The sequence below is a fragment of the Lichenostomus cassidix genome, chromosome 8, assembly GCF_008360975.1.
Source record: "Lichenostomus cassidix isolate B80296 chromosome 8, HeHo_3.0, whole genome shotgun sequence".
Taxonomy (NCBI): Eukaryota; Metazoa; Chordata; class Aves; order Passeriformes; family Meliphagidae; genus Lichenostomus; species Lichenostomus cassidix.
Genome location: NC_139489.1, coordinates 16,699,275 through 16,749,927, shown reverse-complemented (window position 1 = coordinate 16,749,927; position 50,653 = coordinate 16,699,275). Strand labels below are relative to the sequence as shown.

General features: G+C 39.1%; 1 protein-coding gene across 4 annotated transcripts; it reads right to left on the bottom strand.

Moving 5' to 3' along the window:
- Positions 1–1,212: 1,212 nt before the first annotated feature.
- SLC44A3 (solute carrier family 44 member 3) lies at positions 1,213–42,962 on the bottom strand. Of its 4 annotated transcripts, XM_085068121.1 has the most exons (18): positions 42,840–42,962; positions 41,238–41,280; positions 40,294–40,398; positions 37,680–37,822; positions 37,099–37,235; positions 35,763–35,856; positions 34,245–34,414; positions 33,595–33,684; positions 32,839–32,963; positions 30,981–31,167; positions 22,790–22,955; positions 17,155–17,311; positions 14,560–14,637; positions 7,636–7,677; positions 5,194–5,331; positions 4,493–4,729; positions 2,580–2,678; positions 1,213–1,463 (listed from the first exon to the last, which is right to left on the bottom strand). In XM_085068121.1, the coding sequence occupies exons 4-18, from the start codon at positions 37,820–37,822 to the stop codon at positions 1,458–1,460; spliced, it is 1,869 nt and encodes a 622-aa protein (XP_084924247.1). In that variant the 5' UTR covers positions 40,294–40,398; positions 41,238–41,280; positions 42,840–42,962; the 3' UTR covers positions 1,213–1,457. The 4 variants fall into 4 exon arrangements, with proteins under 4 accessions (XP_084924247.1, XP_084924244.1, XP_084924246.1 ...); XM_085068118.1 differs by lacking the exons at positions 41,238–41,280; positions 42,840–42,962 and adding an exon at positions 40,612–40,747; XM_085068120.1 differs by lacking the exons at positions 2,580–2,678; positions 41,238–41,280; positions 42,840–42,962 and adding an exon at positions 40,612–40,750.
- Between the last annotated feature and the right edge of the window lie 7,691 nt (positions 42,963–50,653).

The following is a 50,653-nucleotide window of genomic DNA, read 5'->3' as shown; positions in this document are numbered from 1 at the left end:
CCAGTACATTATCAGCTTCACTTGCCAGACAGAAAGTAATTAATCTATTTCTTTCCCTTTTTCATCATTTATCCTACGTTCTACAACTTCTTGAAGTGGCTCATATTAAAGTAAAGTTAATTAAATGGCAAATAAAAAGTATTTCTTAGCATTCCCTAGCAGATAACTAGTCTTTCAACAGCAGGAGGCCAGGCAGAATTTAAATGAAAGAGATTTCTTATTCAGGCCATCAATGAGCTTTTCTGTACGTCATTTCCAAGCTGTGACTAATCAAGGGTTTATCAATCTATTCATTAAGATAGCTTCTGAGTCACTTATCTGCAGTGATGTCTCATTTCCTGTATTGATACTTTACTGAAATCCCTGGTTGGCATCATTTTCTGACCTCACACATCTCCTCAAACAAAATTTAAAGGAGCTTTTGAACAAAGAGAATAAAATGTGCCACTGAGTAAAACCTAAAACTACTCCATACTCAGAACAAGGTGGAGCCCACAAAGTGTATTTTAATCAGGACCCAGCTACAAAGTTCAAAAAAGCTTTAAAATTTCTCACAAGAAAATGCTTGCAGACTGTTATCAAGTTAGTTTTTTTTAAAGTGTCTACACTTAAGTTCCTCTTCTGACTACAGCCCTGACAGTTGCTACATTTCTCCATGATATATTTCACATCCATGTTACAGCTAACATTTCTATAAAGTATTATTTATAACATTCTTTAATCTCATGTCTGTCCTGTTATTTTATCTCTGTCATCTGCTACTTTGTCAAGCTCTAAATTAAGACACAAATTTTTCTGCTTCATCTTTTCAATTGCAGAAAGAAGGAAGGAAGGACTATTCCTCATCTGCCCTTTGGAGAAGAGCTGGACAGTTTATGATATGAACTTGTAAAAACCATTCCCTTAAGAGTATAATTAAAAGAAAGACACCTACCTCATAATAGCTAATTATCTTGACTACAGAGAATTTCTATCAAGGGTAATTTCCATCAGTGAGCTCAGTCTGTTCCTTAATTGGCTGTTCAGATATGCAGAATAAATCAAGACACAGTCATTTCAGAGCACCTCCTCTACAAATGTTTCTGCATTTACTGATCTAGGGATGACTGGCACAGCATTCCCAGGAAAGCGTAAAAAAATCATGTTAGTGGACACACCAAAAGTATAGCTCCATGACCTTGTTGACTTACTAATTTTAGTCTGACAACATAGGAATTTACAAAGAGTGAGTTTATTAACAACTTTCAGACCATCATAACTAGTGTGGTGATAAAAATCAGATATGATGACACGCAAAATACTTTCTTTGTACAAACAGATTGTGTGTCATTTTACCAGTGCAGAAGATACAACAGATTTAGAGAACTAATGCTTTGTCCTGGGGTATTGGTAAGCTTTACTTCTATGACTGTTAGCTATTGCTGCTCTGCTTCCACACTTCCTGGTGTACTTCACATTCAAGTCTACAAAGAGAGAAAAAAAGGAGTCAAATCACGTATAGCACTAGTTCTGTTTCTGCATTTAAATGTCATAAGAGTAAAGTGGGAAAACAATTAAGGTTCTTTTGTATCTCAAATCCACAATCTCCTTGCAGGGAATAACACCCACCCAGCCTTTGGTTTCTGTGCTTGGCAAAAATTACTGAAGAATGCAATAACAGACCCAAACAATGAAAATATTTAGTACAACTATCCCTCACTGTAGCAATAAACTGGAGGAGTGCTTTGCCTATAGCAGAATGCCCACAGGATTGTGTGAGAACTCTCTAGAGCCTGGTACCTTTTGAAAGCAGATCAAGAAAAATCACCAACATCTGTTACACTTGTGTAAGTGACAGCAGAGGACTTTCATAGTAGTGACCAGCAAGTGTGGGTGCCAGAGGAGCTGTTCCTGCAGAATCTTTCTCTAGCAGCCCTAGCTTGGCCCCCACAATGCCTGGAGAAAATCAGTCCTGACTCTGAACTTGCTGGGGCAGCTTCTCAGGTTGGGCAATTTGCAGAATTTTTTCAGATGTCAGTGAGTGAGTGTTGACTCGGGGGACTTTCCCAAGCCTGGGTGTGGGGAAACACTCCCTTCTGGCACCTCAGCTTTGTTACCCCATCATAAAACAGAGTAAATATATATACACACTGATAAAAAGACAGAAAGACAGTGAGAAAAAGGGTGGTGGGGGAGAGGAAAGGCCTCTAAGCTCTGACCTGAAGGTCTGGAACTTCAGCAGTTCTGGCATGAAATTAAGCAGCCTACCACTCTTCTGACTTTGCTACAGCAGGCATGTGAAAGACTATCTGAATAGCATTTATCCCCCACCTCCTTGCCACTGTCCAAACCTTCCCCTGCTGGGCACAATGGGGAATGTGAAGACGGAAGAGAAGAAATACTTGATCCATCCATTTTGCACTAGCAGAGGTTTTCCTGAGGAGGGAAAGCAATAGAAGAAAAAACAGGATACTGGGTACAGCATGTTGGTCGCTGTGAGACATCAGGAGACACATGATAACCTCCATCCCTTGTTCTTGGGACATAAAGGCAAACACATTAACTGGCAGATAAATACACATCCCACGCTCCTGTCTCACCATAGGTTGTAGTTCTATCCCATCTTCATTATCCTGGAATGGTCTTGGGCTTCTGTGCTTTTGCCCTTCTGTTAACTGGTTACTCTGACTCACAAAGGTCTACAAGCAAAAACCAGGGTGAGATCATTTGTGAAAGGAACTATTATGTAAATAAAAATACCTAGTAAAGGAAGATAGTTAGCCCAGGGCTAAGAAACTGTAGCTGGTTCCTGGCTGGATGACACTGAGTGATACCAGGAGGGACTGCAGAGGCAGCAAAAGTGATGAATGCAACTGAGAAGGATGAATCAAGAATCTCTGTTACGTCTCCTACTGCAGGAATGAGGACTCCAGCTGGATGAAATCCCTGCCCCGACTCTCCGCCCACTGCTGCATATTGTCCTGAGGGTCACAAAGCCTCCCTTCCACCCCCGGGATGTTTGTAACCTGATTGTAACACAGACAAGTCAAATGCCTTCATGTGTTGGGAAACTCCAAATTCTTGTCTGTGTGAGCAAACTTACTCTTGATCATACAATGAGGAAGAGTTTGGATGTGCTGCCCACGGTTTTTCCATACAAGGGTACAGAGCCTGTCCTGCTTGGAAGACTCCTTGTCCCTGTGGGAAATCCTCTCTTCACTCACAGCTCTAGGGCATGGTTAATTACACAGAATTAAGACCAGAATTAAAGAGAAACTACCACAAAGTTTGGAAGTAGAGAAAGGAAAGCCTCTGTTTTATGAAGGAAAATTGGCTTAAGAAGTATTTTAGTGTTTGGCCAAACAAGGAGAGAAGAGCTGAGGTCAAGGCTTCAGAGTTTTCCATTCAGTTTCATATTCCTGTCCAGGAGATGTGCTTAAGTACTGTTCTGAACCAAAGCCAAAGAATATATATCTGCTTTCTTCTGTACAAAGGGGTAAGCCTATCTTTAGGCTGCTTTTTCTGTGGTTTTGTTGTTGTTCTCAACAAAATTCTATGAACATTACAGAAACTCTAACATTTAAATTTTTTTAATTAAAAAAATAAATAAAAAACAAAACCCAAAACCAGTTCTTCTGACACTGTCCTGAAGAAATCCATCCAGAGCATTTGTGTCATATGAGCTACTCTGGCTGCTGGGTATTTGTTTTCACGGATCACTAAGATTTTCTCTCTTGCATGGTTTGTGAAGGAAAAGACAGAACTGTCAAAAATAGCACAAAAGGAAAAAAATCTGCATCTTTAGATATTCTCTTACTTAGAAAGGGATGGCACATATATATTCAAATGCTTCACTTACAGCACTACATCTCTATTAGCTAAGTACTGAATGTAATACAATACAGTAATTACAAGGGCAGAGACACAGAACAACCAGTCCAGAGGCAGAAGAGTTTAATCAAGAGAAAGAAGACAGTGTTTTGGCAAAAGAATCTGTAAAGGTATGAAGCAGAACAACTCAGATTTGCATGAAGTTTGTTCAGAACTACAGCATCTCTAGGATGTGGAATGGATCCCTGACCTGCTACCAGCAACAGGAAGCTCCTTGTTTATTTTTTCTCATCACTGTACAGTGAGTCACAAGAAATATAATCATTCATCTTAGGGCACCCCATGGATCAATTTCTGCAGCTAGCTCATCTATTTATTTATATTTTTAATTACCAACAATATATTGAGGATCTATCTAATTAGGCCTAAATAGTCAGCCATTACTTATAGAATATGATCTAAAAGAAGGCAGCAGGTCGTAGCTAGCACACAGCAGTTAGAGGGAGTAATTTACTTCAGTGTATAAATTAATGTACTTGTATCCCTGAGCCCATCCTGTTCTAAGGTGTTGGTAAGGAAATAGCATGGGTTGTGGGTTCAGATTACTAGATCTTGGGGAAAGAAAAAGTGCTTAAAAGCTTAAAATGTCTCAAATATTTTTGCAGTAATCAGTAGGGCTTACCAGCAGTTCCTGATCCACAAAGTATGGCTTCTCTGCACTTCCATCATTTGTTTCCATATCAATAGCAAAGCAAAGGAACATGGCATCTGCTGTCACTTCAAAGACAGAGAGAAAGCTGTGGGACATCAGGTAGGCAAAAAATCCAACCAGCAATAGAGGAACTACCCAAGCTTGCAACTCCCGGTGGTAGTTAAAAGCCATCAGTCCTCCAAAAACAGTAAAGCATACAACAAACACCTGTAGGGCAGCAAGAGAGAAGTGCAGCCTCATTATTCATGTAGAAATGTTCCTCATTAAAAAAACCAATTCTCCCAAACCCTGAGGGAAACACATTACAGCCAGTGTTTTAGGAGCACATCTCATCTGGGAGACAGCTAAACAGTTTTCAGCATCACATAGTTGTGACAGTTTGTGTTCAATTCCATGTGTAAATTCCACAGGGCAGAGGAAACCTTTTGCCATGTATTTAACAAAGACTTGTTGCAATGGGATCTGCCAAAGTGGCTCCAAGGACACTGCTATAATACAACTAAATAACTTCAAAGTTAAATTCCTCAAACATTCTTCTCTCCCAAACTCATTTTATAGTATTAACAACACTGAATTTAACAAAGATAACTTTATTATTTTAGGTATATGAAAAGAATCAAACCTGATTTTTCACTTCATTTTTACAGAACAGTTATTTTTTTTACTCTTACCTTTCCTAAAAATAGGAGAAAATCTCCCAAACAGCTAATGGATGCAACTTTAGCAGAATTCTTTGCCAAAATGGAGACAGCATCCTTTGCTGATGTACAAAAATTTGTCCCATTTACAGCTGTAGTTGTGTATGCATGCTGAAATTACATAAGATAATAATGCAGTGAGATAGGAAAGACTCATCTAGATTTTACTCCAGCAAAATGCAAAGCCTTAAACTCTATTTGGAAATACTGACTTTATGAATATAAAAAGTCATTTTGCATAATATGGCAATTTTATTTTAAATTACTATAATAACTATGCTTCTAACTTCAAAGAGTTTTTCTACGTGATTTCCACCATTAGCAAATGTTACAATGCTGACTAAATAAATTTCTGAAGCCACATTTATCCAGCTGAAGACATCAGAGTTCTCTACCCCAACTTTTGTGAGTGAATATGACAATTACTGGAAAACGCCTGGAATAACACTATCCAAACTTACTGGCTATCTATCTCCAACACTGCTGGCAAACTATATAAGTGGAACAATGAAGTTATGTATTTACCAGGTCATTAAAGGTTGATGATTAAAAAGCTTTTATACATAGCTCTTTCAAACTCTTTACATACTAGTGAAATGCAAACTCATGGTCATAGCCTTAAAATAAACCTTTTCATGAAAGATGAAACCAGCTGTGAGAATGACTGGAAAAGAACTGAAGGATCCTGGACTAGACCAGTGACTGTAAGGTCACATGCCCCGCCCCAGTCTGAACAACAGACAATTGGGGCACTCCCTGTCTTTCAATGTATTGAGAATTTCACATTATATCCCTTTGTGGAAACTTGTCTGTCAGTAGGATAGAATATTTACCTTCATGGATTCAAGTATTTTTGCACTTATGCATAAATTGACATATATGTCCTATTTATGGAACTCCTCAACAAGGTTTTGAAACTATGTCCAAAATATCAGCTAAGAAAAGCAGTACTGATGATACTTGAAGCATATGCTGGCCTTTACCAGCAATTCTTATGAGGAGTTTCCCTTTACTCAAAATATTGGAAGGCAGAATATGCCACAAAAACTTCAGTCACATCTGGTATGGTCAGTAAGAACCACAGTGTGCAAGGGATTACTGTTCTGGAAGAATTTATAAACCCAGACACATACGTGGTGCTTACATTGCTTTCTGCTTCACCTGGAAGTGAAAAAAATCAGCCCATAAGTGGTTTGCTGAAAGTGAATTATATTGGCCTACTGAAAACACTTCCTGTTCAAAACTCTGTTTTTTCTTACTTACAATTCAAAATATAAAATAACTTCAGATATCTGAAGCAAAGAAAATTTATTTCTGTAGAGCCCAGACCCCCAAGCAATTTCTGTAGCATACTATAGTGTAGCAAAGCTATAATGACAGCCTTAAAATACTACAGAGAAAGAAAGAAATTAAAGACAATCAGAGATTTTTTTTGCCTCTTTATTTTGGATATTATTTATATGAAAAATAGTTATTTTTTCCTCTGATAGTAAAGAAAAAACCAGTGACATTCTGTAAATATTGTACTTACATATAAGCAAATACATCCATAGATGGAAAAAGCATAAATAAAGATGAAGGATTTATTGCCTACTCTACGAAAAAATCAGAGACTCCAATGAACTCTACAGAAACTTGACGAGTATCTGCATAAAAATACATTTAAACAAGCAAGTTCACTTAATTCCTAAATAGGAAAAAACGCTTTCTGTGCTAACTTTCATTTATCCTGCTGCTGTTCCCTTCCCAACAGGATGGTGTCACACTGGAATACCCCAGGATGTGGCAGCAGGAGAGCAGCCAGCAGCAGCCCTGCTGGCCCAGGACACAGGCAGAGGGAAGATGGCCTCACATCACACTCCCTCTGTCTCCCATCTGTAGCTGTCACTGTGTATTTCAGACAGACAGATTCTCTTTATAACGTGCTGTGAGTTAAGTCTGTTTCATCATTCCCATTAAATAGACAGGGAACTGAGACACAAAGTGGAAAAGTGTTTTCTAAGCTTGTTTCTGTCCCTTAAGAACTAAATTAACAGAGCAGATCCTGATCTGGTGAGGTCAGTATAAATTTTGCCAATAAATTAAACAGAGATTCTGTATTCATTATAAATTGCAAAAAAAGTGTTTTAAAAATTATAAGGAATGTTGAAAATGCACGTGTGCTTGTACAAACATTGTTTCCAAACTTAAAATAAATATCCATTTGTTTGCCCTCCTGAAGTAGCCACTTTGGTATTCAAAGAATGTGCAATGAAGAGAATTTCTGATATTTATTAACTAGAAGGGTTATCTTGGAAAGACTGAAACTAATGCTGAAGACAGTAGGCTACCTGCACAGGGATTTGTGTTACAAACTAGCTGATAAAAAATGGCATTTATAGCAGTTACAACTTAAACAAATCGTGTAAGCATTACCTGATGAAAACACTCAAGAAACAAAGGCAGCCAGGTAATAATCTAACATTATAGAAGGAAGGAGAGACAGAAATTAACGAACTGCTGAATGCTACAAAACTAGCCAGACATTTGTGAAGCAAGAATATTAATAGCACAACTGGAAGACTTAGCCAAGTGATCTCTACCTTTTTGCAAAAAAAAAAAAATCTGAGAAAAAATTACCATTTAGGTTTCTTGTTCAGCCTAGAATCTTTTATTCATACACTTGCCTCACAATTCTCAAGTTTCTCATACAGACCCCATGCCCTGATCCTGTCCAGCCACATAGAAATCTACATGTTCTCACTACAAAAACACATCAAACATTTAAGCTAATGTACATTTCTATGAAACTCAGCATTGCACAGAAATGAGCTCAAGCGATTTCTCATCCTTACTCTTAAGGAACACCTAATACATAAAAGCTATTACCTATGTTTGTAAGTACTTTTGGACTTTGGACTAAAAAGCTTAGATATCCCATTAAGTTTGAAATTGCAGGATATGTGCAATAATCCAAATCCTTTCAAATTTAAGATAGTTGTGAAGGCTAACATGGTATGCCATGGTCAGTTAACCTGCTAACATTTAGAAGCAGGTTATTTAAATATGATTTTCTACAGAATATATTCTTTTTCCAAGCACAAAAGCGTTAGTGGACTTCAAAATGCTTGAGAGAAGGGCAGCAGGAATGATCCAAAAGGTATGGAATGTCTTCTGTCTGGGGAACACCAAGCTCTTCTGTCTGGAAAAGAGATGACTGGAGGAGGATGCAGCAAGAGGGCTACAGACTCGTGAGAAATGCAGATAGGCTATGTAGGGTTAGATGGCTCACTGCTCCTTTCAGAACAAAGCCCAGGCAGGGGCCAGACAGTATGAAGTAGTAGGAGCCAAATATGAAAACAGATGGTATTTCTTCTCGCTATAAATCTGTAAACTGTGAACTGCTGGACAATGGATGCTTTAGCATGAGCTCAAGGAGACCGGGAATTTCAGGGAAAAGGAATCTGCTGAGAGTTATTAAACACACAGAAAACACACTCAGCTCAAGAAGTCCCTAGGTGGAAAACAGATTCAGAAACAGCACAGAGGCAGGGGAATATGCTCTGGTTCTACCTTAGCATTTACTCACATTCACTGCTGAAGATTGGACACTGAGCTAGAAAGAGACTCAGTCTGATCATTACATACATATTAGATCTTATGTTTTTATCTTTGCTTAATGACTTGCTCTTTTACAATGGTAGTCTCTGCTATGGTGACAATCAAGTAATGATGGCATTGATAGGATACAGTTGGTCAGAAAGCACAGGAGACAGTGGGTTGGGAACAGCCTTTATCCCTGCAGCAGCAAGTAGATCTCGGATCGCCACCTCTCTGAAGAACACAAGCCTCTTCTGGCTTGGGGCCTGGGAACTAGACACTGATTTCTCAGTGTCAGGATGAATAAATAGGGAATGTGAATGTTTACATATTTCCAAGTACCACAGTATGCAAAAAAAAACTATTTAAAGAATATATCCTTCTGTGCCTCACAACACAGAATGTCAAAGGTCTTGGAAAAACTGACCTGGTAGTTTCATGAGAAAGGCGCTGTGGCTCAGATCCAGGCTGTAAGTTCCCCAGTTGTTGAGAATAATTGCTACTTTGTGTAACAGCTGAATTCAGTCCTCCATTCTAGGGCTTGCTTTCATAAAACGAGCTTGGGGAAGAGAGAATTGCCATAGCAACAGAATCTTCTTTAAAAAGAAGAAGGAGACGTACTGCTCTCTCATCCCAGTTCAGCTTTTTCTGCTCTGCTGGTATTTTCAGCCTGATCTGACCTTGTTGCTGCCAATTCTCTTAGGGGTTGCCCTGGTTAGCTACACCCAGTGCAGTGCAGTGCAGCATAGGCTGAACCTTAAAGTGCCTTAGCCTGCAAGTGTCACTGCTGCCACTGGAAGCCCCTCACAAACCAAAATCCAGTGGCAGCAAAAGGCAATGACATTTGTGGCTGCTGTGCAGCAGTTAGTGGTGTGGGGAGAAAGTTGTATGACTCTCAGCTAGTGATGGGAAATGAGAGCAAGGTGACACGTGAGGCCCCACTGAAGAGATGAGGACATACAAGACTGGAAGGGACTTTACGCCACTCCAGTCCCTGGCTATTCCAGATTAGCACATTACACAAATCTTCTCTTAAGTGGAAAACTCCCTCTTTAAATCACTTAGGGCTTCCCCTCTCCCAGGCCTTACATTTGGAGCTACTCCAGACAGTTGTCCCTCTGGTCCTTAGGAACCTTCTGTCAACTTCAGACAATATTTACTCATGAACAATTTACATCTACTCCGTTTTCTGCTTGTCTGGCTTGTATCCATCCCTGCTGTCTCACAAATGGACTAATGGGCTTGCTCTTACCCTTCGTTTGTCACAAGGTATTCCAGTTCCCCCAGTGAGATAAGACTGAGCACATAAGCAGCAACTTGTACAATGGCATTGATCCCCCTCTTTCCAGTGCAAGTGTTTCATCTTGTACCTTCCAGGGCTGACTCTGTGCTTCCTGCAGCCTTGCTAAATAAAGGCTATTGTCCTGTGGCTGACAAACACATGCAGAATATTCTCCTCCTCCACTTCTGTATTAGCTCCATACAGCTAATACAGAAATGGTTATTTTTGATTCCTAGGCTAATTACCATCTGTAAGAAACCTTCAATAATCTCCTGAATTTCCCCAAGCAGGCAAAAAGCACAACTTTTATTTATTTCCATTCCACCTTATATTTGCAATCTGGACTTACTGATGAAAATTTTCAACTTTCCTTGCTTCCTACTCTTGTGTGTCATCTACTCCCTCAGTGGGTGTCATCCACTGGGTAGGACCAACACAACTTTCGCCTTAGAGGGTAGCTTGGGTGTCCTTTCCTGCTGCATCACGGTGTTACATATGGGCTTCATTCCAACAACAGTGTTGGATCACATGTTTCCTGCTTTATGTGCCCATTGCATCATGATTACATCACTACTGGAGTTGCTTTCTGTGGCTTCTGCACTTAGTGAGAAAATGTTCTTATTTGAGATTTCTGAAATGAAATCAAACTGAACATTTCCAGAGAGTTGTTCATAAATTGCTCTGCTTAAAAGCAGTGAATTACAGGTCACTTGCTTCATTGCCTTTTATTTTCTCTCTCTCTCTCTCTCTCTTTTTACACCTTTTGTTTCTTCTTAATGGGATAGGGAAGAAGAGAAAGGTATCAAAGTAAGTATTAGTCAGCTCTGTTGAACCCTATCCCATACATGGCTCATCCTACAGAACAAGTAAAGACCTAAGGAATTTTATTTCCTGTTATCACATACATAAAGTCTGTAGAGGGAACACAAACATATCTAAAATATGATTTCACTGGAGATTAACATTTTATCCTTGTATTTTCAACAGGATTGAAAAAATAGCTCAATATCTAGAAGCAATTTATTCAGCAACATTAAAATGTAGTATTGTTTTTGGAAGGAAAAAGAAGTACTTGATGGGGTGAGGCACAATGTGTTTGGCATGCAGAGGAGAACTGTGTTTTAAAATAACATGCATGAATTTTGGTTTTATCTAGGTGAGTTCTCTACAAGGCATTCAACTGCAACCTCCTGATAAGCTTCCATCCAAGGTTTAAGAGACAACCAACTGCCATAGATATACAACCATTGGACAGACTTGCTTCTGGTTTATTACACTAGACAGTTGCTGGCTTTCAGTCCCAGGGAAGGGTCTCTGTCCTAGGAAATGGGCTCACACTCCGCTGAATTCACTGACAGCCCAGAAGGCTATGCTGCAGATGTACACAGAGAAACCACACCCTGCTCAGCAACCCCTTCTGAAATCCATGCACTGCACTTTGGAGGGGTAGCTTTGCCAACTGGCTGCAGAGGGACCCAAAGCAGACACAGAAAAGCAAAACTATCCAGTTGCATTGTTAAAAAAAAAAAAAAAAGTCACTGCAACAAGGCTGTAAAGGGAGAACATGTGAGCACTTTGATGTATCTAAAGTTAACACTGCCACTATAACTTAAGAAAGCAGGAGAGACACAGGCCTTGTAATTCCCAAACCACATTTAAAACAGTATATTCTTTTTACAGAAGAAAAATTTCAATCTCCTAGATTTTACTTGAGATGATTGGATATGTTTATCTGGAACATACTGAAACCATCAGAGCCAGATGAAAAATCTGTGGTAATTCCGACAAGTGTTGGCAAACAGAACTGTCAAGTAAGGATAATGACTTTATATTCAGAAAGCACTTTTCAGCCACAGAACCCAGAGTGCTTTACAATTGTTACTAATGGATTATACACACACATGAATCACTTCACCCATGACTGAAGTGGAACAACTTAAGGAGTGAATTGTTTAACAGCACATAGCAACACTACACCACAGTTTAGCACAAGATCCAGTTGCAAATCCAAGAGAAATTTAGGAAGGCTGAATGTAATTGTCCGTATTGCAATCTGCACAGGACACTGGGCTTACATTACCCCTCCTCCAACAACCACCCCTGCAAATATGACAATTGCCAGCATCCAGCACAGCACTCTGTCATGATGGGAAGATGACAGGGTAACCCTTTGGCCTGTTTCAGTTGACTTCCAGGAAAGCTCAACGAAAGTTAAGTGAGCCTGCAGAGAGTGAGTAACTTCAGGGATGCATGCAACTATCAAAGTCAGTACTAAATCCCACATGCAGGATGATACTCCAGCCCAAAGAGTTCTCTTTGATAACCTAACAGAGCACTTGGTTGATTCCGCATGGGGAGAAAGAAGCTTGCATTCTATCACCAGGGTTACTTCCTCCAGCACCTGTTTCTCATCTGCAAGTTCTCAGAGGGAAAACAAAGTACTCTGGTTTTAATCCTGATTAAACTTGTGAATGAAGGAACAGAAAGAATTTAAATTACCTAAGCAGTGTAACAACAGGTTGAAGAAAATAGTGCAGGAGTGATGGGATCTTTTCTACTTCTTTTAGAGTTTCAGGTAATTATATGCTTTTTACTATAGTGAAAATAATACTAGAATAAAAAGCAAAAACATAGTAAGGAATGCTAATGTACACAATGATCTTTGGACCAACTTTTACAACAGCCATTCCACATTGTAGGTCACAAAAATCAAAATCTGAACTTAAAGAATACTTTGAAAATGTTACAAACACAGGTACAAGCAATTTTCTAACCACTCCTTCCAAAGTCCTACTCTCAAGTCCATGTTCAACATCTGTGGGAAATTTCTAGGTTGTTCTCAGCAGCTTCTACCAATCTCAGTAAGAGCTCTTAAGAGTTCACTAGTTCTCTTAATCAAGCAATATGTCAAAGCTGCTTAAAACTGCATACTTATTTTCCTTCTTTTATTTTTCACACTTTTACACTTGGCGACAAATTTTACAAAATTAAAGATTAAGATTTTAAATCATGGCCAAAACATATTTCTTTAGGAAATAGGCTTGAACAGATTAGTTATAGGGGGGGAAAGGGAAATAACTAATTAGATTCATGCATCACTCTATGAAATGCAATAACCCAAGACCAGTGTTAAACCTCCATACAGATAAAAGTTCTATTAAAATCTTGCAGCCTGTTCTTGCTTTTTTCTTCTCTGTTACCCAAATTGCCCTGGATTTGGAACATGTGGACTATCATCACCTTTGCCAAAAAGATATTCAAAAAACAAAACAAAAGCAAACACTGTATTATGATCATTAGATTAAAAACCACAACTCATATAAAACCAGAAATTTGCCTACAATAGATCAGGAAACAGGAAATCTTTTAAGGGAACAAGAGCTACAATACAGCCTTCTGAAACAAAGGGAAGAACATCACAGTAATTAATTCTTTTAACAAACATATAGCATACAGCAGCTGGAGAAAGTAAACACTAGGATGGTGGATATCTCTTTGAAAGGCAGGAAGCCAAGGCAAGGGGAAAGGGAGACTACAAATGGAAAGTTTGGAGCCAAAATGAACTCTGATATTCCTTAACATGTCACTGACAATAAGACCTACCTAGAAAATAGAAGCCTGGAAAATTTAGAGATTGCACTGCACAAGTACTTAATCTAGGGTGAACTAAATTAAAAACTTGCTCTTCATAACTGTACGAGATTAAACTTAATCTATGTACCTACTTAGGAGAAGTCAGACCCTTTATCAAAATTGTATAGTTTACTTCACTACTATCCTCAGCAATGGGAACAACTCAGCAGTCAGAGAGAATCAGCATGAACATATGATTCCCTTTCACATTAAGAATATCACAGTCCCCAGAGATAAAAACAAGGCAATGACAAAGACAAAAATTAACTATTTATATATATTATATAAATAAAAGCTGGAACACATTTGGAGAAAAGAACTGGGAAATAAAAAAGAGGTGACAAGTATCTGTAAAACTGCCGTATGTCAGGAACCACCCAATTCCAATAAAAACACCTTTTAAACAAGACTTCGAACAGCATGGATCATATTTCCAGATCCACTGATAATGGCAATCAGCCAGGAATTCAAGTTTCTTTATTCAGGACTTTCAGGTGGAAAACACTGTAACTAGTTTAATGACACATCTCCAGGTATGTTTCCTAATTCGTCATTGCTTCTTCCCACCCGGGCTCCCTGTGTTTCAGCAGTCTGTCTGCCATAACTGAACAAAATGTTAAGTCTTCTTACCTACAGAAATAGCAAGTGGCCCTCTAAAAGGACATTGCATATTTGTCAATTCCCTGTTTCTTTGCAACAAGTTCCATCTACACTTGGAGGCTTTTTTGTTTAGTTTAGGTGGCCAGCTGGAAATTTTGGACTGCATGCACTGGCTGGGGCTTTTTAGCCATGCACCCACACATGGTAACCAGACTAGGCTGAGGGACAGAGATGACAGAGCATACCTGGTTAAAGCATCTTAAGCGACTTTCCTGGCAGCAAACACAGCAGAAACAGCACTTGAATAGGCACTTTGCATTCTTCTGCAACAAAATGAAATTATTGGTTACTGGACGCATAATTAGGCTCAAACAAAGCGACCATTTTACAAAAAACTTGCTTTACAGGTGACTGATTCTTCTAACAAAGTTTTCACTTAGACAGCAGATATTTCCATTTTCCATTTCCAAACAATTTAGGAATTGTTTTTAATTCAGACTCTTCAATATTAATGACTCATGAGCTGCACGTATTTTTTTTCTTCCTGTGGATGGAAGATTCTTCTCTGGGAAAAGAAAATAAGTGCTGCAAGCAGCTTTGTGAGCTAATGGCTGCCTGCGGAGCAAAACAGGCAGGCAAGTCAGTAACCCTTACAGCACTCTGCAGTGATCAGGGAGTACAGTGACAGATTTTTTAACTTATTTGATTATCAAAAACCCTTCACAGTTCTGAAATTACCAGTACCCTAATGAACAAAAACAAAAGAAAGGGTAGAAGGGCTAATATGAACACACATGTGTTTTGACTCAGAACCTACATTCATTTTTCAGGACAGGAAGAAAAATCTTACATTAGAACAGGCTATTCATAGACCATTGAGCTACATTAATTTCATAGTAAAAACAGAGCCGTAAAACTTAGTGTTTGTTCCATGCCCCCACACCCTCACCACATCTGAGCTCATAACAGTTCATCACAGAAATGATGCAAGACAAGAAAAAGACATCTTGGTATCCATGGTAGCCTTGCAAATTTAAGTGGCTGTTTTTCTCAACAAAAGGAAATTCAGATCAGGGATACTTGAGTCTTTTTAATCTTCTTTTTCCAGAGGTCAGAATGGTTTTATCTTGTTTTGGTAAGCAGAGATCTCCCAGTCACTATAGAAAACTCAGGTCCCAACAACTACCATTGTTGAAGCAGAAACCACAAACCTCCCAACTTTTTCCAAAAAGGTTAATGACAATATTCCAGGAATAACTCCTTCCAAACAGCAACTGTACATGCAAACTCCTGACAGAGAAAACTTTACTCTTGCTCTGTATTGCAGGAGAGACGATTTTACTAAAACTGTGTTATCTCAGTAAGTACTGTTTGTTAAAAGCCCAGAGCAAGGGATTTCAACTACAATCTCCTCTCTGATTCTACTTGAAAACTGTGCGGTAGAAAACATCTGTAAATTGACCTGCAAGCTTGCAGACCCCTGGCTTTTTCTCTTTGCAAAGAGAACAGCAGCATTTTTGCAAGGTTGGGGAAGTCTGGGTGAGCTCTACAAGAATGCAGCATCACTTCTTCGTCCTTTAGTACCACTGCTCTGGCCCTCAATGAAAGGGGCTGTAGCCTGTCCTTTCTCCCATGCAAAAGAGCAAGGTTACTCTTGGGGGGATACTTCCAAGGACTGAGGACATGAGCTGGCCTGAGCACTTTCTAGCCTCTTTAGCAGCAGTTACACCCATGGGTCATGTCATTGAATGCTTGGGAACTGGACCAAAAGGAGCCTGTAGCACAGCACTGCAGACACAAATACTCTTTCTTTGCTAAATCAATCTAGTTATTCAGATTACAAAAGCATGTAACTAACTAGCAAGTCCACTTACCCTACTTTCTCTAAAGGCAGAAAATATTCTAAGTCGTCCTACCTGCTGTCTCTACACAAAGCTCTCAGTTGACACAACTCACCGAGTTTTATAACCAAAACCTTCATACAAAAGCAATATAAACCCAGACCACACCTTTCAAGTGTTTTATTACAAGGGGTTTTTATTTAAGCATTCATAACCTATGCCCAACACATGCCTCATAGGTATGGTCAATGTAAATACCCTGTCATAACTATACCTAACATGCTTCAGAAAAAGGTAAACCCTAGAGGAAAAGACCTACATTTAAAAACCTTTTCTTTAATCTTCTCCTAAAATCAGAGCTGTGCATTCTTAACAGACCTCCCTCCTTGCAAAAGTGCCAAAATTAACTACAGTGGCATGTTTCCAGTAGAACATGATAGATGTGGAGATGCATGAAAGATAAAAAGAAGGCAAAACCATTAAAAACAGCCCAGCTCTATGTTTTCTATATCTTAAAAGATGTATTTTGGATACTACACAAGTCTCAAGAATAGTTCTTATTTCATATATCCTTTCTACAAAATCTTATTACAAGGCAGATGAAATATTTTCTGTAACAGATCTAAAATCTTCCTAATCTTCTCTAAATCTTCTTAAATGCTTCTTGAATGTTTATGATGCAGAAATTTTTAGTAGACCATTCTGCCAAATTTTTTCGTTATCCTTCATAGGTACCTTTATACATAAATAGTAAATAAAGGTGGGTTTAATATTGATATTTTCTGCTTTTAAAAATATCTGAGTTGAGAATAAAAAGGAAGCATTGATGCCTGAGTTGAGAGGAAAAAAAAAGCTTTCTGAATGAAGAAAACATGATAAAATATAAAATCTGTGCAATATCATCTATTTTTAAGCAAGAAATAAGTTCTTCACTTTTTTTGCACCATGACCTCATCTTTAAATTACTATTTTTATAGTGTTACAGAAGTATATACCTACCTTTTGGTATAGAACATTGTAAAGGCCCAAGAGAACAATCCTTGGTATTCTCAGTATTGTGATTAGAAATGAGCCTTTTACAGCAGTTCCTAGATGGTAGCAAAAAAGAACTGATATGGAAGACAGGACTGGGTGAGGTGGTGGGCTATTTTTATTTCTGGAAAGAAAAACAAACAACTTATAAATGGTTTAGAAACTTATTTAAGAAGACAAGCATTGTGTCTTTTCGGTATTTGGAAATCTTAAAGATTAAGCTGTTATCTCCTCTCCTAGTTGAACTACTCCAGTTTTTCTTCTGACTTCGTCTGAATGTTCACCTTAGCCCAAAGAAAAGCAGCCAGATTTATAACTTCTGGATTAGTTTAATTCTTAAGCAGTGACTGTTTTCTGTAATGGAAAAATACATAGGAAAAAAGCTACAATGGAAAACAGGGGAAGCAAGTAAAAAATATCCGAGAATACTCCTTGAATACCTCTCTCCAGTTTCTGTCAATTCTCTTATTCTGTGCAATCTTTTATTTGGCTGTTGGTTCTGCAAGATTTTAGTCTGAGAGAGTGAATCCACTTATTTAGTGGTAAAATTAAAATTAAAAAGAAAAATCACAAGTTCTCACATGTAAAATTGAGAGCTATTAACTTCCTTTATAGTTTCAATTTGGCCAAATTTGGGGTTAAATTTTGTTAAAATGATTAATGCTTTTTTTTCACAGAACATGATTACTTTTAAAATGGAATATACTAAGAAAGGAATATCATACTGTATGTTTAGAACTGTAATCTGAAGTAAAAACCTTGTAGTTCTAGTGCACAGCAACTGTATTGTTTTGGAGAAATAACCTCTCTGCCAAAATCAAAAAGCAAAGGAAAAAAAATGGCCTAAATACAAGTTTTATTTTCTTGCTTCCTTTATAAAGGTCAGTTTACTGTCAGTCATTTACAGACAGTAGTATGACACAGCTGTCAAGAATTTATGTAAAGCCCAGGAAATCAACCTAAAAAAACTCCCTCACACCCTGTCAAATGCTGTAAAAACAAAAAAATCAATTAGATTAACACTCTAAGTACCTTTAAAAATGTATCATAGGATTAAAAAGACCCATACTGATCAATGTTCATAATTAGCCTTTCTATAAAGTAACTCTTAAGCACCTGACCCAACCCTGAAAAATTTAGTTAGGCAACAGAACCAGCAGCAGTTTGACTAAGTAACTAAGTAAAGATCAGACTTAACATCACAAACAAAAAGCCCTGTTTTCAGAAGTGATTTGAAAATCTCTGTTATCTTGAAAAACCAGTAGTTTGCACAAGAAATTAAAAAATAAAAAGCCACCAATAAGAGAGGAACTAGTTTGGGTTGAGAAGTTCTAAAAAATAGATATTTTTATTTAATCATCACTGCAGCAAGAATTTAAATCATACACACTGTATTTAAGATAGGAATTACAGTTCTGCAAGGTATCCTGAAGCTATCACTGCAGTTCATTCAAACACAAAACACTTTGCAGTGGAGAAGTTGTATTTAAATATGTGAATATACCACATTATTTGAAATAGGAAATTCCAGCAAAGCAGTTGCTACATTTATTATTTTTGTCTTAAAACCAGGGGAACAGGTTGGGGGATAGTGGAATTTTATTCTGAATAAGGCAGTTTGGGGTTTTTTTTGAGTCATCAGGTTTCTGTGTTAGAAACACATGCATTGCAATGTGGATGAATTATTTTATTCATATTGAGCCATTGTTCTTTGTCTTCCATACACCACATTACATATGACAGTGCCAGATTGATCTCAGAATATAAATTATAAAGTTTCTGCAAGTTAAAGGTTAACTAGTGATAAGAAACACAGAAAGGAGAAAGTCTTGTGTTAATAATGTACTTGTTACTGAACAGAAAAATGAAGAAGGGTTTTGATATTTTAAACAGGACTGAATAACGAGCAGGAATGTCAAAATTTGAAGCTTAGTTTAGATAAATTTTTACACATTTGGATATTTTTCTGCACCTTATTTTCCTAGCAAAGAAATTATTACAAGAACAAGGTCTGACATGGTTTCTTGCTTTGCTTCCAAACAGATTGAAAAAAGAACAGATTTTCTTTGTAATTTTGCTTCAGAGTACGAAATAGGAAAGCAGCTAAACACAGCAACTTGTGGCTGTAAACAAGCTCAGGATTGGCTCAATCATCCACCTACTCACACTGCTCTCAAGGCTGAAGTTTCACCCACCTTTGTACATTATATGGCTGCAACCCTGAAGTGACTTTAGCACAAGCATGCTAAATTATTAAGCAGTGGATTCTGTGCACGTGAACTCCACAGCATGTGCACAAGGTATCAGGGGAAACTGGGAATCTGTCTGATTGGTTATAAGTCTGAGTAGGGCCACAGCTTGCTTTTCCTCTTTGGTATTTCTATTTTATGTTAATGTGAGATTGTTTGATTTACAATACAACAATGCTATTACAAAATCTTGTAGACCTGTATTCAATACCACACTACCTTTTAGTATTTTATTTCTTCAGTATTGTCAATTGCCATCATTTACTTGTAAGTTCTGTGACACTCAGTATCTTTTTTTAAAAATTAAGTTCCTTGAATCAAATGATCACACATGCATCTTGGCTTTAATTTTAAAAATATTTTTTTGTGAGAAGAAAAAATGTAATCTTGACACACCCAACAGACATAGATACTTGAATTGGGGAAAAGGGCATTTTTTTGTTTCTTTAAAATCCTGTCCTCTTAAGAGCTATGTTTACAGCTTTTTTCACTCATGTAACACCAATTTCAAAGACTGTCTAAAAATAACTATAGTATAAAATACTTTGGAACTCGTAAGGAATGAATCTTCTATTCCTCACGTAAATATGAATCTCAATTTTTAAACAAATACAATATATTAAAATAAATATTGTAATAAAAGATATATTATCAGACCAACAGAGACCACACAGACTATATTTCCAACTGCCCTTTTACCTGATCTCAAAGACACATGGGATAGGTGTGACTACATACATGCTGGTGGCTCTTTTAGGTCAAGTACATAAGTAGGGCAAAGGAAGTTCATAAATATTGCAGATATATTTGAAGAGGAAGCCTTTAGAAGTTGGTTCTAGTTCATCTCTCAATGACTTTGGAGCACATCCATAAACCTTCATTTTTGACTTACTGGGAGAGGTATATATTTCACTGCTGTTGGAAGTTGTGGTATGGAACACCTTAGGCAGATAACCCAAATTCTTAATTTCAAATCTGTGCAGTGACATATGTGCACTGGAGTGACTAAAGAAGCTCAGACACGGACAGGATTTGATGCCTGTGACATGGATCAAACTACCATATCACTGTCCTTTACTCCCAGAGAGGGGAAAAGGCTCATCTCCCTGAGAAGGTAAATCCATACATAACACATAAGCACATCAAGGTGAGAACAAACCTTCATGTAAAACAGATACTGTAAGAAAGAAAGTTTTTTAAAAGACTGAGCCCTTTTTGCAAGTTGTAAAAAGTAATCATTAAGAAAAAAAATTCTATTTATTTTTATTAAATAAAATCTTTCATGTATTCCTGTTTCATCTAAATAAAAGAAGTCAAAATTCATTTTCATTACAGGTCAAATATATGTAACCTGTAAAGCTAATCCAGGTAAAACGATCCCCTGCTCACCCTATTTGCAACTCAGCCTTGGCTGTTGGCCACACAGGGCATTGCTGAGTGCACTGTGGAAGGAGATTTCCGCAGTGAAAGGCCATGCCATTTCCTCAGAGCACTTACAGGCCAAGAAGAAAGCCTCTCTGTAAAATATCATAAACAAACTCTTGTGACATTCCTTTATGGCGCTGCCCCCGGGAATACATTAAAAACACACAGCAGACAAGCTCAGAATTGCTGGAACAGCTCGAGATAACCCTTGCCCTTGCTGGTGTGACTGCTCCTGCAGCTAACCACCCTCTCCCCATTCCTGCACTGCTCTGCATCTCTGTGGGTCTGTGCTGACAGCCTAAAGGCCAGGACAAAGGATTACCACCACAAAAAAACTGCATTTCCCCTTGCAAGCACAACTCTCTGAACACAGTACATGTCACCTGGCAAGCAAGAGGAGAGCTCAGTGGTAGTCGTACAAAATTGTATCAGTACAACTGGGAGCAGGGACCTTCTGTACTTGACAGCCAGTTCCTGCAGCAGTAAAAAATAGCCAGAAGCGGAAGCTCCTAACACAGCAGTAAATGTCATCACAGCAGTTTCTACAGGTGCTTCCCTGCTCTGTGTGAACAAGATATGGACAGTGCCTTTGCTTTGGGGATTTATATGGTGTACCATATAAATGTACCAAAATGCACTGCAGCACACAGCCCAGGAATTCTGCAGAACTACTTTACTTTCCTGTGCTTTCTCAAGCCAATTTAAAAGAACCTTTAGGGCCTCAGCATTCAGTTGCTAAAGCTCAGGTACATCAATGTGCTTACAAGCTTACAAGCTGCTCACTATCCACAGCAGTACAGCCATGCCAGCTCCTTGTGTTCAGAGCTTTGGTAGGCAAAAAGGAGATGACAGCAGAAATGAGAGTTCCTCCTTTTTCAGCCCCTATTACAGCATGTAAAATAAATTCTGGAGACCATCAACAGAAACCTGCTTCCTAAGTTTTGAAGCAGCCCAAAGCCACCCTTCCCAGCTGCCCAAGAAAGATGGTCCTAGGCAGCTGCCACCAGTGCTCCAAGGGCTCTCTCTGGCCAGGCTCCCCACCTCAGTCTTGCATTACCTTCCTCAAGAGTTAATTTTTCAACAAATTGAGGTTATCATGATATTCCTCTAATACAAAATGAAGAAATGCCTTAAAATGCCAGAGTTTTTCACAGATCAGAAAATCTCATCAGTGGGCAGAGAAGAACAGAGCACTGAGGATGAGAGAGCTCATAAAATACTTATGAGGAAAAATGTTATCAGGAAAATGCTCTCTTCATTGTCAAAAAACTCAACAACATATTGTGAGATTTAAATCTTCCCCTGCAATGAGTGCATAAACCCAATTTAATTTCATTTTACTTTTCCTCATTTCCTCCACATTCACAGTCCAGGGTATGTAAAATTTAAGGAAGTTTGTTTGCACATGTCTAAATACTTTACAGTGGTAAAGCATTTATATTTAACTGAAAATGTCTGCACAGAATGAAAAAAAAAAGCGTTAGACCAGGCAGTTATGCAGTCAGAACAAATGGAAATCCAGAGCAGGGATGAACACTTACAAAGAGGTCAAACTGTCCATGAATACATGAAATTACCAAGGAACTATATATTGCTTCTCATTTGGAGCTAATGCAGTCTCCTGGAAAAGGATCAAATGCAGCCTGTGCCTTCTGAATGGTAATTCCCCCAGAGTCAAGTGAGCTGTAATAGCTTTACCAAGGCTCAGTTTGGCCCAGCATCCCCAGCAATAGCGGTGAGTCACATTAATATCACACACATTGTAAAATCTCACTCAAGATCTTGCAATAAGCAACATTATTTTATAGTAAATTGGATTCTGGTATTGACATAAATTGCAGACTATTGGAGACTATTTTTCCTAGAAAAAGATTGGAAGTAAATGCTTGAAAATCCCCAAAACTACCAAGGGACAATTCTGCACTCACCTGTTGAAATAACAAGTAACCACTGCCTCAGCAATCACCATTTGCTGACAGGCAAGAATGAATTCACTAGTCCAGATAAGGCCAACGAAATGATACCATGCCATGTAGCAAATTCCAGACAGAGCTCTGTATTCTACTTGTCCTCCTGAAGTGGACTGTGCAGTACCTGAAGTTGGGATTACACCACTGTATTATTAAAACATGCCAGACAAAGGGGGAAAGGGGAGGGGGGATGGGGACAAAGAAGTACATGGAAGTGCTTCTGTGCCCATTCTCTTAATTTCTTGAAAAACAAAATCTTACAAAAAGCAAAAGATTGTGTTTAAATTGGAATTGAGAGACAGCTAGCAATAAAGAAAAGAGGAAAGCTACATATTAGTAAAGATTTCTAAGAAGACATTACTCAAGACTTGAGTAATCAAATAGTTCAGAAGGAAATGAAATCTTAATTTTTGTTATTAGAATTTGAAAAAAATTCATAATTACAAAATGCTTTAGGGGTTTTTTATAAGAAGCAAAAGAGAAAGACTGCAGAAAAATATTAAGGATACACAACATACTGTTGCAACAAAACAAAACAAATATTTTAATTGCTATTACTAATAAGAACCATGGCCACTAGTTTTCTATTCTCTATACTTCACAATCTTTGTGCAAAATACAGGCACATAAACGTGGCCACTCTGTGGGGAAATAAAGAGCAGACCTCTGTATACTACCAGTATGGGCTCCAATGTTACTACTGTATCCAGGATCATGGACAAATTAACTTATTCAAGCTAAAATTGTTCCTTTCACTTCTGTTACTAACAAAGAATTTATTCTGTATTCAATAGATGGCTTTTCACAAAAGGTGGGGGCAGCTCATATTCTGCAACAATCAGACCTTTCTCTGTGCAATCCTATTTATGGCACTTGACTCTGAAGGCTAGTCAGGGGATAATGGCATTAGGACCATTTGGTCCTAGTGAAAGGTCTCTGGGTTCCTAACATGCTTTTTATTTTTTTTATTTTACCAAGCCTTCAGTCTATTAACCTTAAAGAGAAATATGTTCACCAAATAAAACAATCTCTGGAGGTGAGTATTTTCTTACTCCAACTCCATGAAAGAAATAACAAAGTGAGACATAGAATTGGCTATTGCTGCTAGAACAGCAATATAACTTAAGCTTTAATACTTCATGTATTCATTTGCTGGACTTGGCAGTGGTAGGTTTACAGCTGGACTTGATGATCTTAAAGGTCTTTTTCCAACCTAAAGGATTCCATGACTGTGTTCTTCTACAGGAAAACACACCACCTTTAAGTTCAAAAATACCACATATACAAAGCTATCTAGGAAATGGTTCACTGCCGGCCTGTTTTTCTACAGCCGCAGACTTCTTACTCAAGAACAGCTAAAAGTAGGAACAGTGAAGATTTGTTCCAGCAATACCATCAGGATCAGACAAGTCTTTTAAGTTTTCAGAACCAAGGTCTATTTGTCTGTAAATTATGAAAAATATTCATCTACCCCATACTAACTGCAACATTATTTTAAAGTGCTTTGAAAGGATAAAAAAATGCTACATGGGTGTGTGAATACAGACATATGTTCTAGACATTTTCTTTTCTGAGAGGTTAACAATATTGGCTGAGCAGAGGTCTCTACACTGCTGTATGGCTGGTCATTCACAGAAATACTGTTGTGCTTCCAATATATTAAAATGTAGTTTAAATCCATGAAGTTTAAGATATTTGATGGATTGAAAATGCTACTACTCAGATCTCTTCTCACAAACTCTCCAACATTCCTCCCCATCCCATGCCTCCCTGGTTTTAAGTTTGCAAAAATGGGGGGTTTTTAAAGGGAGTTTTTGAGGATATAATAATTTACTTAAGTCATTAAAACAAGTGAGGCATTATGTAGTTCTGAATTCAAGATATTTTTCATTTCTCTTACTTCTTTCAGAGGCCCTAGACTGCCTTTTCCTGCAGGACACAGCACCATAACTAGCCAAATGCACTCATTATCCATATAATAAGTGTAATTATGAATGTAATCCTATAGCCCTTACTGAGGGAACTTAAGCAAATAATACATCAATGAGATATAAGGTGTCCCACCTCTCCATTTTTATGTAAATACATTATGCCATTTGGTAGCAGGATTAAGCACATTTTCCACCATACAATCCACCTGAACGTGTCTTTTTCCAAAATAAGCCTTTTCAGGCTTTCTTTCTGTAGTGTTGTCATGAAGACTGATAAATGTACATATGGCAAGCTAATTCTGTTTGCTTTGTACCAGCCTACTGAAATAACCACCTGCAGTAACAACTGTAATGGCTTTGTCTTTCCTGGCCAACCCTACTCATGTACATGTGCACAGTGCTGTACTCAGCTGCACAGAAATCAGGCAGCACCACCTGCGAGTTCACCTTTGATCACTCTGCTGGTCAGGTATGCTAAACTATTTTTGCTACTTCACAGAAGTCTGTTTACCAGTGTAAACATCCATGTCTGATTCCCTGTCTTCTGGGCCTACCAGACATGCATAATTTTGTCAACAGAACTACATGCAATGCCATTTTTCTATGTCAGTAGCTCAGATAAACTTTAAAGCTATCCTAGGTACCCTGTCGAGTAAAGTACATGCCATTTTCCTCATCACTGCACTATGATCTATCTGTTCACACAAACTAAACTTTTTCAACAAAGCCCTGAAATACAGTTTAATCTGTCAACAGAATATTTTTCTCCAACTACACAATCATGAATCTTTCCAGTGTACCATACACTCTTAGTGATAACGTTAACAAGTAGGTAAAGAACTGAAGTCCTTACAGCTGAATCACTGAATCTGGAAGCCTTTGATCAGTACAAGTGTTGATCTGCTGCCAATACTTCAAAAGAAGTGATGTTAACAATGCGAACAGGCACAAGTGTTTGCAGCAGAACTCAGGAGAGTTTCTCCCTGGGACTCTCAGCCCAGTGCTGCTCTGTCAGCCAGCACAGCAGTGCAATGAGGCACCAGGCAGTGGTGGGTGCATGCAGTACCTTCAGCAACATTTTGGGACTTCCAGATTAGGTCAGATGTTCTTACTCAGTAAGTGCTGCTGGGAAGTTTTGCTGATGCCTGCAGCAGTTGGCTGGTGTAAGAGACAAAAATTCCTTGGAAGTTTAGTCCAGCAATTTCCTTATGACAAACAAAGAACCACTGAGAAGAAAATACTGACAGCCTGTTTATCAGTTCCTGTTAACATGAAAATATGTTGTGCCCCTCCCCTGCAGTGCTAATTGAGGAAAGTTTCTGGCATCATATGCTGAATCTTAGTGCTTCCTGCAACAGAATTTATCGGATTATCTTATTTAGTGTTTTTTCAGGTAAAGGTACTTACAGCTAAGCTACCTGACAGTAATTGGAATGTTAAGGCCCCTGCAGGAAATACATTTTTTGCTCATTTTGCTACTGCACAGCTTTATGGGGCAGTTCTGCTGCTCATTTGCCTGTAGGATGCACCTTCATCACACAAAATACTCACCACCTTCTCATCCTACATGCACAATATTCATGCCATGTGGACACTCACAGCTCCTGCATGTTGGAAAGCTGAAAGGCATGCTCTGCTGTGCCACATGACCACTACAGTTCTGCTGTGAAATATCCACAAATTAGCAAACAATAAAACTCAGTATCCCTAAGACATACCAGCTTTTCCAAAGAACAGCAGAATTCCATTCTTAGCCAGCTAATGGTTCTAACTGGTGCCACTGCTTGTGCTGCCTAAAGTCTCACGAAGTCTTGGCATTTCTCCTAGTTTTCTAGGTCTGGAATTCACTCAGTCTCTGCTGCTCTTACAGATTCTGAATTACCAAGGTACTTAGGCAGATGTCTACCTTAAAATGCATAAGTAGTCCCACTGACTTTAATAGGATTATCCATGTGTTTCAAATTAGTCATGTGCGTAAGTACCTTTCAAGTGCAGGCTATAGCTTTCTATAGCTCCCAAGAAGTTAAGCTTTTTCTCACAGTAACACTAACTTTTGGAGGAGATGTAAATAAGGTGCCTGCATGGTGGCATAATGATCAGGTGCACCACAGCTGAAGTGAGGATCAACTGTTCCAGAACTGTTAAGATGCAGAGACACCATAAATATAACTAGTGCAGATTCAAGGAAAATGTTAAGAACAGGTGCAGCACAGCAGCAAGCCAATTTCATTTCCCCATATCTTTGTATCAGACAAAACACTAGTATCTTTGTAAACATTTCATTTTTTCAGCTTTCTTGGTTTATTTGCATTTAAAATACATTCTGCACAGCCCCAGAAAATATATTTGTGAGACAAAAATGTCAAAGTGCCAAACCCAAGAAAATCACCACCTATATTTTAGAAGCTGAATCCTAGATGGGCAACTATTTGTCAGTGAAGAAAACAAATTGCTCTGTAAGAGAAATCATATCTTTTTAGATTTGCAGAGAAGTACTCTTAAGTGGTGCAGAAAGTCCCCAAGACTCAAAATCAAAAGAAATGTCTTCCACTTACAGGACAATTGTAGAAAACTGATCAATAATACAAAGGTGTCCAGTCAGCGCATTATTAACCATACAGTACTGCATGCATTTGTCCCCACAAGGTGTGTGAGTACGAGTCGTCCTGAACAGCAGAACAACCCCCAGCCTATCTTACGGTGAGTTGCTTTAACAGCCAGCATTTCAGAGGACTCACATTTGGGTTGAAAATCTGAAACACAATCTGAGGGAATATTCTCAATACCAAATCTCGCTTACTGTTCATCGTCCAAGTTTTGACTTACAAAACAAATCTAAGGCAGAGTAAGGGACTGGAAGTTCCAACAGCTATCCTGCTGACACCGACCTGCTGTCGGTGTACGGCTCTCCTCAGCCTGAGGGCTGGCTCGGACAGCCCAGTGCCATTTCTCCGGGCTACTGAGGGGCTCAGCCGGCCTTTGTTCCCGAATTTCTCCGGGCGTTTCTCCGGCAGTTTCCCACCCCGTGCCGGGAGCAGCCCGCGGCCTGGGGAGCTTCCCGCGCCGCTGCCGCGCCCCCTGCCGGCCACGGGCAGCGCTGCGGGCCCGGCCGGGGCTCGGCGGGAGCGGGAGCACCGCGACAGATAGCGACAGACAGCGACAAACAGCGACAGACAGCGACAAACAGCGACAGACAGCGACAGACAGCGACAGATAGCGACAAACGGCGACAAACGGCGACAGACAGCGACAGACAGCGACAGACAGCGACAGACAGCGACAGACAGCGACAGACGGCGACAGACGGCGACAGACAGCGACAAACAGCGACAGACAGCGACAGACGGCGACAGACAGCGACAGACAGCGACAAACAACAGCGCTTCGACAGCGCCGCAAAAACTGTCATCATCAACACAGCCCGGAAGAGGCGCACCGCCGAACTTACCCGGAGAGATCAGAGAATACTGAGGGGCATTTTTACATCTGCATTTATGCTTTGGTTTTTCACTTAGAAGTGATTCGGATTATTTATCAAAGCACGTACTCTTCTAAACATTAACATGCTTCTAACGGGAAGATCTTAGAAGGGCTGACATCTGCACTAAAAATAGCCTGCCAGAATATCTCAGTCATAGCCTTTATTTTACTGAATTGCTCATATGAGCAATATAGTGACAGTTAAGAGACTGGAAATGACCTGGCTTCTTATGCTGAATCTGAAAAAAGTCAATTCTTTCAGAACTGAAACTTTGTCATCTCTCTGCTGTGCAGCAAGCTTATGCTGCCCTCTGTACTGTACTGTTTGCATCACTTGCTGGAAACAACAGCATTCCTATTAAGCTAGGGAGCAGACGAAACATAAAATACCTTTGATTCAGGTGTTGTGTGCTGCACTATGAATGTAACAGCAGGCCATAAACTGTTTGAATCTTACTCCCCAAAAAGGCAGAGAAAAAAAAAGTTGAATGAAAATGCCTAGCAGGAAACAGAGAAGATAACCAATGAAGGAAAATGGCACAACATGGAAAAAGCATTAAAAGTCTCTCAAAAGCAGTTTTCACTGGGTTTTACTCCCCTGCAAATATATATGGAATTTGCTTCTAGATATAATGTGCAAGCCTCTATTTTCCTGCAAAGTCTGTAAAAGCATCCAGAAAATACCCAACTGGTTCCCCACCTGCTCTCATAATCAAGCTTTTTCTGTCACATGAGCTAAAATATGTCTACTCTTCTAATGCCTGCTGCATTTCCAAAAGCTTTTGAATACAAGAGACTCAGCTGGCATTTTATAAATTTTTATATAACAAGGGCAAGCTTTACATCCTTATGTGTACATGTTAAGATTGTCAGCTTGATTTTAACATCAAGGATCTGATATTTCCTCTAATAGCTCTTGTTAATTATATATTTAGAAAATCTGTATGTTATAATTAATTTTATTGTTCTGTTACTAAATTTACTGCAGTTAATGTTTATCTTAAATTGTATCTGATCCAAGCAGGTGCATGAAATGAACAGTTGGTTGATAGCTTGGGAGATGCTCCTTTCTATAAAGTCTGGTCTGAAGCAGTGAGAAGGTATCCCACAAGGCCAGTTGCAGAATTACTGCTGCCTATCTGATCTGTACATAAATGGTATACAGATTTTGCCAAAAAACTAACAACAACACTGTTGTGTGTTGTGTCCAGCACACAATGCTGCTTCTGTATTGGGAAAACCTAATGCAAAGGAGTGTGGAGAAGGAATATCTGTGACCTCTAAAGGAAAGTGCATCAGCTTGACTATTCAGTGAGCAGGAAAAATTCACAAAGAGACTGCAGGTTGGACATTTGGCCGTGCTAGGTCTGACCCTCTTGTAGGAGAAGCAGGCTATCAGCTGCTTCAAGCAGCCATTCCTGACAGACATGAGTTACTCAGGAAAAGGCAGCAGAAACAGAGACTTGCAAATCCGCACAACTCTCCGATGAAAGCTGGATGGAAACAGATCCCAGTCTAGCCTAAGCAATGGGTGTGATTTGCAATGCCAGCAGGGACTCAGACAGATTCTCACGTTAGTAGTGAATTAGGTCTTGTAAAGAGCCGGAATCAAGTGAGATGGAAGCAGTTGGGATGGAAGAGGAGTGAAGTACCTGATTCATGGAGGCAGGGAATACAGCCAGCTTTGCCCAATGGGCTCAGCTATGGAAAGGCTGGAGGCTTTCCTTGCCTAGCAGGAATCTGTGAGCCTGTACTAAGGAGTTACTGCAGCCGCTGTCTCAAGGGGTGGTGAAAACACAAAACAGTAACACACAAGCATTTGAAGAATTAGGCTGCATTTGATTTTCCACACAGAAATCACTGCCAAGTTTCAGAAAAGAGAAAATCCATAAACAATGGTCTCTGTCCACATCAATTCAATATCAGCTTCAACCCAAAGGATAACAATTGGCTCCTAACAGTGGCTCTAGAAATTTAAAATTAAAAATTACAAACACCGAAATCATAATGCTTTTCATGGACAGAGGCTGATGTCTACATGAGGAGTTATCCCCAGAGTTACACAGGGCTTGGCTTCACTTCTTTGGGTGATGTCCCACAGAAGGACAACCGATCTTTCAATTGGATGGAATAGTGCTGGCTCAAGGGACAGCATCCAAATTAGCCTGATTCAATCCTTGACAGATGTTACAGTGGTATATCCCTCAGTAATACCATTTCCATGCTGAAAATCAGTTCTGACAGATCTTTCATAGTGCTTTACTCTTTCCACAGAGCACCTCCTCTACAACTGCAAGAACCATTGGATTAATCCAAATACTGTTGCACTAGTCGAAATGATAGCAATTGTCACTGAACTACTGCTCTGAAGCAACATTCTGCCTCCATGACAATTCAACATTGTTTATAGTCAGAGGAGACAAACATTCTCTTATTTTGCATCAATTGCACTAAAGGCTGTTTCCTCCTTCCTGTTACTTTCTTCATTTAAGTACACCAAACATAAACTGTATCTACCACAATCTATTAACAAATAAATGAGAAAGAACAAAACTCATATCTGTCCATACATGGAAGCAAAATGGCAATGTAGAAGACTCCAAGTGTGAAAGGAACAAATAGCTGTGTAACAATACTACCCCACGTTTTGTACACCCACACCAAGAGGTCCCACATTTAAGAAGAGAACTTAGGAAATGGAGAGCGCTCAGTCAAAAACATGAGAAGAATAGACTTACCTGCAGTTCCTAAGCTAAGCAGTACAGCAACCCAAAACACCCAAAACACAATGAGAATCAGAAAGGTCCAGAGTGGTTGGAACAGGAGGAAAGGAATTCTGCCAATGATTTTACCAACAATTTGAAAGAGCTGTACAGCAAATTGAAGCCTCTTTCTTAGTACAAATATGAGGAAAAGCAGAACAACCTGTCACAGGAAATAAAAAGACAAATTGTTGTGGGTTTTACCTCAAGAAAACTATCATAGTTGTCAATTGTGGGATCAGAGGATACAGATTTCACAAAGACATGACAGCAAAGCAATTTATACAATCTTACTACACATTGCAAAATCTTCCTGAGAGACTGCCTACGTTCTCAAAGAGCCTGCGGATTAAAATCTGGTTCTCTGAAATAATTGATGCTAGTTTTTTTAAACAAAATAGGATTAATAAAACTTTAATTCATCTAATGGAAACAGTCTGTTTTGCTTTACAGCAAACATAAATGTACATTACACATTGCTTTCACATACCCTGCATGTCATGAACTTTTAAACTTTCTTTCTACTCAGGTCAGCTTGCCACTGTTCACTTTCACTTTCACTTTCACAAGGAGAACCAGTCCTTTCCTGCAGTCCACAACCAAACTAGTTTGAGAGCTATGTATGTATGGAAGCAAAGCAGACACAAAATGAAAACTTCTTTAAATAAATTATTGTCTACCCAAAGCAAAAAAACCAACCCGCCAATAAAAAAACCCCAAGTCAAAAACCCCACAATATCCCCAGTTCTTTGTATATGGCAAGGAACTATGAACAGCAGTTAAAAGGAGGTTTGGAATTTATAAAACAATAAAACAACCAGTGGCAGTTCCTTCACTAGTCTTCTTGCCTGCTCTAGAAAGAAGCAACCAGCTCTGAAGTGAAGCATAACCTGCAGCAATTGTTGCCACAGTTCTGCAAACACCAGTCAGTTGCAGGGGAACACACATGCATTCAAAGGAACCTTTTCTTAGGTCTTCAGCATCAGCAGACATAAAGAGGCCTAACTTATAGAGGATATTTAAAAAAATCTGATCTGTGACACATTTATATTTGTCACTATAAACTGTTAGACTGTTCATATCTGGCAAATTCCATATGGATCTTACTCATCTCTAAGAAAACAGGACAATCACTTTGACAAATGTCTCATGAAGTACAAATTAACTGTACCCTCAAATTGAGCAATGGCTCCTTTAACATTGCAACATCAGAGTGAAAAAAAAATCACTTAAGAAGTTGCAAGACACACTCAGATTTTCTATTGTAAAACAAGGTCAATGAGAGAAAAACATAATTTAACCCCATAATTTGAGGTCTAAACACTGCTGCCTGTGTTTCACTGCCCCCTTCATTGTCTAAAAAGCTGCCACCTCTTTCTCCTACTGACAGGATGGGATGAACCCACAGATCTCATGTTCTTACTCAGCCAGTGCCTCTGTGTTTATTCAACATGATTCTCCAGTGAGCTGGTGCAGAACAAAACCGGGATGGAACACAATTCTTTCATTTTTACACCAGCAACACTAACACTGTTTTTACAGGTCTGAAGTGTGGCAGGGCTGACAAACAAGTCTCACAATGAAGATAAAAAAATATTTTTGTAGTTTTGTTGGAGGTACTAGAACTAGATTTTCAGGGATCTTTAAGGTCCCTTCCAACCCAAACCATTGTATGATTTATGATTATATTTAAATGCATGTAAGAAGATCTTAGAATTTATTCTAATTTTCCAATTTGAAAGTAATTAGGAATTATTTTTACTGTTGCAGAACCAACGTAGTTCAAGTTTTCAAGTTACACCTCTGCCATTGGTTAGGGCAAAATGCTACTTACAGTAACTATTGTTGAGAAGATGGCATATCCAAGTAGGAACTTTACGTTTTCCTTTTCTGTTTCCAGTTCAGTGCTGGGATCATTCCTGTAGTCATAATAGAGCCACCAGAGAACACCTGAGACAACTGAGCAGACAAGAACAGCATGAGGGTGGGCAGTGCACACTGTTGCTCACAGGCTGATGCCTCTCTGGCCTCCCTCCTCAGTCTCTTGCCCTCAGCCCTAACCCACACTCAGCTTGGGAATTCTGTTGCTTAGCAAAATGAGGCACAGTATCAGTGATCACACAGAAAATTCACATAGTGGCCTGTCAGTCTGAGATAAAACCACAGCAGAACATTTGGTTTTCTTGAGGTTATTCTAAGGCTCAGGCATGTAATTTCATTGTGGAGATACAAAGCTAAGTTTCATGGAATGACAAGCTTTAGCCAGACACATTCCTATGGTTCTCCCTTTCTAAAGCAGGCAGTGTAAGAGTTCACTAAGCATTCTTTGAAACAGTAGCATTTTCCTAACTGCATGGATCTGCCAAAAGAAATGTTGTTTCCAGGCATCTATAAAAATAATAAACATCACCATCTTTCCAACACTCAGCAGCTGGAACAGCATAGTCAGACTTGGCACCAAAAGGCAGACAGGCCTCAGCTTGGAAATGACTATGTAAGCCGAAGGTTACTGAGGATGGCCATGAAAAAAAGGATAGCTGTTTGTTTAGCTGCTAATCCTTCAGTTCAGTGAAATGGCAAATATACTTACACAACAACCCAAATACAACCAGTGCAATCAAAATATGGACCAGGAGGGTCTGAATGAATCTGAAGGTTAAAACCAGTATCAAAGAGAAGGCTGAAAAATATATAAAGTAAGTTTAATAGGAGTGTTACAATCCATTTAACTTAACCCTTTTTAATTTTAAATATAAATTTCAGGTTCTTGCAGAATTTGAGCTTTTATTTTTAAGCAGTAGTCTCAAAAGCGGTAACATTTAGTAAAGGTGGCAATCCTTTTAACATTTAAAACACATGTATTTACCTGTAACTTAAATAATAAGGAACTTATAGCTGTCATATTTCACCATGGGAATTACTAGCTTTTCATTAATATTTTCTACAAGATTTAAGTTCAAATGTTCATGCTGATGTCATTTTTTTCATCAATGATTTCTGACAGTCCTCCAAAAGAGGTGCATAACCATGTCATTTCACACAGAATCTGATAATTCACAGAGCTGCATTTCACCAGTCTATTAAATGCCTTCTGATAAAACCCAATCCCTCTTTCTTAAACTCTGTCCAGAAAATATGAAAAAAGCCTACTTTTGAATTAAATATATAGACTTACAAGAAATATTTGAAATCCCACCTTTTAATTGAATATCATTATTCACTTCTTACTTGTAACCTTACCTAGTGCAAGGATACTCAGTGCTATCACAGTATCTCTTCCTGCCAATATTCCACTCAGAATTCGATGGAAAACATCCATTTCATTAACCATACTTATTAAGACAGATGCATATTTGGAATAGCATTCAGGATGTTGTGGAACACATCGATTAAATAATGGAAAGGATTTACTGAAAAATTAAAAACAAAAATGGTAAAAAAAATTAATTACTGGACAAACAGTTTAAAATCCACAGGGATTCATCCTGCTATTCTCCACAGAGCGAGTTCTGTTATAAAGGGTAATTTTATGTTCCATCTGCAAAATAAACCCCTAATAGTGTCATGCCTGTATCACTACACCAAAACATTCAAGATCAGCCTTGGGAAAAAAATTAGCAACTATCTCATTAACTACAATCACCATCAGCACATAGTTCCTATTCCCATTCTAGTCTGGCTTCACCTGCTTTGCTCCATGTGTTTATGTAAAAACTAAGTTCATCCTAACATAGCTGTAAACCTATACTGTTGTAGATAATTCTAGATCACAAACATTTTGCATTGTTTTTACGATATTGAAACATTCTAAAAGCTACATCAAAAACAATATTTGCAAGGCACAATTAATGGCACCAAACATTTATACAAAATTATTTGGCACTCCCAGCCAAGCTTCCAGCTTTTTTTTTTGTCCCATTTTGGCAGTGCTGTACTACAAAAGTCAAAGGTATAATCATACCTAAAAAGTTGAGGTTTTGTCATCAACAGTTAAAAACTTCCCTAACTAGCTATACTTCTACTCTGAAATATTAGTGTGCAAGACTAATAACTTTGCTGAATTCCTTTACAAGCAGAAAAAAGCCTAGAAAGTTAAAGAAATAAGTGAAACATCACATATTTTTTTCATCAATTTACATGCTCTCTGATCCACTGTATGTAATGTTTTTATGTACCTCCTTCTCTCTTCTGTTCACTTTGTTCTTCCATTTTCTCCTGCTCAGAGCAGATGACTTAGCTCTGCAAACATGGAGATTCTACTTCTCTGCTGTATTTTCACTACACAGTGGAACTTAAAATCATGGGTTTGAAAATTTTGACTCACAAATGTGACATTATGAAGACAGCAACATCCACAGATCTGTGCTTCAAGCCAGCTGGCTATAAAATTATTCTTATAGAAATTTCTGGGCTTAGGATAAGCACCAAGGCGCAGGATCACATCCTTGGCATTGAGGGAGACAGCAAAGGTCTGTGCAGGAGGTAAGTTGTTCCTCATATGGAGTGCTTTTCTCCTAATTTGGAGAGGGAAAAGTCTCCAAAGGATAGAAGAATGGAGGGAATGCAGTCCTTGTTTATTCTGTGGGACAGGACACTGGCATGTTTACAGGCACATGAAAGAACTTGTAAGGATACAGACAGAAATAAATAAAGCAAAACCATCCTGACTGTGAAGCATCAAGCCAAATACCAAGTGTGAGGAAGTAGCAATCCGTAAGAAGCTATTTTGATTCAAGGATGTTGTAAAGTAATTCTTACCTTGGTGGAACTGGCAGTGTGGGACAAAGCTGAGCTGCCTTTGGATTTAGAGTGTAACTGGAAACATTCAGGTTGTAAACACAAAGAAAAGAACCTAGAAAAGGAAAAGAAAAGAAAGTAATTTAAGATTAGTAAAAATCTGAGAGAAAAACACATTAACTACTAAGTTTTGTTTACACTTCTGGTTTGATCCCTTAGCAGGCCATAATCATCCCTGAGACTCCTGTGGGAATGTAAATAACAAATAAGTAAAATCTAAAGCAACCTCTGCAGAATATGTATCCAGAAACTTGTGCTGGGATCTACGTGCGACATTACCAGGAACTCTGCTAATAATACTCTGTTCCATTATACAGTGCTTCTGGGAAAGAAAGGCTGGATACGTCCTAGCCAATTAAAATGCAAGACTTCTCTCTGCCTTGACATAAAAACATAGAATTTAGCTGGAATTTGATGCAATTATTTTCAGTTAGACTAAAAATACATATCACAGGTGTATACAGTTTTCTATATATACCAAATGATGTCAGATTACACCAGAATTAAATCAAAACAAATATTGTCAATTTAAATCCCTGCCAAACAAAACACCAAAACAAAAAAAAGAATGGAATACTGACCTCCAGTAAAATAGCCACTAATATTCATATGGTCGGAAGTTTATACATACCCCATGAAATAAGGCTTAGGATACACATTATTTTATTTACGTGTTGGACATGAATAAACTGGAGCTGTCTCTTTTGCACAATAGCTACCTCTGACAGCATTTTCATCTTGAATACCAGAATCAAATAAAATTTCTAGGTGTGTCCTGGTTTTGGCTAGAAACTGAGTGGCTGTACGGTACTTAGTTGCCAGCTGGGGCTAAACTACAACAAAATGGAATAGCAAACGTTGGGATCTCATGTCTAGAGGGATAAAACCACTTGTGTCTCCCTGGAATTAACAATTCCATCGTAGTTTTAATTAAATTTAAAGGAACCAATTGCACAAATTTCTCAAACAGCATATGAGCTCTGGTCACTTACTGGCACCCCTACCAAACTTCACTAGTTCATTCTCAGCAGTCAGTTTTCTGCTACACACTTTCTCAGCACTGTGCAGGAATTAATCAACAACTTTCTAATTTGCATAAGAGCGCTGTAACATTTCTAGAAACTATGGCTTTGAAATAAAGCAGAAACAAGACATTTTATTTTCTGTTGCCATAAACTGTACAGGCAATTAATGGTAAGATATGACTCCCTAGTGTAAGAAACCTAAGAATAACAAAGTGAAAGCTGCTCAGCTACTTTACAGATACACTAAGATATTCATATTCCCTGTGGCACACCATTATTCCTTGCAAAACTCTGGAGATCTTCCAAAGAGTTGAGCTGCTCTTGTGGACAACTTGACACACACAAGGAAAGTGAACTGATTTTGAGGCTTTGTATTTCCAGGCTGCATGAATTCAGAAAGAACACGTACCTAGAAAGGGAAAAAGATCCTCTTTTCAAAAAACAAGCTTTCTTAGTTTTTTATAAGTTTAAAATCGGAACCTTCTTTCCATCTTTTTAAGTGCTACAAAGCAAATGCAACTTTTTCCAAAGGAGTCAGTGGAATGACTGGGAACTTCAACATGCAAATTCCTTAAGTACAAAGATTTGACATATAGAATGACTGCCTGTTTGGCTGAAGTCCCATTTAAGATTCTCTTTAAGAAGAAGGCTTCATAAAGCATAACAATGCAGCCCATTTTCAAATTCTATCTTGACTTTTAAATTTCACTCACTCTTCTGCACCATTCCCACCTTTTTTGCCTTTCAATACAACGTACAGATACACAGAGGTATATGACTGACAACTAGAAGATGCATATTTTACTAAGTTCCCAAATGCTTGATTTTTTTAGGCATTATCTGATGTACTTACTTTTTATTAGTCATGTCCAATCCAGAAAGATTTGCCCCTTCAACAGGAGTGTTCTTCCGACCACATATGTTCCCAAAGCTGTCATATCCAAGCACAAGTCTTTCTGCAGAACCAGCCACCACAGCATAGCCACCTATAAACATCTGTTAACATATTTTTTAATGTGAAAGCATATTAAGACAGCTTTTCCTTCCCAGTCAATAAATACTTCTTTTAAGTCATACATTTTTGTTTTGTGGATGCAAACAGCTACATCTGACATTCACGCCTCTGCATAAGGCCAGAGTAAGTCATATAGGCAGTTTAGCCCTTTATCTGCTGTTGAAAGTATATAAATTAAGCAGAGCAACACAGGAGAAGAAAGATAGAGGTCCTGATTAAAACAAGAGGAAAACATTAGTAAGGTGCTAAACACTGTCCCTAGTGAAGTTCATCTATGTCACTAGGCAAGATCACTCAAATGGTGATTTTTCCTGTGCTCACTGCATCTCATTTTACAGGGTGACCTTCATGAAACATTTGGGCAATATATCTGCTGTCATAATGAGCCCTTGAAGCTGCTAGTGAATTTAATCAGAGGTATTTTTAAACACAAAGTGTAATCAAAATGCAAGTCACCTGAAATTTCAGGAAGGGGCACTTTTTAACACACGGGAAAAGCCTGGAGAGAGCCACACTGCACACTTAGGTGACACTGCCCTGACCTTTTAGTTGTTCTGCTGTTAGATCAAAGTCCCAGTAGATCATCTCTCTGTAAACCCCAGGGGCATCTAAGTACCTCTGCTGGCCAAGTAGCAGCAATCCTTAGTCAAAATAAAACACCTTGTCTAGGAATGCAGCTTAAACCCTCCTGTGCCCTGTAAGGGCCAAAATAATCCTTGGAAAGAAACTTTGCAAGTGCCAAGAAGCAGCAATTCTTCTGTGAAACTGGTGAAGTCCTGAGCACTACTTTACCCAAAGGCTTATTAACAGCACTCCAGCTACTGAAGAACTCAGTGATCCAATCTTCTCCTCTGTCCTATGGGGTGCAAGGCACATCTCACACACACCAAGGACAATCACTAAGCTCTGTGGCTATGTGCCTATTGCTGGCAGCAGCAAGACTTCTCAGTCCCACATTAACCACTACTACTTTGAATGGACATGATTGAATATTGGCTGTGCTGGAGACAGATTGCTCACATCAGATCAAGCACAACTGCTTTCTAACTTAAGGTTTAGAGCTTTTATTTGTTTTTCTACTTTTAATACTTTGTGACTAAAGATTGGATCTGGGCAAAAACCGAGTCTCACACAAAGATGTGCTTCTTTAGTCCTCAGGCCAGTCCCGTTTTTGCTTATAGTAGACTCTTATTTTGCAGTCTTAACTAGTTAAGTAATTTTTTAAAATTATGACTGCATATTACTGCTGTCTCAACATGGACATCTTTGTAGAGACTCCACAATTCAAGCTGACATACTACTTGTGGATGTGATTTGTTACAATACCAAAACATTTCCGGATCCAGTTTGTTTACATAACAAGTATTTGTTAATAATTAAAATGTTCTCAGAGGGAAAACAAAAAATGAGCTGGCATGGTAACTCATGAAACAGGCTTTCAGAAAAATTCTGGTATTCCCTCTAAAGATGGGCATTACAGGTCCACTGTGTGGGTTTTTTTTTTTTGTTTTTTTTTTTTAAAGTGCAGAATGCTGGATACAAGCCATAACTATTGTTAAGTAACAGAGTAATAGCTGCAGGGGTGTATGTATACATGGCCATGACACCCAATTCCACAGAGCTATTAATATGGTTTCAATTTGTTCACTATATGACCAAATTAGTGTCATTACATTTTCTTAAATATTTTTAAAACAAGATCAAACACAAGAAAACAAATACATGCATGCAATAAGCTCTTCACAGAAACTGAGCAACAAAAACAGTGACAGAAACCAAACAAAAATCCTAAATCCTTACCATTTGACAGGTTTCATTTGTGCCATTTGCTCCACTGATCAAAGCACTAAGGATTAGACAGCAGGTAAAAAACCCTATCCTCCTCACAAAGTTCACCATCCATTTATGCAGCATTCAAAATGTAGAGGTAATATTCTGCATTAGATTCCATTTTAAAACTTACTATGAATGGAATTAAAAAGTGTATTTACAACAATCCTGAGTAGACTCACCCACATCAAAAAAAACCACACTCACACTTGAGAAAGACAGAGTCTGTTCCCAACAGCTTGCATGCTGTTCTAAGCACAGGACAGACAGTGACTTAATGTAGCATCAGATGGACACATATTGCAAGATACCAAGGCTACAACGATAAGCAGAATAAAGAGTCCAGTCAGAGTCTGGACTGATTTACAAAAAAAGCAAATTCCAAATAACACAGCCCTGTGTATACATGGTATCCAAAGCATATGGGCAGAACTTAGAAATGTGACAGTACCACAATAAAGCACTGCACCACGACAAAGCTAAGATCTGTCCCTGGGCAATCCTGGGACCTGTGCCCGTGACAATTTCAGTTTAGATTTAGTGTAACACTATGCAGAACCCCATTAACTTTGGGTCTGATTCTGTCTTCCAGGAAAAAAATCAAACAAACGCACGTACTGACCAAGCCAGCCCAGAAAAGGCAGAAGAGGAGCAGCCAGAAAGTGTCTGTGCACTTTCTGTAAATGACTCCAGGTCTCCATTCCTGTAGTTCACTATCTCCAGAGTCCTAAAATGAAAAAAAGTTCAAGAAAACAACAAGACAAACTTCCTGTGAAATCAAATCAAGTTCCAAACGGTGGCGATTTCAGCAAGCGCGTAACTTCGCACTCTCAATGCCGAGCACCTGGCGGCCCCGTGCCGCAGCGAGGTGCGCTGCCCCCGCACGCTCCGCTCTGCCCACCCCGCCGCTGTCCCGGCCACGCTCCGGCCCGGCGCTCACCTGCCGCCGCCCCCCGCGCCGCTCCATGGCCGCGCTCGCCGCGCCGTGCTCCGCGGGGGTGGGAGGGCCCGGGGCGCAGCCGGCTCGGCGGGGCGACGCTGCCCAGGGCTCGGCTCCAGCGCCACAGGGCCGGGCCGGGCGGGGCGCCCCGGCCGGGCGGTGGCATCTCCGGCGGCTCCGCCCGCCGCTGTGCCGGGCACCGCCGGGCCCGTCCCGGCCGCTCCGCACGGAGCCGCTGGGCGGGCGGCAGCGGCGTTGCCGCCCCGGGCGCTCCGCCCCGCAGCCCGGCTCCTGGCACAGGCACTCGGGGCCCGCAGCTCGGGGCCGGCATTCGCCCCGCACTCTCGGGGGTCCCGGCGGGGCCGCGGTAGCTCCGCCGCAGCCGTAGGTTTACACAGGGCTCCCGGCCAGGGTGGGAGGTTTACATTTCATTTCATTACATTCATTAGTTTATTTCTGGGAATAACTGAAAATTTGTTACTGCCAGCACAAATGGGGGCTGTTCCGTCCTGTAAAGCCCGCTGGCTGCATTATCAATACACAATCAGTCACAGATCCTTTTCAGCTTCTGTTTGGTTGTTGTTTGCACAGTTACATCGCTGACATGCTGTGTTGGCTATACATACCTCTCATAGATGTCCATATGAATGTTGCATGTACAGGAATAACCTGCAATAACCGGAATAACACTGAATTAGGTTAATCCTTGTAACTCAGATGACCAAGGAATGTGGGAATTATTAGCGACTTTTAATAACGTGTTTTCTCTCTGCTGTCTCTGTTGCGTTTTAGCTCTACATTCACTAAATTCAGCTCAATAATCTAGAGAAAATTACAAACTGAAAGGATATTAAAAGTATGGTTTTGTCCTCTTTCTGACAGTCAGTGGAACAAATAAATGTCCTCTTTAAGAAGTAACACATCATCTGTAACTGTAATAAAATTGAATTAAATGGAAACTGTTTTGCAAAACTCTCTAAGAATTGGTCCATCTTGTACAGGAGACAGAGCACTAGGCTGGTCTTGTCTAGAAAAAAAAAGCAAAACAAATCCAACATATTACAGTTCTCCAGAGAAAATGCAGTATGAAACCTTGGTGACAAACTAGCATAAATGGAAATAAATAGATAATACCAGAAATTGGGATTTTTTAGAAAAAAGGAATTAAGCTCTTCCCCAGAGCACTTCAGGGTCTTTCCAAGCTCACTGAAAATAACTACTTTTTTTTTCCAAAAGGTTAAGGGATACAATGTTTCTGAAATTGACATTTTTACTGATTTAACAGTAAAACTCAGTAAAAACAGAACTCAGTACAATTCTGATTTAAATTTACATACACACACACCCTCCCAAGAAGTGGTTCTGAGAAAATACAGCTGGAAAGATTTCTAAAAATTCTACTGTGCAAAGGATTTATTAAACCATTTAGTTTCCAGCCAGCTCATAGTTCTTGTCTTTATCAGCATTCTGTCTTTTAGCACTCATTAGCTTTCAATTTGTTTGGAGATTTCATAATTTAGGTGAAAATTAGAATAAAATTCCAAAACTGAGAGGGTAGTTTTGTGCTTATAAAGGCCAAAGAGAGAAAACAGCTTTTCCTTCACTTTGTGTGGTTGCACTTTAAAAATATGTGGAAAAAGCCATTTTCCCTTGAAATACAGATGTGAAATTTCACATGAAACATAACCTTTTTTTATAAGAGAAGTTCAATTTTTTCATCAAGAAAAATAACCAAAATCATTAATAACCTTTAACCTAGATACAAAGAGTATTCTGAGACACAATCATTATCTGATTAAGAAAAATCATCTTGAAGAACAATGCCAGTGATGAAGGCCTATATTAGAATCTGATGACTTGCTGTCATCACATGCTAATATTTTGCTGTTGATCTGGCACTTTTTGAATGATCCTCCTAAAGTTTTGTGTTGCATTCTTATTGTGAATAAGGGGGAACAGCAAGTGGAACAAACATTTTTATGGAACTCCAGAATCAAAGCAACTGAAGTTTATTTAGAAACACTGGAATCAGCAGTAGAGGCCTGCTTTTACTGAGCAATATCAATCACAATTCTTGTTTTTCTTCAGCTAGCCTAGGAAAAATTATCTTAGAAATGATAGAAAATAACTCATGATTATAATACGATTTTTAAAAAATGGAATATTTTAATTGTAGTAAATTTTTCCCCCTGAATTTCAAACATGATCAAATAAAACATTTATTCTACTTGGTAGCAGCTGAGTACTTTTGTCATGTGTCACTAGATGGGGCTCGGCTCCCGGTTTCGAGCTCCAGCTCAGCATTTGGGATGAGCGTGTAGAGCCTCGCACCATGGTGAGCCGGCATTCCCAAATAAAGTCCTCATGCTACAGTTGAAGAAAATATCAGGAAGCAAGGCTCAGATCGGATGAGAGATTTAAACATCCATATCCAAAATAAAATACCAAACCCCCTTGCTTGTTATTTGTCCAATCCTACCCAAAATTGCCCAAAAGATCAATTTTGAATTTTCTGTCTTACTTTCACAGGATAGAGCCTGGTTCTGGCAGGTGAGTCATTCAAGTACTCAGTGAGGAGCAGAGAGTTATAGAAGTGACATTTTGTAGTGTTGAAATAGAAATGAGATAAAAATGAGTTATGGGAAAAGAATACTGGATTACAGAACTGGTCCTTTTATGTGTGCGCTAAGGACTTGGCCAGAGAGGTGTCCACTGGCTTTTTCTCTCTCTGGTGAGAAGCCCATGTTGGAGCCTTTGGTCTCAGTTCCCCCATCTACAAGCACAAGATGCTGGCTTTATAATGTGCTTCATTTCAATCTTGTATCGAACTACAGCCACTTCCATGGGAGATCAGTATCATGAGGATCCACGTTCACTCATAAATCTTCACTGATCTCTCAAGTATGTAATGTTTCTTGTAAAGGAAAAGAAAATATTTACAATCTTGGAGTGCCCAGGAAGTAACAGTGATTTATTTGTGTGTCAAAACATTAACCATTCAACCTGCTTGGTATGTTGCAGTTGGGGAACCACAAAAAGAGAGATTAACATTTACACTTTCAACACAACACTACTTGTAATTTTAAAGGATATTTTACATTTTAAGCATCTTCAGGCATATTCATCAGCATCAGCAACTGAAATGAGCAGCAGTGTCATCTCATGGGTATTTTTCAACTCTTTTTTTTTTTACCAAGTCACACAGAATATACAGAAGAAAATCAAACAAGAAATCAAGCTTCCCAACTCCAAGCCTCTGCTTTAATCACAGAGTTCTTATTATTTCTTATGGGTGTAGTGTTTATTCAATGAGAATAAGTCCTGGTGCTGCCTGCATGTAGGGCTCAACTTTCTTACCAAGAAACTTACCTGGTTAAAACTGGAGCAGGAATGTGGATTGGGATAGGAAGGTACTAAATGAAAACATGACAGTTCCTTGCTAGACTGGTTAAGTGAGCTGACTATCCCTATCTGTATCCCCTTCTGGGTCAGACAAGGAGCAGAGAACAATTACTTTAATAACAGGACAGAGTAACTGAGAAACTCAAAAGCAAACATTTTCTGCCTAATTAGAGAAGGTGCAGCTGAGCATAATTTCCATCACTCTCAAATGGTCTTGCTTATGTACAATAGCTTAGCAGGCTGGCACTGCTCTATGTATGTAGCTATGCTTCTTGGAATATCCTGAACTGCAACACCCAGAAACTGAACATAATGCCACGTATTATGTTCAAGCTGTTAGTCAGGTTTGTCTTCTAAGACCTGGTGTTTATGACTTCATCTCACTTGAACCATTCAGTAGGAAATTTCTTATGGCAGGTGCTGAAGATTTTTGGAAAATACTTGCACAAATTATTCAGTCATCTTTAAGAACATAATTAGAGTAGCAGACAATATGGTATCCCTTCTTGGACAGTAGTAAAGAAATTCTTACACATTATCTGGATTAGAGATTTTTAATTGAAAAGGAGAAAGATATGCTTTCTTCTTTTTCTCATATCTGAGAAACTTCATCCATATTTACCCAAACCACTTTGATAAATCACAGGGTATGCTCAGTCAGCTTGCTGAGTTTCATAGTAAAGAATCTGTAGACTGTGCCTGCATGGTGTACCTTGGGCATGACTGAGACAGTTTGGACAATCCTGAAATGTGCCTCTGACCTGCCACATACTTTCACTGTTTTGCTTCACATCAGTGATTGTCCTGATGGAGAGCAGGCACAATGGACAAAGAATGGGCCCTGAGGTGAGTGCAAAGAAAAAGGAGAAATGGCTATTGCTGTTAAACAGATTCCTACTGATAAGGAATACCCAAATTGATAAGGAAAGCAGGACCTAGCAGCTCTCTGAGAAGCAGTAGGGATAAATGAAAGTATCACGAAAGCATTTAACCTAATGCTGTAGACAGTGGGCCATTATGCCTCTGTTGAGCCACAGTAACAGACTGAAAGCCAAGACTGCGTCAGCAGACACTAGAAACAGAAGCCTTGAAGTAAAATGGAAGTCTAGGATAGTAGGGAAATGGCAGCCAGAGAGAGGAGGTGGGGGGAGGACTGGCGTGCAAAGGACAGCATGGAGGATTCAAGACAAGGGTGGGGCTGGATGTGAATGAGACGGAGAGCCAGGAGGAAATGGCTTAAAGGGAGGTGAAGACTGAACAAAGTGGGAACCTGAGAGCTAAGTGAGGTTAGAATTGGTATAGTGAAGCACAAAACTGGCCAGGGAAGAAGAGGGTAGATCAGAGAAGCATGAAAGCTGTGTTGGGATTAAACAAGCCATAGTGCAAGTCCTGTAGGTACATAAAAGTTTAAGAGTGGGGGGAGTGATCAAGTGAATCTGGGTCTGCTACCACTCCCTTTCCCTAGCAGAGTATCACCTTCCCTCTGCTTTCAGTAAATATCCTCCATGTTGACCTGAGAGTGCTCCAACAGACTCAGGCCTGGCTAACAGCCCAAAGCACCCTGCCAGGTTTCTGGTCAGCCTGCTAATACTGTCACCGTTCCACTGGATCCACTGGCAGACATCTGTTCTATGTATGTAAAGAATCCAATCCTTCTGATGACTTGAGCTATTTTCTTTATGATGCTCCATGTTAGCTTTTCTGTTTGTGCATCTAGAATACTCCACCTGATAGTATATTTACAGCTGGACTGTTTAAATACGCAGTTATGCATGTAATGATGAAAATGCACAGAAGATAAAATAAGCAATATTTTTTCCTAGCAATCCGATGATTTTTGAGATGCATCACTTCTCAGCCTTCTTCACTTGAATTTAACAAATTAATAACCAAATTAATTAACCAAATACTTCTGGGTATCTCCAATGCACTGAGAAGTTCTATTTTTATTTCAAGATAATGATTATTGAGTAGATTATCCAGGGGTCTAGAAGAATGAAGTGTGCACGTCTTACTGCCTCTATAGTTTCAGATTACTGACACAAACCACATTTCCCTCCTGTGATTTACTAAACATATAAATCATTCAAGGAAGGAGTGTAATACCACAGTTAATTTGTTCCACTTTCCACACAAGCATGCAGAGGTCTGCACAAAGAGACCTTTCATTCCCATCAATACACAACCTAGAGTACAGCCTGACCCTAGGAAAGTGTTTGCTGAGCTGAACTTGATAATAAACTTTAGAGGTGACTCATTTCAAGATTTTAGAATAGAGCAAGAAGTTCAATGTTTCAAGATCACAGGGTACATTACATACCAAGCCAGACAAGTCTAGAGCTGTACCTTTGTTGGAAATCAGAATTAAATGTACTCAGGGTTCTGACCGGTAAATGGCGTGGGTATCATAAGGTGAAAGAGCTTGAACTGGAACTACTTCTGTGCTTCAGGACTGTTAATGTCCCTCTCTGGTCCAAAGAGTAGACTTGCCAGTACATCTGAGTGTCTCAATACAGAGAACAGACAAGTAATACTGCTCTTCACAACATCCCCTCAAAAAGATAGGGAAGAGAATAGCTTGAGTTTCACAGAAATTGAAAAGGGAAAGCTGTGGATTCGTAAGGTTGGGGAGGGATGGCTTGTTCTGTAAATTGTGTAAACAGAAGAAGGACGTAAGACATTCTTGAGAGCAGCAAAGAGAATGGAATAAGCTAGGATAAACCTGAATCAAACAGGGTGGCAAAAGGCATCAACCTGGACCACATGGAGTCTGTAGAAATATCTGTGACCTACGGAGTCAGGTCTAATTCTGAATGAAAACAATGAGACATTTTCATTAGTTGGGTGGAAATCAGGGCAATGTGGTTTTTATTAACACTAAGATAAGCAGCAGAATAATTACAAGGACTAGAGGGAAGCCTTTTCTGCCAGCACAAGGTGTTTCATTGATAGTTTAGTTCTTGTAAGGACAATATACATTAATGGAATCAGCTACTGAATGTTTGCCAGTGAAAAATAATCATGTTGAATCCAGAGAGACAGCTTGGACCGTAGGCTTGACATTGGGACCTTTCAAAGTGCCACAACTGCACAAGGAGCAGCTGTCGCATGTATTTCCCACTGGATGTCACTCTCGGCAGTTCTGTCAGCCTGGGCTTTGCCAGAATACGGCGGTATGAGCTCCAGATGGCAAACCCAGGTAGAGCACATCGCTTTGTTACAGTGTCTTCTACGAGGCTTAAGTGCAATTTTGTTGCTGCTTTTAGTTTTGGATTTTCTGAGTATTGCCTTTCACTGGTTCCTCTAGTGGAAACTGCAGCCTAATTTCACAGATCTATTCTGTCTAGATTTTTATTTCTATTCTGTTTATTGCACAGAGGTTTAAAAGCATGTACAATTCCCTCTCTATTAATTAGTCGTCTTTTTAAAACAAAGCCTGTTAATGTATGGTGAGGCATAGACAGCAGCATATATTATTCTGCTTTTTCTTCCTAAAAATAACATAGGTTTGTATAGAGAAGGAATTAGACCATCTAACTTATACAAATGTAATGCTTCCAACAACAGCACAGGCAGCCATCAGAGACTCAACTCAAGTTAGTAGTCCACTTATAGATTTCATTGTATTCACTGCACACTGTGGCCTACTACTGCAATTATTATACCTGAGAATAATCACTATTTTAGTCAGGAATTCCAGGAAAAGGGTCTTCATGGGCAATAACGTGTTTCTGCATAAATTTTATACAACTGGACAGGATCCAAAGTTCCACTGCAATGCACATTTAAAAGACTTAGAGATATGACATCTTTATTGCTTGAAAAGGGAGCACTGAACACCCTGCTTTGCTCAGCCTGTTAAGGGCAGGAGGAAAGGTGACTACCTATTTGCTTAGTACCAATAGACTCCCTTGTCAAAGAATCACCAGTCTGCTCTCCAAACACTGATGTTTGAATGGCACATTTATAAAAGCTGTATGTGGCCAGTCATGTTGAGTCAGATAATGGCCCACAGATGTCTGTAATTTATCTGACCGTCTCTTTATACTACCTTTGGTTTACCTTCATTTTTGTTTTTACAGAGATGTCTCATAAATTACCTGCTCAGGTAATTTATGTTTCATCTTAATACGTCATGAGAAGAAAATCATCAGTGAATGGAATGCGGTCATGGAACCAGCAGTCACTAGTGGTGTTACAGAATATGAGATGGCATGATTTACGTAAACAGTTTATTCATCTTCATTAAAGTTATATTGAATCAGCACTCTCTCAGATGAGTAACTCTAACTCATAGAACTTTTGCAGTCATTATTATAAGCACAGCTGTTTATAGGTTAAGACGGCAAAAGCCAAAATATTTTCTCAGAACAGTGGTCTTGGTCTGCAAAACCTAATTAAATGTGAAATAGCTAGAGAAATAATTCATGCAATCTAACTTTATAAACAACTGTCTCAGAGAGAGGAATCCTGAAGTCTAAAGTTGTTTCCATTACATTTAAATTTTTCCCATTATCCAAAAAGATATAGAATATCATTACATGTTATATATCAGACTTTCTTATAAAATTTTATCCTGCACATATGCATGAAATTCAGCTAGGCAGAGCAGCTGGATTCTGAAATCAGAAGCACAGAGCTCCATGTCATTGGTCAGCCATACTCTGCTTTCATCCATTTGCCTGCTGGTACTTCCAGTATCAATATATAGTTTTGTACAATATGTAATCATTTTGTGTCAATGTTTCCATAGATCATTAAAAGTGAAAGAGGAGTTTTCCTAGAATAGCAGTAAGATCAATATTAACTAATTTTGTAGTATTGTCACTAAAGTTAACTTTCATCCATTACTAAGATTAAGGAACTGCAATCTTCTGAGATTTCTTTCCAAGTAAAAATCCTGCTACTGCAATAACAACTCATCACTCTGTTCATAATGCTTGTTATAAGCAATCTTATAGTGTAAAATGTTTTTGTGGTGTTAGGTAAATTGAGATACAGTCTTACATTGGAACCTATGTAAAGGAAAACGTACATAAATGTCTAGATATTGTTGCAGTTTTGATTTATTTTGATTTTTGCACATAAGCCAAGGACTGTTACCCATCTGTTATGATTAAACTATAGAACAACAGTATTCCTAGTCTGTCACATTATGGGTAAAGTTATGGGACAGCTACTGTACTTTGAAAACATTCACGCAGTAAAAAAAGAGTTAGCATCCTACTAGCTATTTCCAGTGAGCTACGTTTGTCCTAGTGTCTTGGATTGATGATATGATATTCCTTTATCCCCTATCGTTGGCTTACATGCCCAAGAAAATATGTGTAAAAAAAATGTGTGGTCCTGTCTCTTTAACTATACCCAGCTGCAGAGAGAAACGCGGGTTGTTTTGAAAACATTTTCCCCAAGTCTCGCTCCGGGGGAGGATTCGTCGCTCGGCAGAGACTGCGTGCTGGACGGGGGTCGGAGTGAGCTCTGTTCTCGTTCTTTTTTTTTCTTTTTTTTTTTTTTTCCTCGTTTGGACCCCTTCTCTTCGATCTGCTTTGTCACCCGGAGACCCAGGAGGGCCAGAGGACAGCAGAGCTCTCCAGGGAGCTCCACCCGGCCCCGGGGGGGCGAGGAGGAGAGGGGCTGCGTCTGAGAAAAGGACTTTTTAATCAGGTTGAATAACTCCTTTTCACCTTGGTTTTCCCCTTCCCCTGTGCCTTGCAGGGCACTCTGCGTGGTTTTGTCAAATAAATAGTTTTTTCTTCACTTCCATCTAAGAGGTTCTGTTGTGGGTGGGGGAGGGGGTGTCGGGGCCCTTCGCTCTCGGAGGAGAGTTTTATCATTAACCCGGGACACCTAGCAACTGTGTATCATTACAGTGGAGAAAACTATGTGGCAATGTATAATACAAAAACCCTCGATGGAAGGTAAAAATATCTTCTTTGAGCAGCTATTTGAGGAAACAACATTTTGCAGCAATCCTTGTGTGTTTAATAATGGAAAGATACTTTGAGAAAAAGGGATGTTGACCCTGTTTCTAGTGACTAAAATCTGAAGTTGTAAAGCTGACATGAGCAATGGCAGTATAACAATTTCCTGTCCACGTAACGTGTTTGCACAACATAGTGTTGCTGATAATGCTAAGTAGGGAAGTGTAAAACCCAAAGGATGTCGATGCATCTGGGAATTCCCATGGGCCTTCCTGTGTACCAGTAAAGGGATAAGACAAAACAAACATATATGAGCTAATCATGCAAAATCTTATTCATAGAGTTTACTACTCCTAACCTTTTGACCTGTGAACTTCACGCTTCAATTTCCCTGTTTAAAGTCAATTTATGTAGCTAGTAGTAATCCAGCTTTCTGCCAACACTTGGCTCAGCAAATAAATAACATGTTGTGTAAAAAACTATTTAGAAATTGATTTTTTTGAATATGTAACTGTTCTTGGAGATTTAGAGGCAAAAAGTGATTCTGGCCTGTTTCTGGCTTCCCTTTGAATCCATAGAAACCCATGCGTCACAGTGGTCTGGCTGGTATGGCTCAAAATGGAGTATTTGAAAGCACACCAGGACACACCAGAAACCTGCATTCACAGAGGGCCCCATATGATTACTCATTTGTAGTAGTTTGCTCACTCTTGCTGGAA

What these genes read in the sequence shown, in the direction of transcription:
- SLC44A3 (XM_085068118.1), bottom strand. Translation starts at nt 40,638, where the DNA reads ATGGAGCGGCGCGGGGGGCGGCGGCAG. An exon ending in GTTACTTGTTATTTCAACAG is followed by an intron (nt 17,312 to 22,789) that starts GTGAGTGCAGAA and finishes TTTTCTTTCCAG; the next exon opens with AAATAAAAATAGCCCACCAC. An exon ending in TTCTCCTATTTTTAGGAAAG is followed by an intron (nt 4,730 to 5,193) that starts GTAAGAGTAAAA and finishes GCTGCCCTACAG; the next exon opens with GTGTTTGTTGTATGCTTTAC.